Source organism: Aristolochia californica, unplaced genomic scaffold (genome assembly GCF_029961685.1).
Source record: "Aristolochia californica isolate CCGP_79_NKW_82.1479 unplaced genomic scaffold, dmAriCali1.0.hap1 SCAF_5, whole genome shotgun sequence".
Taxonomy (NCBI): domain Eukaryota; kingdom Viridiplantae; phylum Streptophyta; class Magnoliopsida; order Piperales; family Aristolochiaceae; genus Aristolochia; species Aristolochia californica.
In genome coordinates, this window is record NW_027182214.1 from 38,493,212 (window position 1) to 38,565,300 (window position 72,089).

The window sequence follows — 72,089 nt, forward strand, 5'->3', positions numbered from 1 at the left end:
ATGTTAACCATTTTTATGAGAAACGGTTTTCTCATTAATCGTGGTCTCAACTTCTGGCAGTTGCAACTTCCTGCAGTTGCAATTCCCTCGCTAACACGAAGCCATGAACAACCTTGATGGGAGGTTGACTTCAGATTGTAGTTTTGGTCCCCTATCTCATCACTCAAGCCCCTTCAGTTGAGCCATCACTGAGAGTGTTCAGAGATCGGAAGCGCCGAACAGAGAATAGAGAGAAGGAATCTGAAGCGTATGGAAGGAGGTATGATTTTGCTTCCGTTTAAATAATATGATGAATTTCATGTTGTTAGAAATTCATGTTTAAAGCTTACAGTTGGTATCAGAGCAGACCACTGATCCAGCGTTTCCATTCCGAGAGTTTTTGTTTTTGTTTTTGGTCTATGTTTTTTAAAAACAAATTATGCGATCATTGCTTGCAGGAGCCAGGGCTATGGCATCAGTGACAACCAGCGTCGAGCATGACGCCGGCGCCGGCAACCATTCCACACGGTTTGTTGGCGCCGACAACTTACAGAACGCCAACGGAGCCTGTCGCTGTATGCTCTCTGTGAGCTCACCACGACGACAGTTTGCGACGCCTTAGAGCTTCGAAGCTGCATCGCCAACGTCGGCGATCATTCCGACAGGTTTGCTGGCATCGACGACTTGAAAGAACGCCGGCGGAACGCCGACAAACCTTCTTTCTGCGTGCGGCTAGAGGTTGAAGACAACCCCCAGTGCGCAGAAACTGGTTAATTAAAACCATAAGGTATTTTTGTAAATACCGGGCGAGTTGGCTCGGGATGAGTCTTCTGCGACTTGCCGTTCCAACTTGGCAACCGTGTCTCAGGTCAGGTTGACTCGGTGAAAAAAAAAAAGAAGAACTGTCAAGTCGACTCGGATGAGTTGAGTTGGCTCGTCGTTCCTGGACCGAGCCGACTCGGTACTTAAAATTGATTTTGTGCCAGAGGGATTCGAACCCATGCACTGGAAAAATTAATTGCGCTAGTGACCATTAGGCCACTGGCCGTCGGCTGTTATGCATATAAGAATGTTTAGGTTTATTTCCTGTTACAATTTTTATGCATTTTTTTTGCATATATTTAAATGCATGAAATTAAAATTATGCATAATATTATATTTTTTAATTATGCATATCTTATGAGAATATTTTGTGCACAATGATAACATGTTAGTGTAAGTTAAAATTATGCAATTCATGTTATTCTCATACATTTGTGAGATTTAATGTCTAGTGATCCATATCATTTTTATTAATTAGAGAGTAGCCACAACATCTTTGACTTAATAAAAATTATATATTATGATTAGGATCACATAAAGAATATTAGACATTAATTTTAACTAATTTTAATTGATATAATAAATTTTATCCCACAGGAATTTTTATTATATTTGAGTTTATTAGTTAGGATAAAATATCAAGTTATTCATAATTTACCCATAGGGATTATGAATTCATAAATAATTTGATAGTTTTATCATAAATAAAAAGTAGAAATTAATTGCAATTAATTATACTTAATGTAATAAATTTTATCCCACAGGAATTTTTATTATATTTGAGTATATTAATTAGAATAAAATATCAAATTATTCATAGTTTACCCACAGGAATTATGAATTCATAAATAATTTGATAGTTTTGTCATCAAGTTTACTCATAAAGAATATTGAATCTGCTTGAATTAAAAAATATTTAGCCACAAGCAATGTTTTTTATGTCAATTGATTTGATTTTTAAGCATGATTTACATTGGTGGGGCATGATATTTTATTCAGGCCTCAGTTTTAACATCAACATGTAATTTGTAATTTTATGCAGTTGTACAACCTGCACATTTCTCTGATATTCGTTGTGATATCCTTGATCTTAAGGGAGATAACTATAAGGTCTGGAAAGAGAGAATACTTCTTCATTTAGGGTGGATGGACAGATTATGCTATTAGGAAAGACGAACCACCAGTAATTACTGATACCAGCACTGCAGCTGAAATTACACTTTATGAACGATGGGAGCGATCTAATCGCCTCAGTATAATGTTCATTAAGACTAAAATTATTGTTGGTCTTCGTGGTTCTATTGAGTAGTATGAAAATATCAAAGACTTGTGATGCTCAATTTGTCACTTCAGATTTGGCATTAGCAAGCACCCTAATCATGAAGTTCTCATCCCTAAAGCACACCAGTATGAAAGGTGTGCCTGAGCACATAATGCAAATGAGGGATATTGCGGCTCAATTAAAAAATCTCGAGGTTGATATATCAGAATCTTTCGTGATGCATTACATTCTAAATTCCCTTCCGCACCAATATGGACCCTTCAAAATCTCGTACAATACACATAAAGATAAATGGTCAGTTAATGAACTTTTGACCATGTGTGTTCAAGAGAAAGGGAGACTGGTGATGGATCAAGGAGAAAGTGTCATGCTGGCAACAACATGGAAAGGGAAAGTATCAAGCCAAACAAAAAGGGAAGGGTAAAATACCCCCTCAAGTTGGTATTAAGAAAGATTCCAAGTGTTTCTTCTGTAAAAAGAAGGGACATGAAGAAGGAATGCGCCAAGTTTCAGAAATGGCTTGCTGACAAAGGCACACCAACCTCATTTGTTTGTTATGAATCTAATATGGTTAATGTCAATAATTACACTTGGTGGATTGATTCTGGATCAACAATCCACATCTCGAATTCCTTGCAAGGTTTGCAAAACCTAAGGAAACCAATGGGAAGTAAGCATCACAATTTCTCAGGAGACCAGATGAGCTCACATGTGAAAGCTATAGGAACTTGCTATTTAACTTTAAGTAGTGGCTTTGTTTTAAAATTAGTAAAGACCTTTTATGTTCCACGTTTCTCCAGAAACTTGATTTTAGTTTCAAGGCTTGTACCTTATGGATACTCTTTTAACTTTTAAGATTCATCTTTCAGTTTATATTATAAGTCTGATTGTGTTGGGAATGGTACATTGTCTGATGGTCTTTATAACATTAATTTACAAAACAATGCCACTTACGGTTCAATGCATGTTCACACTGGTAATAAAAGAGGTGTTATTAATGAGGATTCCTCTACATTATGACATCGGAGATTAGGTCATATCTCCATAGATAGAATTAAAAGATTAGTGAATGAAGGGGTACTTAATACTCTGGATTTTACTGATTTTGAGACTTGTGTAGACTACATTAAGGGAAAGCAGACTAACAAGTCAAAGAAAGGTGCCAATAGGAGTTCAACCATATTAGAGATCATACATACTAATATATGTAGTCCAGACATGGACTCACATGGTCAGAAATACTTCATCTCTTTTATAGATGATTCCTCACGATACATGTATCTCTACATGCTTTATAAAAAGAATGAAGCATTAGATGCCTTTAAGATCTTTAAGGCAGAAGTAGAGAGACAATGCAGTAACCAAATTAAGATCGTGAGATCAGATAGAGGTGGAGAATACTATAGTAGATACACAGAGAATGGACAAGCACCTGAAGCATTTGTAAAATTTCTTCAAGAACATGGGATTGTTGCCCAATATACCATGCCTGGTTCTTCGGACCAAAATGGTGTAGCAGAAAGAAGAAACCGAACATTATTAGGCATGGTGCTGAGTCTACTTAGCAACTTCAATCTTCCTAGATCCTTGTGGCCTGAAGCACTTAAGATGACAGTGTATATATTAAACCGAGTTCCAACCATGGTTGTTCCAAAAACGCCATTTGAATTATGGAAAGGTTGGAAATCGAGTTTGCGACATATGCGCGTTTGGGGATGCCTGTCTGATGTGAGAATTTATAATCCACAAGAGAAGAAGTTGGACCAAGGACCATTAGTGGGTATTTCATTGGATATGGTGGAAGGTCTAAAGGTTACGGATTTTATTGTCCATCTAACAACACTACGATTGTCGAATCAAGAAAAGCAAAATTTCTTGAAAATGACTTGATAAGTGGGAGGAATCCAACTCGGAACGTAGTTTTTGAGAAGGATCATTCAAAATATCAACCTTCCACCTCAAGTGAAAGATTGGTTATTTTTCACAGCACCCCTCAAGTACAAACTGATGTTGAACAACCAATCATTGAAGTTCCACAAAATGCTGACGACATTCCAGTAGATCAGGTACTTCAAGAGTTTCCAAGCACTTTTGAACAACTAGTTGAACCACATACTTCTCAGGAAAATGATGGTTCAACATTAAAAAGATCTACTAGACTCAGGAGATCAGCAATTCCTAATGATTATATTGTGTATCTGCAAGAATCTGACATTGGAACCACAAATCATCCCATGTATTTTTCAGAAACTATGAGTTGCAAAGAATCAAAATTATGGTACAATGCCATGAAGGAAGAGATGAATTATATGAAGAGTAACAGAGTCTGGGATCTTGTTGAGTTGCCTAGTGAATTTAAAGCCATTGGATGTAAAAGGGTCTTTAAAACAAAGAAAGACTCATTAGGCAACATTGAGCGATACAAGGCAAAACTCATTGCTAAGGGATTCACTCAGAAAGAAGGAATCAATTACAAGGAAACTTTTTCTCCTGTATCTAAGAAAGATTCTTTGCGGATTATTTTGGCATTATTAGCCCATTTTGACTTAGAGTTGCAACAAATGGATGTGAAAATGACATTTCTCAATGGAGATCTAGAGGAGAAGGTTTACATTAAACAACCTGAAGGATTCCCCTCTAGTGATGGTGACCAATTGGTTTACAACCTAAAAATGTCAATATATAGATTAAAACAAGCATCCTGCCAATGGTATTTGAAATTCCATAATGTATTTCTTCATTCGGGTTTGTAGAAAATATTATGGATCAATGCATATACCAGAAGGTCAGTGGGAGTAAAATCTGTTTTCTTGTTTTATATGTGGATGACATTTTGCTAGCAACCAATGATAAGGGTTTTCTACATGAAGTGAAACAATTTCTCTCTAACAATTTCGATATGAAGGATATGGGTGAGGCATCTTATGTCATTGACATTAAGATTCATAGAAACAGATTTTGAGGTATCTTAGGTCTGTCTCAGGAAACCTATATTAATACAGTGTTAGAGAGATTTCAGATGAAGATTTTTCACCAAGTGCAGCTCCCATTGTGAAGGGTGATATGTTCAATTTGAACCAATGCCCGAAGAATGACCTTGAAAGGGAACAAATGAAGGACATTCCATATACTGCTACTGTTGGAAGCCTAATGTATGTTCACGTCTGCATAAGACTTGATATTGCATTTGCTGTTGGAATGTTGGGGCGATATCATAGTAATCCCGGGTTAGACCACTGGAGAGCTGCAAAGAAAGTAATGAGGTACCTTCAAGGAACCAAAGACTACATGCTGATGTATAGACGGATGAACAATCTAGAAGTCATTGGTTACTCAAATTCTGACTTTGCTGGCTGTCTCGATACCCGCAAATCAACATCAAGATACATTTTCTTGTTGGCCAGTGGAGCAATATCATGGAGGAGTGCCAAACAGACTTTGACCGCCACGTCGACTATGGAAGCCGAGTTAGTTTCCTCTTTTGAGGCTACTTCACATGGTGTATGGCTTAAGAGTTTCTTTTTTGGGCTTAGAATTATGGATTCTATCTCTAGGCCATTAAGAATATATTGTGATGATTCAGGTGCTGCTTTTATGGCCATAAACAACAAAAGTGGAAGTTGAAGTAAACACATCGACATAAAGTATTTGGCCATAAGAGAACGTGTTAAAGAAAAGAAAGTGGTCATTGAGCACGTCAGCACTGACTTAATGATCACATATCCTTTGACTAAGGGCATGCAAAGGTTTAAATTTAAGGATCATGTTGTGAATATGGGACTTGGTTCCATTATGTATATTTTTCATTGTATGAACAATGTTATTTCAGTGAAATTCTTAATTAATGTGATGTTTTTTCTCATATTTATGTGCACTTTAATTTTGAGAAAATTCATTTATGTTGGACCAAGAGTAAACATAAGGTTTATTCATAAAGTATAAGTAATACATACATAGTAATACATGGAAGATAATACTCATCGTTAGAGGACCTATCGCCATGATTCATGTATTTATTACTTAAATTCAGATTATCGACGGGTTTAAGATTATATTAGAAGTTTGGACCAAGTGGGAGAATGTTAACCATTTTTATGAGAAACGGTTTTCTCATTAATCGTGGTCTCAACTTCTGGCAGTTGCAACTTCCTGCAGTTATAACTCCCTCGGTAACACGAAGCCATGAACAACCTTGATGGGTGGTTGGCTTCAGATTGTAGTTTTGGTCCCCTGTCTCATCACTAAAGCCCCTTCAGTTGAGCCATCTTCGAGAGTGTTCAGAGATCGGAAGCACCGAACAAAGATCATAGAGAAGGAATCTGAAGCGTATGGAAGGAGGTATGATTTTGCTTCCATTTAAATTATATGATGAATTTCATGTTGTTAGAAATTCATGTTTAAGGCTTACACCAGATACAGGTATAGAAGGGTTAGTAAGTGGGTTCCACCTTCCACTGGCATAATTTTTCAGTTGACGAGATGGTTCCTTAGTTTGTTGTTCCCTTTTATACATTAACTTAGCAGTGGGACCCATCGCTTGGTACTCTGCACAAATCTCCTTTAACATTTTCCACAGCCCATGCATAGCATCATGGTGTTCAGATAGACAATCAGTCTGTAGTAACTGTGACGCTGACACCCATGCTCTCACATAATTTAGGACTGAAAAGTGGGATTCCAAATTCTAGGCTTAATGGGACCCACTCATACTCTTCGTTGTCTGGGAAAAAATAATCAGATTATGTTGCTTTGAATAGCTTCAGTAAGTGAATGTAACCTATCGCCCATAAATCTATCTTGTTTGACAGATCATTTAGTAATGAATTTAGCTTTAAAGCTTCTTCTGGATTTAGCCCGAGCTCCTTCCCCACATTGGGAATTGACCCATCAAAATTCTTCAAGGGCAATGGAATATCCATTGTGATAAATCTTCCAGATTCATCAAGATCATAATCGCTCAAGGGCTGCACAAGCACAGCCGAGTGCTTCAAAAGTGAATTTATACAATGCAACAGAATGCTCCCATTTACCAGGTTTCCTTCAAAATTTCCCCCTAATCCTCCAATAGTAGACAGATCCCAAGACCAAATTAGGGCTTTCTCACAACCTACCGGAGGAGGAGGAAGTAACCGCAAACACTAGCCTTTCCTTAGAACAACAGATAATGGGCCAATACTCACTGTTATGAGACAACGTCCATGGTGGCCTTACTCTAGCTACACTGGCCCGATTTGTCGCTCTAACCAGGTCTGGCTCTAAGTTGCCTCCTCCGGGATTCGAACTTGCAACAACGGTATAGCTCTGATACCAAGTTGTTATGATCCCTTGTCATGGATCTTGTAACATGGCGCTGTGGGAAAAGATCCAGTGTTGAGTCCTACGATTTAGAACAAGAAGAGAAGGAGATAGAGGAGATTCGTTGAAGGGAACCTGGACTTTTGGGTTCATTGAGGAGAACTCCAATCCTTGGGTTCATTGAGGAGAACTCCAATCCTTGGTTTAGTTAAATCAAGACTTGCTTTTTTCCATTCCATTCCTCACCCCCCCCCCCCAAACAGGGTTCATGACACCAAGAGTTAAAGAGAAAGAAATTACAAATATGCCCCTATGGCTACACTACTAGTAAATTGACTTATAAAATAAATTGAAGGCAAATAACTGAATAAATAAATGACTCAGCTACGACGCCTCTGAATGACTCGGCCTACTATTGAGTCCATAACAATAAGATTGTCACCTTGATTTTGTATCTATCCAAACAACTATCCTTGATACAGGTTGAGCAGATAGAAGGTAAGACACCAACAATCTTCTAGAAATAAGATATTTAGAAGTTTGGACCCCATGAGAATGACTCTAGGTTAACGTGGAAGAAGAAGGAGAGAAGAGAGAGAAGAGAGAAGAGGGAGAAAGGAGAAGGACGTTAGAGAGGAGAGTTTGGATTAAGGGACGGAGAGAATGCGTCATGGGAGAAAAGGAGAAGAACGTTAGAGGGGAGAGTTTGGATTAAGGGAAGGAGAGAATGTGTCATGGGAGAAGAGAGGGTGGCTAGACGATTTCTCAAAGAGATGAGAAGGCTTGAATGCCTTACCTCTTAGCTAATGCTCTTATTTATAGTGTTATAAAGCCCATAGGGTTAGAACTTAATAGATTAAAAGACATACTAAGACAATGTATTTACTTCTTCATGTCATCCTTATGGAACATACCATAAATAACCACTTTCCCACTCCTTTGACGTGTGGGCTTCTAGCCTTGAGCTCATCTTCCAACACTCCCCCTCAAGCTGGTGGAGAAATACATCATATATACCCAGCTTGCCACCTATATAAGATAGAATTTTGGATGTAACCGATTTGGTGAGGATAGCAGCTAATTGCTCTTGAGATGAAACATACATAATACTTAAGAAATATTATTCCTGCTTGAAACTTTTCCCGTATACAATGACAATCCACTTCAATATGTTTAGTTTTTTCATGGAAGATTGGATTTGATGTAATGTGAATAGCTTTCTTAATTAACACAATGTAGGCCCATAGAACCTCCTTTATAAAATTCCAATTTAGTAAGAAGAGTCTTTATCCATAAAAGTTCACTTACAGTGACGGCCATAGCTCGGTATTTTGCTTTAGCACTAGATCTTGCAACCACATTTTGATTTTTGCTTTTCCATGTGACCAGTCGTCAGCCCCCCCCCCCCCCCCCCCTTAACAAGGGTACAATACCTAAACATAGATTTTCTATCATCGGGTGATCCAGCCCAATCTACATCTGAGAAACCTTCTATATTGAAGTGACCATTTTTTCTATAAAACAATCCTCTTCCTAGAGCACCTTTTAAGTATTGTAATATTCTCTCCAATGCTTGACAATGAGTAATTTGTGGTTTGTGCATGAATTGACTTACCACACTCAAAACATATGATATATCAGGCCTGGTTACTGTGAGATAAATCAATTTTCCCACAAGTCTTTGATATTTTCCAGTGTTAACATCTTCTCCAGTTGTGGCACACAATTTTTCATTTGCATCCATAGGTATATCAACTGGTCTACAATCCTTCATTCATGTTTCTTCAAGAAGATCCAAGACGTATTTTCTTTGAGACAATACTATTCCATGGTTTGAATGAAGAACTTCTATACTCAGAAAATAATTGAGTTTACCCAAATCTTTAGTTTTGAACTCTTGACATATCATATTGTATACTATGAGTATCATTCCCAGTCAGGATAATATCATCAACATACACGGCCTATAATATCTTCCCTTTGATAGTATCTTTAACATATATTGAATGATCAACGGAGCACCTATGAAAGCCAAATCGTAGAAGCACTTGACTGAATTTATCAAACAAGGCCTAAGGGGATTGTTTAAGCCCACATAAAGATTTATTTAATCGACATACGGACTCCCCCTCAACCACATATCCTGGTGGTTGGACCATATAATTTTCTTTCCATATCACCATTTAAAAATGCATTTTTTACATCGAGCTGATATACTGGCCAGGATGAGTTAGCAGCAATAGAGAGGATGATACGTACAGAGTTCAGTTTTGTAATCGGAGAGAAAGTCTCTTCATAATCTATCCCATAACACTCAGTATAACCTTTTGCAACAAGGCGAGCAACCGACCCATTTTGGTTGTGTTTCACCTGGAGCAATGCCAATGTCCATGTTTGATTTCATATAATGCAATGCATATCTTCATCCATAGCCACCTTCCATCCTGGATGCTTTAGGGCCTTCTAACAGGATTATGGAATGGAAACAGACGAAAGAGAAGCAAGAAGCTGAGCACACTCAGAAGATAAGTGATGAGAAGACATAAAATTGGCTATTAGATGAGATGTCGTACAAGACTAGGTTTCCTTTCGTAACACAATAGGCCGAGTATAAAATTCAGGTCCAAACATAGGAGGAGAAAGACTTACTTCAGGTGGATCGAACAACTCCACAGGTGAGGGGACAGCCGGTGCGTCAGGGGGTTGAGTAATATCTTCATTAAACGACACAAGTGGTCATGGAGTGGTAGGAGGAAATGTAAATCTTGGAGGAGCCTCATGTGAGGAGTAGAAGGAAGTGTCTTCAAAGAAAGTCACATCCCGAGATATCATCAACCTCTGAAATGTAGAATTGTAACAAATATATGATTTTTGAATTCGAGAATACCCCAAAAAAATACACCTCAAGGACTGGGATCAAGTTTACTTTTATGTAGTGAAGTATCATGAAAAAAACATGTGCAACCAAATACTTTAAGAGTAAGAGAAAACAGATCTTTACCATTAAACAAAACAGAATATAGAGTTAGATTTCTAAGTACTGATGAAGGTAACCTATTGATGAGAAAGCATGTTATAAGAATAGCATGAGGCCAATAAAAGTAGGGTACCTTCATGGATTTGAAGAGGCCCCGAGCAACTTCAAGGAGGTGACGATTCTTTCTTTCAGGAACACTATTTTGTTGAGTGGTATAGGTACATGATGTTTGATGAAGAAGCCCATTACCCTCACAAAACAATTTAAACTCATTAGATAAATATTCCTTAGCATTATCGGATCTAAGGATTTGAGTTTTTTTTTTCCAAATTGTGTTAGAACCATTGCATGATTTTTTTTAAAGTATAAATAATTTGTTATCATTCTTTAAACAAAAACAACCAAGTCACTCAGGTAAAATCGTCCTCAAAAGTAACAAAATATTGAACTTGAGAAATGTTAGAGACCTTTAAAGGGCCCCATACATCAGAATGTATTAATGCAAATGGAGCAATACTAGTAGTTGTAAAAAAATAAAAATATGTACTCCAAACATTCTTACTTAAATGACATGCCACACAATTGAAATTAGACAAAGATTTTAGAGATGGAACTAAGGAACGAAGTGACGAGGTAGATGGATGACCAAGCCAGTTGAGCCTCGGATGTAGTGGATGAAATAATAGCTTTTGGTGGAAGAGTAAAATAGTATAAACCCCATTTTTCATTGCCACCATCAATCACCAGTTTCGTAGTTAGATCCTAAAATATACATGAAGATGGTGAGAAGGTTACTAAAAAATTCAATTATTTGGTTAATTGACCAACAAAGAGAAAATTTAACGGAAATTGGGGAACAAATAACACATCTTGGAGTGGAATAGATGCGGTAAGAGAGGAGGAACCTTTGCCAAGCACCTTGGTTTGGGAACCATTAGCAATAGTGACAAATTTATGAGGAAGACATGGAGACAATGAATGAAGCATGTGTTTGTTACCTTACAAGTGTTCGAAAGCCCCAGAGTCAATGATCCAAGAGGAAGGGGTTAAAGAGGAAGAAAGAATACTTGAGGCAATGGTGGTGGCAGCAGTAGAGCATGGTGGAGATGAGGACTGTTCCAATAAGGATTTCAGCTTCTAAATTACAACATAGTCTACTGCAGATATAGTTACATTCCCGGAATGAAAATCAGCCATATCTTCCTTTTTCTCAACATTAACCAAGGCTAGATTGGTTGTCACCCAATCAGGCTTGCCATGGAGTTTCTAGCATGAATCCACAAGGTGGTTCTGACCACCACAGTAAGTGCACAATCTAGGCTCAGTACGGGAATGGGTCAAGCTCATTTGACTTCCTCTATTGCGTCTGCCTCTTGTATTTCTGTAGCATCCTTGAAATAGGGATGATGTACCCCGATTACCAGAGAACATAGTTGATGGAGCATCAATTGGAGAAGAAGGAAATGGATCAGACATCCGTAACAACGTAGCACTGATGTCATAAAAAGAAGGAAGGGCAGAGGAACTAAGAAGTTGAGTTTTAGCCACCTCTTGACACAAATTTATATTGGTAAGATAAATCATCGCTGCTAGGGCCTCACACTATTTTTCTTGAACAACAATGTTGGTAGAGTATGGTTGAGTAATTTTTCATTACTGGAGAAGGCTACGAACTGGGCCAGAAACTCATGAATATTATTTCCTTGTTTGGTAGCCAACATACTTTGGACATCATTATATACACTATGCAAGGAGGCGGTACTGGAATAGAGCTTAGCACATGTGTCCCAAATATTCTTGGAAGTTTCCAAGTGGATCACATTGTTAGTGACATACTCTTCCATACTGTTAATAAGCCAACTGATAACCATGTTATCGTTTTTGACCCATTTACGGTAGACTTCATCTTCTTCATCAATCGGAAGAGGGATTTTGATAACATGACTGAGAAGGTCACGATTAATGAGAACCCTCTGTGCCGATTGTGACCAGTTGAGGTAATTCGAAAGACCACTTAGTGGAATTTTAGTAATTCGTAGTATGTCACTCGTATTACTCATATGTCCACTCTCCATGTTGGCGCAAATCAACTAGTGAGGTCAATTGTTAATGGGGCTCAAATAACAATTACACAACATAATTTGAAGCACCTGTAGACCAAATTATCCACCAAAAATAAGTAGAGAATATTTTCTTGTGAATAAAACACTAAATAATGGAAAAATAAATACTTTTGTCAAGTGATAACAAGAACCAACCACTACTCAACTTCTCTTATTTTTATCAAAAAATAGAGAGAAGAGAATAGATGCAACTCTTATCCTTAATCCAAACTCAACCACAAAATTGAGATCAACTTTAGACAAGCCTTTCTTGGCAAACCAAGAGAAATTTCTTGGCAAAATAAGTTCCAAGTCATGGGAATACTTCAACACAAAAACAGATTCAATTGTTGAAGTTCAAACACAAAAATAATAGGGATAAATGAGTGCTAGAATTTCATCAAACATATAATGGTCATCCAACAACATAACACACTCCCATGAGTAATGTTAGATTATAGAACTGACAACAACATATGTAGGAATCCCATATCAACAATTTTTGATTCCCGTTACATAAAATTAACTGAATCCAAATAACAAAAAAAAAAAAAAAACACAACCTTTGATCAATCATGTAATTTTGCTTCAAGATGGTCAAGAATACAATATCCTTTTAGTCATACAAGATAGATCTTCACAATGTTTATGAAGATTATCTTGCCTTGATGTGAATCAAGAATTCAAGAAGAGGAAAAAAATTGAAACCGTAAAGAGAGAATATGAAAAAAAAACATATTTTACCTATCTCTTCATGGCAAAACTCCTATAAACAACTTCTTGAATGGATGACATAACTACTTGAATAGGGATCCTAACATCCTTGCTCTGATACCATGTAGAAATTTGGACCCCATGAGAATGGCTCTAGGTTAACGTGGAAGAAGGAGAGAAGAGAGAGAAGAGAGAGAAAGGAGAAGGACTTTAAAGAGGAGAGTTTGGATTAAGGGAAGGAGAGAATGCCTCAAGGGAGAAGAGAGGGTGGCTAGACGATTTCTCAAAGAGAGGAGAAGGTTTGAATGCCTTACCTCTTAGGCAATGCTCTTATTTATAGTGTTACAAAAGCCTTAGGGTTACAACTTAATAGATTAAAAGACATACTAAGACAATGTCATCTTTATGGAACATACCATAAATAACCACTTTATCACTCATTTGACGTGTGAGCTTTTAGCCTTGAGCTTGTGGGCTCAAGCCCATCTTTCAACAAGATAGACGCCAATGTGCTATTTCAACAGCAAAAATTCTAGAACACGATTGTTGGCTTGGGAATGACGACGAGCTAGCGAAGGCAATCCTTAGTATAAATAGTTGTAGTAAAAAAAATTCTTCCTGTATAGAATTATTATATTGGAAGATAAGCTTAAGCCCGCACAACCAAGGAAGGCCCACATATCTAAGATTATTATAAGATAGGCCACAAGACCAATGAGGCCCCATAAGATGGGCCCAAACCCATAAGAAGTTGTTGTGGACTCAATAGCACACCGAGTCACACAACGAAGGAGGCAACAACTCACTCAATAGGATTTATTTCTTATATTACTATGAGTAGGATTTATTTCTTATATTGTTTTAAGTAGGAGTTATTTCTAATTACTTTATATGTAAGGGCATTATGGGGAATTATTGTAACCCTAACCCTAAAACCCCATGACATGACCTATTTAAGGGAAAGGAATGAATGAAATAGGTAAGCTTTGAGATTTTAGAATAAACTAGTGTTAACATGTTGAGATCACCTCTTGATCTCGAGTTTAGGGTTTACTCCAAAAATTCAACCTATCCTTCACACTCCATTGCCATCCATCTTCACCCAAATTCATCCACCATCATCCATACTAAGAAAAGGAGCTTCCTGCCCCTTTTCTGAGCCCAAAGAGGAGGTCTGTCCTACTTCTTGGAAGCAGCAACAAGAGAGGTCTCAATTCCTCCCTTACCGAGTAGAAAAGTGAGGATCTTCATCCTCCAATCTTGAGCAATCCTGGTGCAATGTGGGAGCCGATCATAGCAGCAAAGAAGAGGTAATAATCTATCCCAAACTCGTGTTTTAATTTATTTAAGAAAGAAGAATTGCAATCTTAGCTAGAGCAAAAATCAAGAGGGCCAAAGCCTCTTTGCCGTGATCAAGAAAAGAGAGTACCTTGCTCTAGCAAGGTCAGCAGTGTTGTGGGGTCTCCTACCTATCACAACAACTCGGTAGGACCATCAAAAGAGGATCTTTCCTCCTGGTTGAGCACTGGTCAAAGAGAAATACTCATATACTGACCCTTGACGTGAAGGGATTTAAATTTTGAGTGCTGGAGTCTCAAGTTCTACGCCATGTTACTCGATCCATGACCCAGGACCGTAACAGAAGTATGACCCACAATGATTACCATGAGTTGGCATCCTTATCACATCAGTTGGAAGATCAAGAAGGACTCACAAAAGTATTTTTATCTTAGGTTCACGACCAAGAAGATTTTTAATTTGAGTTATAATTGTCTTTTATCTATATTGAGTTACCTAATGATGTTAGGACTTATCTTTAAGTGTTAGAGTTTGGGTGTAATTGGGACAAATGTAGTTTTATTGTAATTGGACGTTACTACCTTCCTCTATTATAAATAGAGGTTCATGTACTTTGATTACAACAAATTATTGATGTCAATGAAGTATTTTACTTTTCCATAAATTCAACATGGTATCAGAGCAAGTTCTATGAGTTGACTTGGTCAACACACGGAATTAATGTGATCCTTTTCTCTAAACACTAAACCCTAAACCCTAGGTCTAGGATCGTAGTTTTTTTTGTCAGTCCCTTCACCTGTAGTTTACTTTTCATTTTTTCCCTCTATACTCTGTTTTTCATATTGCAAATTATATATTAACGAAAATATATTTGAGTCTAATTTTCAAAGAAGAACAATTTTTTCCAATCGGAGTTATCTACAAAGAGATATCAATATTTGAATGAGCGAAGGTCAGATTGAAAAAAGGTTTGAGAGCAACAACAACAATTTTTAGATTCCGAGAGAAATCGATATTTGAAGCAGCAAAGGTCAGATAAAAAAAGAGGTTCGAGCGGCAGCAGAAAGCCTCAACTTCCGAGGTATTTTATGCTATCAAGAAAGACACTTTATATGGATAATTATATATTAAAAGAAAGATACGTAAGTCTATTTTCTTACCTATTCAACTAATTCTTGGTATAATTTTTTATAAGGAGATATTGATCTTGGAAGAGTCAATGGTCGTTCTGGAAAAATAGGAGAAATAGAACTTAGTTTGGCCAAATGATAGTGACCGAAATATATCAGATTATCTTCTGATAGTTATATTTTGTGAAGTTAAGTTATACTTGGATGAAAGGTATTTAAGTCTAATTTCATAAGGAAAAAATTTCATGTCAATCTGATCTATATTGAAAGATATATTCTAATTGGAAGAATCAAAGGTCATGTTGGTATTCTGTTGTATTAAAAATCTGATTTTATGCCAATTGTTTGAGTCACTTTTTGAGTTGATATATCAGGAAAATATCTCACTTCTCCATGGTTTGAGGGCTTATTTATACATCTCTGTTACTTGGGCCTATTGCTACATCTATGATATTTGGTTAAAGCTGGGATCACTGCCATTACCTCCCAGCTCGAGGGGGAGAAGTACAAGAAGTACAAGGAAAATGTATTTTATTCCTTATGTTGTGGATAAGTTTATGTGACCAAAATATTCAAGAAAAGGGAAGCACAAAAGATGAAGTTTGTGCATTTAAGAAGAAATTTTTATATCGGATTATTTCATGGGTTCTTTTACAAAGTTTATTATTTGGTTCGTGTTATATGTGTTGGAAGATGGTCATGTTATATACAACTGCTGCTGTTATGTCTCTTTGGGGACATTATTATTGAAGAAGAGGTAGCCTCATACCATTATTTATTGTCAACCCCGTAAAAAAAAGAATCAATTTTGTTTTGGTTGGGAGTCCATGCTGGAGGAACTTTATCCCCAAAAAAAAAGAATCAAATTTTGTTTTTGGTTATGACAGAGGAACTTCATCCCCATCAAAAAAAGAATCAAATTTATTTGTGGTTGGAAGTCCATGACGGAGGAATTTATTATTATATTTATTTTATCCCCCCCATGTAATGGCTTTTATGTCTCCTACCACTTGAGAGTTGTTGTCATGTGGAGGGACACAGTGGTGGACACTTTAGAGCAATGCCGATAGACACACTACCGATAGAAGACGGAGTGTGCCCTACATCCACCATTAGGACTGGAGTATGAAGCAATGGCTTACCAGCTTGGAGTGATTTTTACTCTCACTTATATAATGTTGCAGGGCCTCATGGAAGGATGCAACGGCGTGAGGGGGAATGTTGGAAGACGAAGGCATATTGGAAGATGTGACATTTTATACAAAAATAATTTATATATCATTTACAGCAAGCTAGGAATTCATGTTGTTCTCTAACTCAATGTAACTAGAATTCTAACATAACTCGAACTCTATCTCTTTAAGATAAGCATATCTTGAAAAGATAACTTAATCTACAAGAGATCTAATATAACTAAAAGTCTAACTCATGAGGACTCTTCTCTTCATCCCACGTTCTCATGGATGGTCCCACCAACTTGTGTGACCATGGTCGATCCCACATTGTAGAAGATTAAATCCAGCCCACATCCTCGTGATGGTCCCACCAGCTTGTGCCACCATGGTGGGTCCCACAAAATAACAAAGTAAACCCAGCGTTTGTTCACATCATGTTAATAAGCATTTATTGGCCTATCCACTACATTCAATACTCAATCTTGAAATTCCGTGAAATTCCTTTCCTATATTTTTGAGAAATAAAAGGCCTTTCTTGCAAATCCATTCATCCTTTTATCAATCCTACTCCTTGCATTCAATTAGTCAAGCTCCAAATTCATTCACATTGTGCATCAAAGCTGGAGGCTTGGTCAAATTCAAAGAAGAAGGTTGTCTCTCTAAAGATCAAGGGAGTAAGTTTTTTTATTTTCTTGGAATTTTTTTTATTTTAAATGTTCATCTAGAACCTTGAATCTATATTGAAGAGCTTGCTAGAGGTAGAATCTAGCTTAATCCCAAGGAAAATTGCTTGTAATCATGTGTTTGAGTATACTGTTGGCTTAAAATAGAGCCAAAATCTCTTTTGTGTAATTCCAAGCTAATAGAGGCCATATTAGTGAAATTTATCAAGCTTAAGTTCTTGGGCAATGAATACAAATAGGGAAACATCAATAACAAAAAAATCTGATATTTATTATATACTATGTGAATTTATCTTGCTTTATTTGATTATATATATTTTATTATTTCACACAAGTTTTTTAATTTTAAAAAAAAACTCAATTCACCTCCCTCTTGAGAAGCCGCCTAGGCCAACACCATGTACGAAATATATAGTATTGTGTGACACAACCAATAGATCTATTCCTCTTCAGCAGGTAATTGAACCTCACCTTCTTGTTTAGCTCTCCTTGATATTAAAAGTTGCCTGAACTATTTCCACAAGTGTCTGATTCGTCTGGTGTAGTCATGTTTAACTATTTTCCACATGTAATTGGACCTCATGTTCTTGTTTAACTATTTTATACGTTTAACTATTAGTTAATAACTTTTGTACATTTAACTATTTTAAGGTAGTCATGTTTTTTGCATATCAATTTGGGAAGTTAATTTTAAAATAGAATTCAATAAAGTCAAGAAGCTATATATTGGACTAAAAACAATGGATGTTTCAATCTAAATTATATAGGAATTAGGCTGGTGGATTATATATTTTGGATCAAACTTGGTATGATGAGAAGCACCCCATTTATCTAAAATTTGAATTTAGGTGAGGATCCTTGGAGAAAAAACCCTGCAATACTAGCATTAAAGAGAAAGAAACAAAAAGGGTGGAAAAGGAGGTGTTTAAACTTTAAGAACAGTTATAAGATTTTTTGTTCAAATATCAATATTTTGATATACTTATTTTGTATAATCATGAAAGTGAAATTAATATTTAAACTTAGTATCACTCTTGAGATATCGAAATTAAACCCTAACATGTGTATGTAAAGAAATAGCTATACCATAGTAAAAGGATACAAATATGATCAAGGTTGTGTTTGGAACAAAGAAAATGGAGACAAAAAGAAAGGAAAAAGGAAGAGAAAGTGAAACTAAAAGAAAAGAAAAGAAGTTTCTTTTCTCTTATTTGAATGCTCATGGACAATGAGAGAGAAAACAAAAGAGAAACATGGTTTCTTTTGTTTGGATGCACGAGAAAATTTAAAACTATTTTTAAAATTTTAATAATTAAAATTATACAAGCCTAAAGAATGAAAATATGTATGTATTAAAATATTCTTGATATACTCTTATCTATCAATTAAATTCAATATTATCAAAAAAAATTTATTTATAACTTTATCGTAAATAAATATACTATGTTTTAATATTTCTATGAATTTGAATTTAGGACACTAATATTTTTATTATAATAATCAAAATATTTAAAAAATAATAGTAGTAAGTATTATTATTTTAAAATAACTTTCCTAACAATCTTTAGAAGATCTCATAATAAAAATGACTCAATCTGACCTAAAAAAAAAATTAACTAGTGAACATGAAAAAAATTGGTAAGTCCCAAACACATTACCCATTTTAACCTTCTTTTCTATGAAACAAGCTCAATGCCATCCCTAATTATCTTTAGGAATTCAAGAGAATTCCAAGAAAGAGCTATTCATTACAAGCCAATGCCTCGTTCGCTCTTACACTACAAGTTGAAAGGTCGGGTCTATTCCTAAGCTGCATAGTGGCTTTTGCTCTACCCATCACAATTTTATCAAGTAGGATAAAATTTAAAATATTCTAACTCTTCTCCTTCCATCTAAAACCATCAAATAAGTATACTAAAATTACACAACATAGATTTTTTTCCATCTATAACAAAGTGATAAGAAATAAGGGTGGATTCCCTCTTCCAAACAGTTCCATGTATGGATAACCATATTTTTCATTTATAACAAAATGATAAAAAAACACAAGGTTATAATTTATTTTCCAAGAAATTATCCTAATTGATTCTCAAAGTACATAAGGAGAATGAGACATCCATCACTACAAAAAAATCCCCTTTTAGCATCCAACATCTCTCAATTAATCATTTATAATATTCATAAATTCACATCTAACATGTCCATAGATATGCATTCATAGTTCAATACATTCACAAGTATAGCACCCGTAATCAAAAGAGATATGTTCAATAAAATCCATCTAAAACATCAATTATTTAGTTAAAACTATTTTATCATAACGTAATTCAATTTCTAAAGTATCTAAAATTGTCTAAAGTTAATCAGTTATCCAATTTTCATTATCAACCACATTACTCAATCTTCAGGAGGACACCCATAAAAGAAACTGCTCTAGTAGATCACTCAACAAGAAAATCATATGATTTCATCTTGGCATGTTTGTCAAGTCTAAAATTTTCATTATTTAATAATACAACTCATGTGCTTGAAAGGTTTGAATGCTACCTAATGAAACAACAACTTCTAGTCCATCAAGACTTTCCTTGATTGGTTTCATATCTTCATCTAAAACATAAAAAAGCTCGTTGTATTTAACGCTTCACCACACTAGTTCTAGAGGAAGTAGAGGTTCTAGGAATTATTCCATCCTGGGTAGGAGAGTATGTAGTGTCTTCCACTTCATTAGTACCATCTTGAAGGAAAGTAAAACTACGTTCGAAGTAGATATGTTACGCTCCTTATCCCAATTCATTTGCCTATCTATAGCAATAATACCACTAGATCTGGTTGAATGATCTTTTCCAAACAAAAGTATTTAAGTCATTAGAGTTTCAAACATACTTATATTAATATAGTTTTGCATCTATATGGGCCCACACATTTAACAAATTATTACACAAAAATAATATATAAAATTTAGTTAAAAATTAAAAAAAATAAATTTGTATGAGCATACCTTTATGTAATTATCCCACACTTGATAAGTTACTCCAAACATCATTGTTGATTAATTAAAAGTGAACCCATTACCACTATTATGATAGAGTTCCTTGAGTATACCAAAGTTTTTCTTCAATGTCTTCAGTCGGTTTTTAACATGTTGGACAAAAATATGTTGCAAGCCATAAAAAGATTCAAAGTTCTTTGACATAACTTTATAAGCAATTGGATAGACAACTCCTATAAACATCCTTTTAATTTTTTGGCCCTTATTCATTTGATCTATTAAAGTTTGTATAAGACAATTGTCCATATCTTGACTCCACATATGATTTTTAATTCTCCTCGACTACTACCCATTTTTATTGTAAATTGTCAATATCAATTTTTCAAATGAGTAGACACCACAAGTCAAACACTAACTAACAAAAATCACAATGAGTAACACTAATAATATCACAATTCTATACAAATCATAAAAATATCTAAAACTCCAATTCAATTAAAACTAAAAATTACAAATCTTACTTAATACATACATACTTCAAACATAACTAATTCTCAATAAGATAACTCATGTTTATACAATGGCATTGTGTTATGGTCCCTAGCCATGGATCTAGTAACTCGGCGAGGTATAGAAGAATCCAACACGTTAAGAGGGTTTGACTCACTGTAATGATCCAAGAACAACCTATTCTCTTTGTTGAATTCATTTCCCTTGAAAAGGAGTTTCATTTTCTTAATTATGGATCAAACTAGAGAATCAATGGAGCTCCTTGATGCCCCAACGTGGAACCCCCTTTCTTATGACTCACGTCAAGGTAGGGTTTCCTCTACCATGCAATACTGGTACCTTACATAAAAAGAAATAGAATTCTAATCTTCAATACTTGGAACAAGATTAAGAATTACCTCTTGACGTCAACACCAATCTAGCAACCAGAATTCGTTCACCTTCCTGGATAGCTCACGCCAACCCTTCTTCCTTTCTGGAATTTTCGTGAAAGAGAAGGTCATCTCTTGTAGCTTGGAAGAGAAAGGTAATTCCTCTTCCTTTTCCTTCCAAGATCTCCTCAAAGACTCCCCAATGGATGCAGCAAACCACCAAGAGAGTTCACACCAAAAACCCTAGAATAGGAAGCCTAGCAAAAACCTAAATTACCCTAGTTTATGCTAATTCCGAACTTGCTTTAATTCTCCATCCTTACCCCTTAAATAGGGTAATTAACATCAACATAGGTTAGGGTTATAAAACCCAATTCTATCCCTATCTTTAAGTCTTATTACAAATCAATAAAATTCGAAATTAAAAGCAACATAATAATAAAAGTAAAGTAGATGACTCAGTGTTATTGAGTCCATAACATCTGCCCCGCCTTGGAGAACGAGCTTGTCCTTAAGCTTGGAAGCTGGGTAGACCTGGTGGAAGTTGTCGAGCTGCTCCCATGCTACATAGTTGTGGCCGATTGCTGCCCAGTAATGGCATGCAGGAGATGTCCGGTAGTTCTTCCTCTATCATATCCTTTGTCACCTTGATATCCTCATCTTCAACCTTGTCGATCAAAAACAATCTTTTGCACTGATGCCCAGCCCGATATGGTTCATCACAATTGTAACACAGATTCTTAGCCCGCCATTCCGCCATCTCAGCACTTGTCAATTTTTTTATAGAAGGAGGTGTAGGATGACTAGATCTTGGATCCCTTGTCATAGTAATACCCGGGTTGTTTCTCGGAGGAATACGCTCCCCTTGCCCCGTGGATGGATCGCTCCGCTACCTTGACCATGGAGGTAGTCTGTGCTGTGCCTTCATTTGTAGTTCTAAAGCACGAGCTATATTCATAGCGCTGGATAAGTGAACAGGTGCATAGAGCTCCACCTCAAGCTTTAACGCCTCAGTCAGTCCTGTTATAAATAGCGCAACTTGCTGATCCACTTGTACCATACTGCTGGCTCGTGCTAATTTTTCCTAGAACAAGTTTTTATATTGCTCCACGGCCCTAGTTTGGCGTAACAAAACCAAATCTCCCAAAGGGTTACTGTAAGCAGAGGACCAAAATGGAGAGAGCACAGTAGCCTAAATTCATCCCAATCTACCACGTCTCTATCAACCTCAACTAGCTGGTACCGAAGTTGTGCTTCCCCTAGTAAGTGGAAAATAGCCACATTGACTTAGTCATAGGTTGAGACTTGCTGATGGCTAAATTTTTTTTCACATCGATACAGCCATATCAAAGGGTCTTCTGACCCATTATAAGTAGGGAATTCCATTTTAGTATACCTTGGAACAGTGCCTCCCCCTGGTAGAAGTGTCCCCCTGGAATGAGGGGTCCTTGCTGTCCCGAGAAACTCGTGCGCCTAGGAAATTTATCTCCCCCTCTGTTATACAAATGATCCCCTCCTCTCTGATCTGGAATGAGAGGTACAGTGCCTCCCCCCTGGTTGAGGTGCCCCCCCAGAAATAAAGGGTCCTTGCTGACCTGAGAAACTCGTGTGTCTCGTAAACTCATCTCCCCCTCTGATCTGCGAATGGTCCCCTAGAATTGGGTTCTTGCCAGTGCTCAGACCAGTCTCCATGCTATCCATCCTTCCTTTCAAGCTTTCTAAACTAAGAGTGAATTTCTCCTCCAATGCAGAAAATTTCTTGCCAGTAGTCAGACCAGTCTCCATGTTATCCATTCTTCCCTTCAAGGTCTCCATATCGATATCAATTTTGGAGAACCTCTCTAGGACTGTATCAAATTTTCTTTCAAGCAATTCAAAGTATTCATTGGTGCTTCTCCCTGCCGGGTTACCCTACTCTGATACCAAGTTTTTATAGTCCCTAGCCGTGGATCTAGTAACTCGGCAAGGTATAGATGAATCCAGCACGTTAAGAGGGTTTGACTCACTGTAATGATCCAAGAATAACCTATTCTCTTTGTTGAATTCGTTTCCCTTGAAAAGGATTTTCCTTTTCTTAATTATGGATGAAACCAGAGAATCAATGGAGCTCCTTGATGCCCCAACGTGGAACCCCCTTTCTTATGACTCACGTCAAGGTAGGGTTTCCTCTACCATGCAATACTGGTACCTTACGTAAAAAGAAATAGAATTCTAATCTTCAATACTTGGAACAAGATTAAGAATTACCTCTTGACGTCAACACCAATCCAGCAACCAGAATTTGTCCTCCTTCTTGGTTAGCTCACGCCAACCCTTCTCCCTTTCTGGAATTTCCTTGAAATAGAAGGTCTTCTCTTGCAGCTCGGAAGAGAAAGGTAATTCCTCTTCCTTTTCCTTCCAAGATCTCCTCAAAGACTCCCCAATGGATGCAACAAACCACCAAGAGAGTTCACGCCAAGAACCCTAGAATAGGGAGCCTAGCAAGAACCTAAATTACCCTAGTTTATGCTAATTCCGAACTTGCTTTATTTCTCCATCCTTACCCCTTGAATAGGGTAATTAACATCAACATAGGTTAGGGTTATAAAACCCAATTCTACCCCTACCTTTAAGTCTTATTAAAAATCAATAAAATTAGAAATTAAAAGCAACATAATAATAAAAGTAAAGTAGATGACTCAGTGTTATTGAGTCCATAACACATTGCATTCAAATAAGGTTTTTCATTGCATCTCATCAAGCCACATTTCTTTAGCTATTTTTTCCTTAATCTTTCTACTTTTTGACACTCTTCAAATTTTTTTTTAGTTGAACACACTTCCTCATCAATCTCTTGTTTCATAAGCTCTTAATCAACCTCCTTAATAAGTTCTAGGTTTGGGTCGACCCCATAAGATAGTTGTGAATAATACACATTACTAACATAATATCCGTTGGAGTTTTAATTGAATAATTGAGCTCTTCAAAATGAGAAATATTTTCATTAATACACCAAATATCTTTTCTGTTATGGTCCTGGGTGAAGTACCTATGTCTTTCGCTCATGACAGGCCGGTCCTTTGGGTAATATTGGCTAGGTGCTTAACATTTGGTATCAGAGCTATTGCTACGTCGTGGGTTCGATTCCCGTGTGCTGCAAGCAGCGTGTGGAGGTGTGTAGCCCTGGGCCGAGGGGGCGACCTAGTGGAAGGGGCTACCAGAGTGTGTTCCCGCACCATGGGCCATCGCTATAAGCGGAAGGGGCGACCTGAGTGAGTTCCCGCACCTTAGTGTCGTCGCTAGAGTGGGCCGTCGTCAGAAGTGGGCCGTCTCTAGTGTAGGCCGCTGTGGGCATCGGCCTCGCGATGGTGGGTGTGATGTTATGGTCCTGGGTTAAGTACCTATGTCTTCCACTCCTGACAGGCTGATCTTTTGGGTAGTATTGGCTAGGTGCTTAACACTTCCAGTATTCCTCAATTGGGTATGTCTATGATTAAACATCTCTTCAAAATTCTTACCACCATAAAATAAATACTCGTTGTTGTGATAGTGTTTACCTTGATATGGTGCAAGAAAGACAACTCACTACATAATATTTAACGGAGAGAAAAAATAATTAAGTTATTACAATTAAATAACTAATACCAATTATTGATATTGCTTAGATGTTACCTTTAAGTACAATCAACTTTTCAACTTCTCTTGTCAATGTATTACTCAAAATCCATGAATCAAATTCAGACCTTTCCCAACCACCCAAAATATATGTGGATATGAAGTCAAATGTGCATGCAGCCAACACATTTTGTGTTGGATGTTCCATTTATCCTCAATACCTTTGTCAAATTTAGGATCCCATGAATAATACCTCGAGCAAGGGGAGAGAGAAAAAAAGGAAAAAGAGAAGAGATCTCAAGTAGAGAGAGAAGAGAAGGAAAATAAAAGAGAGTAAAGAGAGAACACTTCACACAAGAGAGAAGAAAGAAAATAAGAAACTTGCTTGATGAATTCTGAGTTACAATCACCTCAATTTATAGTTGAGGAGGTGATAGAGTCCATATATAGTAATTTTAGGACTCCTAATTACATTCCAACTAGAATTCTCCAAGATAAACCTATCATGATAAGATTATATTATCTATTTAAAAGACTAATTTAACTCAACTACAACACCTTCTTTAAGGACGTAAATCAAGGTAGAGAGCCAGCTCTTGGTCGTATCTTGTGGGTCTCTCATGATCTTCCAACTCATGTAGATAGAGACACCAGCTTATGGTATCTTTATGGGCCCCACTGGATATTCAAATCCTCTATTTAATCCCAAGACATGTTCCTTATCTCTTAGCTAGAGCCACTTTGTATGACGACTCATGTTGACCCCTCTTGAACTCATGGTGGGTCCCACATTATATCACTCCCCCTCAAGCTGGGGGTGAAAAAACATCATAGATGTCCAACTTGCTGCAAATGTTGGACAAAATTTTGTTAGTGACTAGTTTGGTGAGAATGTCTACAATCTGGTTCTGTGAAGATACATGCTGGAGAGATAAGATGCCGACAGTAAATTTTTCTCGTATAAAGTGGCAATCTATTTCTATATGTTTTCTTCTCTCATGGAAGACTGGATTTGTGGTGATGTGAATTGCAGCCTGATTATTGCAATATAGATTCATGGGAGCTTCTTTGTAAAAATCCAGTTCAATTAGGAGAGATCTAATCCATAGGAGTTCACTGACTGTGTGTCATGGCTCTGTACTCTGCTTTTGCACTAGACCTTGCAACTACATTTTGTTTCTTGCACCTCCATGTAACTAAGTTTCATCCAACCATTGTACAATATTCTGAAGTAAATTTTCTGTCGTCCGGGGATCCGGCCAAGCCTGCATCTGAGAATCTTTCGATGTTGAAGTGTCCATGACTTTTATAGAGGAGCCCACTTCCTGGTGCTCCTTTCAGATATCGTAATATCCATTCTAGTGCTTGCCAATGACTGAGTTGTGGTTTGTGGACACTAGTTGCATATGAAATATCTGGCCTCGTTATGCAAAGATAAATAAGTGTTCCTACCAATCTTTGATATTTTACGACATCTACTTCTCCAGTACCTGCACATAATATTGTATTCGAGTCCATAGGAGTTTCTACCAGTCTACATCCCAACATTCTAGTCTCCTCCAGTAGGTTAAAGACATACTTCCTTTAAGATAATATAATTCTATGTCTGGATTGTAGTACTTCAATACCCAAAAATATTTTAGCAATCCGAGATCATTTGTCTTGAATTCAGTACATATCCTTTCTTTTGTCTTTTGGAAGCCCTCAGGATCACTACCAGTTATAATAATGTCATAAACATATACAACTAGAATTACCTTGCCCTTCAATGTGTCTTTAATAAAGACAAAGTGATCTCCAAAGCATCTGTGAAATCCGGCCTGTATGAGTGCTTGACTAAAATTTTCAAACCATGCACAAGGCGATTGTTTGAGACCATAAATAGATTTTTGTAGGTGACATACAGACTCCCCCTCAACCACATATCCAGGTGGTTTCCGCATATAAATGTCCTCATTTATATCTCCCTTCAGAAAAGCATTTTTACATCAAGTTGATAGACTTGCCAGGAAGAGTTAGCTGCCAGAGATAATAACAAACGTACCAAGTTTAATTTAACCACTGGGGAGAAGTTTTCTTCATAATCAATGCCATAGCATTGTGTATAGCCTTTAGAAACAAGGCGAGCTTTCAACCGAGCCACGGAGCCATCCGGATTGTGTTTCATTGTAAATACCCATTTGCAATAGATGGGTTTCTTATATGAAGGAAGGGGGACTAGAGCCCATGTTTGATTTTCGTAAAGAGCCTGCATTTCTTCATAGCCTCCTTCCACCTTGGATGTTTGAGAGCCTCCTAATAGGATTGAGGTACATATACAGAGGAAATAGCTGATAGAAATTGACAACAAACAGGGGATAGGCGATGATGAGACACAAAGTTTGTTATGGGGTGAGAAGTAGAAGGCATGATGTATGATCTGGGCTCTTTCCTAACAACAATAGGACGAGTATCATATTCTGGGCAAAAAATAATTAGAGAAGATGGACTTACCTCAATAGGATCTGATAACTCAGCAGGTGTGGAGTAAGCCAGTGTTTCTGGGGGCTTAGTAGTTTCTGCAACATGGGGGACAACCGGTCAAGGAGAACCTCGAATAAAAGATAAACTTGAGGAGCGTTTTTAGAATAATATGGAGAAACTTCAAAAAATATGACATCCTGAGACACAAGTAAATGTTGAAGAGAGGTATTATAACAAACATAACCCTTTTGTGTGCGAGAGTATCCTAAGAAGATACACCTCACATATTTGGGATCAAGTTTACTATGTTTTATGGAGGAAATATGGACAAAACATTGACAGTTGAAGACTCTCAAAGGTAATGAAATAGGGTCACCATCAGGTAATAATAGAGAGTACGAAGATTTTTTACCAAGAACGGAAGAGTGTAACCGGTTTATAAGAAAACATGCGGTAAGAACTACATGCGACCAATAATAATATGGAAATTTCATGGCATATAGTAAGCCGCAAGTTACCTCAAGAATATGATGGTTCTTCCATTCGTCTACACCATTTTCTTGAGGGGTTTAGGCACATGATGTTTGATGAATAATACCATTTTCTTGACAAATCGAGTCAAGATCTTTGAATGTGTATTCTTTGGCATTATCCGACTGAAGGACTTTAATTTTCTGCCCAAACTGAGTGAGTACCATTGCATGAAAAGATTTAAATATCAATGGTATTTCAAAACGCTCCTTAAATAAAAATAACCAAGTGGTACGAGTGAAGTCATCAATGAATGTAATAAAGTATTTCACGTGAGAAATGTTGGAGACACTCAAGGGTCCCCATACATCAGTATGAATTAACAAAAAAGGAGAGACACTTTTAACTTCTAGATGAGGTGAGTATGTAGACCTTTGATTTTTACTCATTTTACATGCTTCACAATAAAGGTCTGATCGCACTTTAAGAAAAAAATGATGAAGAGATTGGGTGAACGGATGTCCCAACTGGTTGTGCCATAACCTGGTCTCAGGTGTCACAAATGGATGTAGTATTTATTTGTGGCCCATCCAGGTAGTAGAATCCCCCTTGTTCACGGCCTCCACCAATCACCCACTTCATTGTAAGATCCTGAAACACATATGAAGTGGGTGAGAAAGTGATAGAGCAATTAAAATGTTTGATGAGCTGACTAATCGATAAAAGATTCAAAGGGAAAGTAGGAACAAAAAGGATATCAGTGAGCGGAAGTGATTGTGTAATAGAAGTGGATCATTTTCCTTGAACTTTAGTTTGTGAACCATCAGCAATGGTAACAAATTTATGTGAAAGACATGGAGAAACTGAGTATAGAAGATATTTGTTACCTGTAAGATGCTTGGAGGCTTTTGAGTCAATTATCTAGGATGAAGAGGAGGAAAAAACATACCTGAAGCGGTGGTGGCAGTGGTTGGTGAAGAAGTACTTGGGGATGATCTTCATTTTGTGGAATAGTTCATAGTCTTCATCAATAAAAGTATGCTTTGGAGTTGTTGTGGTAGACTGCTCTACCTTTGTATCACTCCCTAAGGCTTGGTTAGCCCTATTCTCATTAGCTTTATAACATCTTTCTTGAGAATGGCCCAATCTACCACATATAGAGCATTCTTTCAGGTGAAAACATGTGTCTCTAGTGTGGCCATATCCCTTGCAATGGGTGCATTCCTTCCCATATGTTCGGTCAAAACCAATCCTTCCACCTCTTCCTCTTCCTCTATAAAATCTACCTCGACATCGGTCTTGGTAAGATGGTGTTCCCCTAAGTCCAGAGTATATAGCGGTTGTCATTTCAGTAGTAGAGGGAGAAGCGTTTGGAATACAGAGAAGCATAACACATACATCATCAAAAGTGGGAACCGTAGAAGAGGTTAGAAGGTGAGTCTTAGCAACCTCAAGATGCGATTTAATGTTAGCAAGGCATATGGCAGTTATCAAGGCCTCTTTCTGTTTATCTTGGTTAGAGATATCTATAGAGGTTGGTTGGGCAAATTTCCATTCTTGAAGAAAGCCTCGAAAGTGGGCCAAATATTCATTTATATTGTCTCCTTGTTTGGTGGTAAGTATCCATTGTTAAATACCATATGGCCTTTGTAAGTTATCAGAGCTTGAATACAACTTGGCGCATGTCTCCCAAATTTGTTTAGCCGTCTCTAAATGAATGACATTATTGGAGACAAGTTCTCCCATATTGTTGATAAGCCAACTAATAACCAATGTATCCTCCTTTAACCATTTGGTATAGAATATATCATCTTCATCAATATGTGGTCCACGGTTGGTGAGATGACCAACTAGGTCCTTTGTGAAAGAAACCGACGAATCAATGTGGACCAGTTCATAAAATTTGATACCCCCCATAAGGGTACATTGGTGATTTTGATTATGTCACTCTTGTGACTCATATTATCTTCAGCCATAGTAGACAAATCAAGTAAAATAGTGCTCCAATCAAGTAATCAAAATATGACCAAGCGGAAGACTTTAACCAACTCAGTTAATGGAGATGCTTAGCATAAATTATAAGTAATTAATTTTAATGGATAATGACTCATAAAAGGCTCAACATCATCCTTCTTTATCCGGTAATCTTTATCCCATAGATTTATAAAAAATTCCAATATGCATTGGTCTCGGTCATAGTATTGTGCAAACCGACAAAAATTGTCTTGATAATCTCTTCTAATCAAAGATAATCAAAGATGCATATATTATAATAATCTCATAAGAAGAAAACATGCATAAGTACATCTCTAAACCACCTCTTAATACCAAAAACCAGTAGCATAAAATTAATAATATCAGAAATAAATACTTATCTCTTGAGCTTCAATTTTGCTTCATAGGGAGCCTTCTATGAGTAGCTTTTAATCATATCTTCATAGAGCATAATGGGGATCCTAAATTGGTAGCTCTGATACCATGTTGAATTTAGGATCCCATGAATAATACCTCGAGCAAGGGGAGAGAGAAAGAAAAAAAGGAAAAAGAGAAGAGATCTAGAGTAGAGAGAGAAGAGAAGGAAAATAAAAGAGAGTAGAGAGAGAACAGTTCACACAAGAGAGAAGAAAGAAAATAAGAAACTTTCTTGATGAATTCCGAGTTACAATCACCTCTATTTATAGTTTAGGAGGTGATAGAGTTCATGTACAAGTAATTTTAGGACTCCTAATTACATTCGAACTAGAACTCTTTAAGATAAGCCTATTATGATAAGATTACATTCTCTATTTAAGAAACTAATTTAACTCAACTACAAACACCTTCTTTAAGGACGTGAATCAAGCTAGAGAGCCAGCTCTTGGTCTTATCTTGTGGGTCCCACATGATCTTCTAGCTCATGTACATAGAGATACCAGCTCATGGTATCTTTGTGGGTCCCACATGATTTTCAAATCTTCTATTTAATTCCAGCACATGTTCCTTATCTCTTAGCTAGAGCCACTTTGTATGAAGACTCTTGTTGACACCTCTCGAGTTCATGGTGGGTCCCACATTATAACCACCTTGATACATATTCTATTGGCATTTTTAGACGAATATTAGTTCCATCAGTAGCTCCTACATAATGCATAAAGTACGGCCAAAATGTATTTTTGTTTTTTTATTTATGGGGGAACTTGTAATCCATCAGGTTCTTTGAAAAAAATTATCTTCCAAGGATGCTTGGATGACTTAATGGAAGTGACTGCTAATAGAATATGGAATTTCATTGGACAATTATTCCAATTATGGGTGACTATATAAAGGAACTTTGCCACTTACTCCTCTATGGCACTATATACAATATCCTTAAGATGATATGTTTCCTTAAGATGTTGTTATGGTCCCTAGTCATGGATCTTATAACACAGGGTTGTGGGAAAGTCCTATGAATTAGAACAAGAAGAGTAGGAGATAGAGCAGTTTCGTTGAAGGGAACCTGAACCTGTGGGTTTGTTGAGGAGAACTCCAACCCTAGAGCTCGTTGAGGAGAACTCCAAAATGGTTTAGGTAGAATCAACACTTGTCTCTTCCCATTCCATTTTCCCTCCAAATAGTACTCACGCCACCTAGAGTTCAAGAGGAGAAATTACAAATATGCCCCTACAGCTATACTACTACTAAACCGAATTATAAAATAAATTAAAATCAAATAACCCAATGAGTCCATGACTCAGCCCTGACGTCTCTACATGACTCAATCTACTATTGAGTCTACAACATTACTCCCACATTGCTAAAGAGCTTGTCTTCAAGCTCGAATTCGGGGTAGACCCGCCGAAAGTTATCTAAGTGTTCCCAAGTAGCTCTTGCTGGTTCAGTGTCGGTTTACTAGAATAGAATCTCCCACTAATGATTAAGAAGTTGGGCATGCAACACAAAGGCTGGAGAAAGGATAACTCGTCCGTCATCCACAGGAGGGAGGAAAGGAGTTGGAGGAGGGTATGCGCCTTTAAAGGGTTTAAGAAGGGAGACATGTAAGACATCATGAAGCTTTGTGGTGGCTGGAAGTTGTATCTGATAGGCAACCTGTCCAATTCACTTGAGGGTAGAGAATGACCCAAAGTACTTGGGGGAGAGTTTATGGTGCTGCTGGCCAGCAAGGGAGTGCTGTCGGTGAGGTTGCAGCTCGAGCCAGACGTAGTCCTCTGCATTGTATGTGATGTCCCTTTGACCTTTGTCATAGACCTCCTCCATACAAACTTGGGCCTTCTTCAGATGAGCAGTAATATCCTGTAACATCAGGTCACAGTCAAGGAGGGCTTGATCAAGTGCTTCAACCCTGGTGGAGCCCAGAACATAAGAGAGGAGGAGGGGTGGATCTCTGCCATAAAGAACTGTGAATGGCATGGCCCGTAAGGCTGTGTGGAATGATGTGTTATAGCAATACTCGGCCCATGTTAGACATTCCACCCATCGTTTAGGTCGGTCACCCACAAGACACCGTAAGTACATCTCCACTGTGCGGTTAACCACCTCGGTTTGGCCATCAGTTTGAGGATGATAGGAGGAGAAGTTCAGCTCGGTGCCACACAGTCAAAAAGTTCCCTCTAGAAATGGCTGGTAAAGACCTCATCCCGTTCACTGACAATGGATTCCAGAATCCCGTGTAAACGTATAATATTCTTGAGGAAGACAAGCACCTCTTTGGAGGCCGTATACGGGTGTGCCATTAGAATAAAGTGAGCATACTTGGAGAACCGATCAACTACCACAAATAACATTGATTTTTCGAGCATACTTGGAGAACCGATCAACTACCATAAATAAGACTGATTTTTCGGAAGTCTTGGGAAGACCATCAACAAAATCCATAGATATATCAACCTAGACTTGTGTGGAGAGGGTGAGAGTTTGGAGGACGCCTGCTAGACTCAAGTTTTCCGCCTTGTGGCACTGACGTACCTGACAAGCTGTTAGGTATTCAGCAATGGTTGCTTTCATGGCCTGCCAATAAAAATCATCCCAAATGCGATGCAATGTTTTATGGACACCTCCGTGGGCGCTGCCATGATATGCAGGTATAATGGCTGCAATCAACGAGGAAGTGTGAGGTAAATTGATCCGATTTTTTTAAAAGATGAGATTGTCCTGGATGGACCACTTAGAGTCCATGTTGCCTTCATTAATTTGTTGTTGCAGCTCTTAGAGGGCGGGAATATTTTGAATTTCCTCTTTAACCAAATCTAACAAAAGAAAATGAAGTTGGCTCACTGCATAGATGAGTTGTTGATCCTCGAATTGCCTTGATACTGTGTTTAACTTACTAGATCGATACTCCATAGAAAAGTCAAATCCTATCAACTTACTGATCCAATGTTGTTGAGGAGAAGTAGTGAGGCGTTATTCTAGCATAAATTTGAGGCTATAATGGTATGTGAATGTGAGAAATGCACATCCCCACAAGTAAGGTGGCCAGTATTGAACCACCTTGGCCAACCCGATCAGTTCCCTTTGATAGGTTGCCAATTTATGATGTCGTACTGCCAACTGTTTGCTGAAAAATGCAATGGGGTGGTTGTCTTACTAAAGGATAGCCCCGATGCCCCTACATGACACATCACACTCTACTATGACCTCAATAGTAGGCCGAGTCATGCAGAGGCACAGTGGTTGAGTCATTTAGTATTATATTAATTTCTTTTCTTTCAATTTACTTTTACTTTATTTTTATTTCAGTTGAAGAGTTAATATGCCACAAGGCCATTATTATAATATTTTATCATGAACCTTGTTAGCGTGAACCCTACTTAAGGGGTGAAAAAAATGAGAAAGGGTAAGTCTTGATTTAGAGTAAACAAGGGTTTTGAGTTCTCCTAAACGAGCTTAGGGGTGTGCGTTCTCCTTAACGAACCTAGGGTTTTTAAGCTTCCCTTCGTCTTGATTCTTCTTTTCTCTGCTTCTTCTATATGAATCACGGTGTGAGATCCGGGACTGTAACAACTGGTTTCAAAGCATGGTAACATGAGGGATTGCAACAATGGTGAGTTAAGAGAAATGGTGATGAGAGGGCAGAATGTGCACGACAAAGGCATAGGCAGAAAACGAAAGAAGGTTTGCTCAAATCATGCAGTAGTTGGAACAAATCCCAATTCTTAACCAGCAACTCGACAAACTTGAAAGGGAAATACAAATGACAACAATGCGTATGATATTCGTCCATCTTTCATTAAAATTTCTGAGGAAGGGGCCACAATCGAAATATATTTTTCCAAGGTCATAGAGAAAGGTTGTTCGACCTCAAATCTCCGAGCAGGGAAATCCAAAGCAAAATTCCCGAGCATGGAAATCCGAAATCGTGGACCTTGGAAATCTAAATTATCGGAACTGGCTGATTTGGGTTCGACATAAAAAAAAAAACCTTTCTCATGCAAGCAAAATGACTTCCCGAACATGTGACGGAAAAAATTTGAGCTACCTCTGTCTCAGAAAAATTTCAACCTAACTTCTCCAAGCTTCTCCAAGTGGAGAAGCACCATGTGGCTGATGTTCGCCATTGGCAAAGAGTCAGGCTCCACTTTGTCAGCAGCTTCATTTTTTTTTTTGCCATTGACGGGTTATGCAAACTGAAAGGCAAAGAAATATAGAGACTTCGATTTTGAAGTAGAAATTGTTGCCCTGGCGGAAGATGAGAGGTCGGGTCCAGAGGGTTTCGATCTAAAACTGCTTCAATAAGATGAGGCCCCTAATAGTGGTGTTGTAGACGTAATTCCCTTCGTGGTTGCTGGGAACATAATCAGGTATGAAATTGTCATTCCAAACTTTATTCCAGTGGAACGAGCAATACTTTCTGTCTATGAACCTAATGCTCCATGCTCCAATGTAGCTCTTAATGCTTGGGAGTTGTTCGAATTAAAGCCTACACGATTTGTTGTTGCTTAGTCGGCAATACCAAATAGAAATAATTCTTCTTTTTGGAATCGTGGCCATATTAAATTTCAAGTTGCAGAGGGCCTTCGCATTGGCTACAGTCAAAAAAGTTTTTAGCATTGCACACTGTTCCAGCAGTATTGAAGGTCAATCTGCCCAAAGTTGAGATAACCAATCTCTTGCAGTGGACTAATCTTATACTATATGAAATGCCTACAAAAGCGATGGAGTACTGAATTTCTATGCTAAGAGGTTTTGTTGAATAGGGGAATGTGGTGAATTATATTGTTGTTGATGAGAACATAACCAATGCGATTTGTTCATTGTCATATATCCAACAGTAGCATTCAATCTAAAAAGTTTGTGATGAAGTTTTTTGGGTTACATGTATTTTGCTCGGACACGGTTCGTTGAAATGGGTGGTGATGTTGTTGTGGGCAAGGAATACAGTCCTATACAAGATGTTGCTGATTCTTTCTGCACAGAGATAGCAACATATGCCATCTGTGTTCTTGCTGCATGTGCCATTCTTGGAGCTCTTGACACTAAGGTGATGACGAATTTTAAATTTGAAAATGTTGCTGCAGTGAAGAAAGGTGCACAATAGCAGAAGATGAAAACTGATAGTAAGGATTTTGATGCAATTGAGCAAAACATGGAATATGTAGAGAATAAAGTGGAATTGCAGGGTGCATCTATAGATCATGAGAATCCTCTAAATGCCAAAGTGAAGACTATTGTTAAGATCTGTGAGCATAATTTGGAAAAAAGAAAGTTGATAGGTCAATATTTAGGATAGCTCAACGGACTACCTCATTTCTTTGGTCACAAAGGAAGATGTGGGTTGCCTACAAATTTTAATTCCACCTATTGCTATGAATTAGGTTCTGTAGCAGGTGCCCTTCTTCATTTTGGAAAGACTGACTTAATTTCATCGGTGGCAAACTTGGGTCCTAAAGTTGAACAAGGGACTGTTGGTGGCACTGCATTGACTTCACCTATGGATGTGGAGAGGAGACAGGGTAAGTTCAAGGCTGTCCACAATGTCTTGGAGTTGTGTTTGGCCTTGAGAAACTCCATGATTGACATGTATCCTATGTGTGGATCCATAGAGGAAGCTATTGGTTTTGCAACACATGGGTTCTGCAGCGATTCACTCCAATTGTTTGGTAAAATACAAACTCATGATGTTGGACTACATGAAGTAACTTACCTAGGTCTGTTCAGTGCTTACGCTAAGGGTATTTTAGTAAAGAATGTTGGGCAATTTGCTGAACATAGACTTGTTCCAAAAATGAAAACTATGCCTGCAGGGTAGTTGTTCTCAGTCGAGCAAGTCAGTTCGATGAGGCGCTTGAGCTTAGTGACCAGTTCACTCCAAACTCTACCAACAAACAGAAGATGTGGACTAGTATGATTGCTGGATATTTACAGGACAGACACCCAAGCCATGGGCTGAAGCTGTTTAGGGAGACAGAGAAGTTAGGTTGGCCTCTCCTGCCCAACCAAGTAATTGTTGGCATGACATGCAGAGATCGGGTAACATGGAACTCTATGCACACTGCATATGAACAGCATGCTGATCCAATAGCTGCACAAATTTCTTATGGTGTTGCTGTCATAGAGAGAATGGTTGGGTTGAGTGCTAGATTTACTTTTGTGTTTCATAGTGATGAAATTTCTGAATTTGAGGAACACTTGAAAATTTTTAAGTTGTGGGATATTGTCCTTTTGACTGCTGTCTACAAACCAGTGCTGCCCATACATTCAATTCTGGCAGAGTATGAAATTGTGAACTTGTGTGGTGCACATATTTCTCTAAGTACCTTGACAGCATGGGGGCGCAACAACCAACACTGTTTTCCCACCCAACAAATTTATACTGATCCATGCACTCCAAATACTCAGCACCAAGATTCTCTATTTATGTTTGAAGGACAATTAACAGTTGAAACAGAGCCAAAGAATTTTGGTCCTGATGCTGCTTCTGCAATGCTGGCAGAATTGGTAAATACTATGCAAGAAATCAATGGTTTGTAGGACCTTGCTTCTGTCATTGAAACTTCACTACAGGACATTGGTGCTGGCCTAAAGAAGCCACCTCCAGCCTCAAAAGAGGTGGGTGCAAGGCTTCTAGTCATCACAGTCACACATGAAATCTTAGTGAAGCTAGGGATGGAGACAGAATGTGCAGTTTGTAGGGAGAACTTGGTTATAGATGACAAGATGCAGGAATTGCCTTGCAAGTATTTATTTCACCCAAATTGCCTCAAGTCATGGCTGGATGAGCATACTTCGTGCCTTATCTACAGGCATGAGCTACAAACAGATGACCATGCATATGAGAGCTTGAAATCGTGTGAAAAGGAGGCCGAAGACAAAAGGACAGGAGCAGCACATAGACTCCGAGGTAGAGTAGAATAAAAAAAAAATATTTTTCAGAGGAAACTTTCTACCAATAAGGGGAACAAGTGAAGGGTTTTGGGTTCTCCTTAACAAACCTAGGGTTTTCAAGCTTCCCTTAAGGCTTGATTCTTCTCTTCTCTTCTTCTTATCTATGAATCACCATGTGAGATCTGGGACCATAACACACTCCACTACAAATACTTCATTGAAATTAGGGAGTTGCAGAATTGGGGAGGTCGCAAGTCCTTTTTTAAGAACATGAAAGGAATGTGATGCTGTGTCACTCCAAGTGAAGGAATTTTTCTTGAGGAGATTGGTCAATGGTGTTGCCAATTGCCCGTAAGTCTTGATGAATTTTCTATAGTATCCTGCAAACCCCAAAAACCCTCTCAAAGTTGAAATAGTGTGAGGTTGTGGCCATTCGGAGATGGCTTGAATCTTTTCGGAATCCATGGTCATTCCTACCTCAAAAATAACATGGCCGAGATAGGCCACTTGGGGCTTGGCAAAGGAGCATTTAATTGTTTTAAATAAAGCTGATGTGTCCAGAGTAATTGAAATATAATCCGTAAATCCTCTAAATGTTAGTTCCATGACTTGTTGTAGATCAATATATCATCAAAGAATACTAGCACAAATTTGCAGAGAGAGTCTCAGAATACCTCGTTCATTAAGGCCTGTAAGGTGGATGGGGCATTGGACAACCCAAATGGCATTACCACAAACTCAAAATGCATGTGATGAGTGTGGAAGGTTGTTTTCTTGATATCTGGAGGATGCATTCTACTTTGATGGTACCCCTATCGCAAGTCTAATTTTTTTAAAACCCGTGAGCCATGCAATTCATTCAGGAGCTCATCCACCACTGGTATATGGAACTTATCCTTGACAGTTTTTTCATTCAATTCTCTATAGTCCAAACAAAATCTCCATGTGCCATCATGTTTCTTAAATAGAAGGACTGGTGAAGAGAATGGGGAATGGCTGCTCCGGATAAGGCCTTGTTTTCAACATTACTCGACACTATCACTCGATTTCATCTTTCTGGAGGTGTGGATACTGGTAAGGTCTAACAACCACCACATGTGAACCTGGTGTCACAACTCCTCAACGGTGGCAGCCCTGAAGGCTCCTAAAATAATTCTATAAACTCGTCCAATAACTTCTCTAAAATGCTACTCGGTGGGTCTTGTTTGTGGCATAGGTTTATTTGATGGCCCATGTCAGCTTGTTTGTCCAGTAACAACACTTGGCATCCTCCAGACACAATACTCATAGTTAAGGCAGAAAAATCCCACAAAATTGGGCCCAAGGTTTGCAACTATTTGATTCCTAGTACCATATCAAAACCAGCTAATGGTATGACAAAAACTTGAGTAGTAAATTGAGTGGTACCAATCAAAAATTTTACCGCCTTGTTGACCCCATAGCTAGGGACTTTGTCTCCATTGTCAACTAAAACCTAGATGATTGGGTGAGGTTGGATCTCAAGTTGGAGATGTTTAGTAATCTTCATGCTTAAGAAGTTGTGTGTACTTCTCGATTCCACTAACCCCACTAGAGGTTGTTCTTGCACCATTGCCTGCACTTGAATTTTTTTGGCTGATTTATGTCCAGTAATGGCATTCAAAGAAATTGTGGGTTCGTCCTCCTCTTGTGGTCCTTCACTCGTGTCCTCTTCTTCCAATGTACCTAACTCCAACCAGAATTTTTTTTACATTGGTGATCTGCCGTGTAAGGTTCATCGCAATTATAACATAAGTTCCTTGCCCTTCGCTTAGCCATTTCAAATTTGTTTAATTTTCGGATATATGGGGATGTTGGGTTGTTGTTCTTTGTATATGTTGTCAAACCATTAATCAGAGTATTTTTGTGGCGGCACTATTGGGAATGATAGCGGAGGCGAAATGTTTCTCCCCTTCCTGCCAACTAGGCGAATTGGTCCTCCCCCCTTACCAACCAGTCCTATGATGTTGAATTTTCGGTTTTGCTTCCGTCGCTCGTGCTAAATTCATTGCTAGGCCCAAATCAGCAGGTGCGTGGAGCTCTACCTCCAATTTCAAAGATTCATTAAGGCCGGTTGTGAACAAACTTACATGTTGGTCCACTCTATCCATCCTACTTGCTTGAGCTAATTTTTCTTGAAACTGTTTTTGATAACTTTCCATGGACCCGGTCTGTCTTAGCAAAACCAAATCCCCTAATGGGTTGTTGTATGCATGCGGCCCAAATCGTATAGTGGATAGCTCCTTAAATTCTTCCCAATCTACTACCAGTCTCTCCAATTCGACTTGATGTACCCATAGATGCGCTTTATCGAGCATGTGGAAGGCAGTCAAGCCCACCTTATCTAATTCTAATGTTCCTTGATTGGAAAAAAAAATTCACATCTATGTGACCAAATTAAGGGCTCGTCAGACCCAGTGAAGATGGGAAAATCTAATTTTGTGTACATGAGCACTGAACCTCCTCCCTAACTGAAACTTCCACCCTGTGTCGGTAAACCAGTGTGCCCAACGGACTGCTGCCCCAGCCTACTGTGCGAGTTGTCCCCCCCCCCCCCCTCCTTTGGTCTGGGGTGGATTTCTTTCATAAAAAATCACTGAAACTATATTGGTTAGTCTTTCCAACTATTGGCTGATATTTGCAAACTTCACCTCATTTTCGGCCTGTGCGTCCTGCACCCATACAACCATTTATCTCAGCTCGTCATTGCTATATGAATCCCCCATGTTACCCTGCTCTGATACCAAGTTGTTATGGTCCCTGGTCATAGAACTTGTAACACAACATTGTGGGAAAGAATCCAGTGCTAAGTCCTACGAATTAGAACAAGAAGAGAAGGAGATAGAGCAGGTTCATTGAAGGGAACCTGGACCCGTGGATTCGTTGAGGAGAACTCCAACCCTAGAGCTCGTTGGGGAGAACTCCAAATCCATGGTTTAGGCAGAATCAAGACTTGTCTCTTTCCATTCCATTTTCCCTCCAAATAGTGTTCACGCCACCAAGAGTTCAAGAGGAAAAATTACAAATATGCCCCTATAGATATACTACTACTAAACTGAATTATAAAATAAATAAAAATCAAATAACTCAATGAGTCCATGACTCAGCCACGACGCCTCTGCATGACTCAGTCTAGTATTGAGTCCACAACAGATGTTAACAAAAATTTCAAATGCATTAACCCCCATGCATAGTTGCTGTTAACAAATTATGACATTTGAATAGGTAAGTCATTCCATTAGCACTCTTCTACCACTATTACTTCCCTCCATGATCATTTTGTCAAATTTTATAATACAATATTATTACATGATATTCAGCATATGCCACACCCATGGCTCCATAAACTACAACAACCCTTCTATTTATATACCCGTTATAGTTACTATTCATCTTTTAGGAAACCATAATTAGCAAATGAAAGAAAAAAAATACAACCATGGATTAGAAGAAGGTATCTAGGAAGTTGTAATTGAAAATAAAACATCTAAATATACATAACTAAGCTTGCAAAAACTCAACACTAAGTCCACCCTAACATTTATTCTAGGCAAGTGAAAATAAAAAAATCTTATTTGTGCAAGTACAAGCATATTTGCATTTTCATATAGTTCATCCCAACATTTATTTTATGTAATAGAACTTAATCAAATTTAGAATGATCAGTAACATTAACTAGCTCACGAGATATGATAGAAATGTGATAAATTGTGTAGAGTATACAAACAAGATGACAAAATAAGCTAGTCGGATGAATAACAAATGCACTACTCAATTAAAATTGATTTCATTGAGTTGCTTGACTACCCAACCAATTCATACAAGCTACCAGAGGTTCAGTCTATTATAACACAACATCAGTTGACCGAGTGTTGACTCCCTTCTTGATTTTGATGGTAATAAAACTTAATTGAGCCGACAATTACAAATCTAGTATTTCAGATACTCTTCCTTCAAGAGACATCAATTTCAAAGTCTAAAGCATTGAATCAAGACAAGCTTCTCAAAAACCTCAAGCCTCGTGAGATGTCAAAAACTCTTGAAAAAACACCTTTAGAAGATGAAGAAAAATTGAAGACAAGAGTTTTAGAAATCACTGAAAATTTTCAAAAAATGAGTCTATGTAAGAGGGCAGTCCACTCCATCCAAAACTTGAGATACAATGCAAACTTGGAGCTTTAGGACATATTTTGCATTTAAACATGTTTCACAAATACATACATTTCATATTAGAATCACTTAGAATCATTAATTCTCATGGTTTAAAAGTCAATAAGATGAACTGACACTGGAATGATTGATCAACATCTATTAATAGTCGATCAGTCAGAAGTGCACACGCCAAAAAAATAAAGCATGACCAATCAACCAAAGTCGATTGATCGATCATCCAGAACATGGATAATCCGTGCTATAAGCCATGATCGATCAATATTATCCACTCAAAGAAAATTCTTGTTAATTGATCCATCAATCTATGAGACTGATCGATCATACAAAACTTTGTTAGTCAAGGACATAAAGTACGATTGATCATAGCAAAGTCATTGATTGATCATACTTGCAATGCATTGCTAGAGGGAGTTTCAATTGATCGATCAACTTAAAATGCCAGACCCAATGGGAAGATATTCATCAACCATACCATCGATCAATCAATCATATTCTGAAGAAAAAAAATTTGTTACAGACGATTGATAGATCATCCATTTTATACTGATCAATCAATGTAAACTCAACTTTTTGAAAACGGGCAAAAAAATGGCTAGTTTGGGAAAATTATAAATACCCCACCAAACCTCTCATTGAGAAGTTAATGAGCCTTTATTGGTATATCTATAAGCATTTACTCTTAGTTCCTTGAAATTTTTTCTAAAGTGCATTTTTGAAATAGAGTGAGCCAAACCTCTAGAAAAATCCTCTTTTTTCATATCACCATTGCACACATCTTAGACAAGCTCCAACATCTTTGATTGTGCTACAAAGGCTGGAGGCTTGGATCTCTTGAAGGAGAAGGTTTCTCTCCAATTGATAAAGGTGTAAGTTTTACCTTTCTTTTGTATTTATTTTTTGAGATAGGTTTATCCAAAACCAGATTAAATCTGGATAGAGAGGGATTTATTAGACCTAGAATCTAGCTAATCTCTTGGGGAGATTGATTTTTAAATCATGTACTTGACCATACAAGTGGTATAAAGATAGCCAAAATATCTTTTATGAAAATTCCAACAAATAGAGTTTGATTAGTGGAATTTCCCAAGCACGGATTTTTGGGCGGTGAATACCAATAGGGGAACATCGATAACTAATATTTGGTGTCAAATCTTGTGTTATGTGAATTTTCTACGCTTTAATCTGAATATTTTCATGATTTATTATTCCAAGGCCTAAATCTTTTAAACTTGTTCTCAATTTAGCCCCCTCTTGAGAAGCTACCTAGGCCAACAACATCTAGGTAATTGGAGGGTCTAAAAGAGTAGCACTAGTTAAAAAGAGTAGCAAAGTTGGGATATACCACTTAGTAGGGGTAAAAAAGTGATCATAAATTCATTTAGAATAGCTTTGGGTTGGGCATGTGTAATGCATAAAAGTAAAAAAGTAAATGCCATTTAAAATCATTTTAATAAGAATGAAGTAATTTTTTTTGGTTCATCATCTAGTTTAAACTTATCCTAGAAAGACAGGAACATTTGTCTCTTGGTTCATTTGGTCTGTCTTCTAACACATTATGAATTCACTAGCTTTCTAGTGGCTATAGGTTTCCCACCTTCACAACAAAACTGAAGAGTAAACACCTCACCTGAATAAGTTATTTTGACCTATCTTACAAGTTCCTTGGCTCCTCATATTATACATAACTTATTTACCAAGAGGACACTTTGTTACCGGTTAAGTCATTATTTAGTCACTAGCTTTCGATTTAGCAACAATTGCTATTTTGATTTATGTACAAAGCATTTCTTGTTGGGCTCCTAGTTGCATCGGCCCATATAGCCAGGGATACTCATGCATAACTCAATCTCTTTAAGTAAGAGATCATTTATCAAGTGTTATATGTGTGTGAGCTCATTTATTTTCATTGTTTTCTAGGCAACTTTACATAAAGGAGAAGTCATATGGCTGGGCAGCTTGGACTAGATCCACCTACAATAGTGCTTTGCTTTGGTGGTCCTACTTAAAAAGATGGAGCAAGTGCTAGAAAATTTTCAAGTAGTGTCCAATTGCTTCAACTACTCTCTAGATACCTCAAATATTGTGTTTGGAACACTATTTTGTTATTATAAACCAAAATTAGATTTATTTTAAAAAATAAAATAAATAAAATAAATAATAATAATAATAATAATAATAATAATAATAAAAGAATCATAAATATCGAGCGCTTGAACACGCCCAGGGAGATGTGTTGATAAGGAAAAAATGACTTTAATGAATTGGTGCTTAGAATGTGAATAGACCCAATCACAACCAATCCAAGTTTTCCTACGGCTCATCCATCATCCAATCACACCAATAGGTGTCAGGTTTGGATGCATTGCAAGCACCAACATATTCAAAGGCACCAACATATAAGAAGGCAATCTCCATTATAAAAAAAGGCACTTGGATAGCAAATATTTTTTTTGTTTTGAATAGAAAATGTGGATTGCTTACTTTATTTTCGAGGACAGGTTTTGGATTAGAACAAACAAAGTTATTTATTAATGATTTGTTATTTCTATGTTATATTATTTTTTCGTAGAAGAATATGACAACAATAGTAATTGGACAATAAGCATGATGTAGAGGCAGAAGTATGGCTATTTGACAGAGAAGAGGTGACAAACAAGATCATCGAAGAGGAAATTAGACAAAACAGAAATTTTAAGGTAAAACTTATTTATTAATGAGGATGGACTAAGGATTTTATCAATAGAAGAAAGATATAGAAAAGAGATTTTTTTAGTGGTGCCTATTGTGACTAAAGGATGTTTCATTTTAGGATGCCATATCACAGATAAATCAGTTTACCCACTCAAATATGTTCGTTTAAGTTGTTATCAAATAGCAAATTTCATAAATCACTTATGACAACCAAAAGAATCATTTGACATTTGATAAGTTGATGAGTTAGATGAACTATAAGTTGGCATCACATATCTGCACAATGTATGCTATACACAAGTTCAAACAAAATGCAATATGATGGTGAGTTACTTTTCTAAAGTTGACATAAATCTTCGTAAATATGGAAGTTATGGAAATATTTTCCACCGGGAGTAGCAATGCAATGCTTTTAGGCTACAATTAGCAACTGCACCTTTAGAAATAAAATATTGACCGTTCACAAGTTGAATACTTTTGGCACCAAAACTACAATACTCTATGATGGTCCTGGGTTACGTACCTATGCCTTCCGCTCCTAGCAGGCCGGTCATTTGGGTAGTATTCGCTAGGTGTTTATCATTTGGTATTAGAACGGGCTCCCACGTCGCGAGTTCGAATCCCGGAGGGGGCGTCCTAGAGGCCAGATTAAAATTACTGGTAGGTTGTGTGTGTTAATCCTGGTCTGGCCAGTGTCGCTAGAGTGGGCCTTCGCTAGAGTGGGCCACCGTGGACGTCGGCTCGTGAAGGTGGGGTGTGATATTATGGTCCTGGGTTAAGTACCTATGCTTTCCGCTCTTAACAGGCCGATCTTTTAGGTAGTATTGGCTAGGTGTTTATCATACTCCAACCAATCTTATGGAATTTTGTGATACATTATAACACTTAACCGCCTCTTATGGAATTTTCTTTTCCATTATAACAACTACCTATTCCTCCAAAATTTCACGTGTTGACTAACCTATGCAAAAGGTGTAACATATGATCATCAAAGTAATGGAAGAGCCACCTTAGATTGCAATAGAGTAAAAATATCTAGTGATTATATTCCACAAGAAAAAATTAATGGCCCCTTTGTATCTTGACAACTAAAAAGAGATTGACTTGACTAAAACATTGCTTCTACTTTTACTCATCACAACATATAAACAACAAAACAAAGGCATAAAGTCCCAAGTCCTCTTTTGTCAAGGAATTACAATTTGAATTTGAGTATGAAGAGAAAATGATAAGAACAAAATAAATGATACTTTCAAAAACCACAATGCTAGACATCCTCAAGCATCCACCACTTTGACTTAATTGCTTTGGTTAAATGAATTGAAAAGGAATCCATACTTCTCTTGTTAAATACATGAATTATAGTTGGTAAGAAGCTACATACTACTTTAAAGCAAGGACTTCAATAATATAATTCACCAAGAGCAACTGTGGTTAAATGAATCGATTGGCTTTTAGAAGATTTTCAATTGCTAGTGAACGTTAGAAAAAACTAGTATTGAGTCAATGAACATCACCGAAATAAAAATGCAAGTGGAAGGAAGACGCACACATAAGCAATTAGAACTGGGGTGATTTGGTTTGTGGATTGGGCGACTTGGTTGTCAATTAGGAAGTTAGGTTTTGCAATCATGAAAGGTTCCATCAATCTAATGGACAGGTTTGGGGAATTTTGGGGATCATTTTTTCTTTATTTGAAACTTAAATTGAAATGGATTTGCCAAGAAAATGATATGTTTATCTACAAAATATGTCCAAAGAGTGGTGATTCTAGGGAGGTATGTTTAATTATTTTGTTTGCTGACTATTGAGCTTTTAATAAAACTGGGTTGGTCCACTGCAAGTCTTGTCTTTGCAACTTGCACGAGTTGCATTGTGTTATCTTTGTGTTGAAGACAAGGCTGAGGGGAGGCTAAATACAAGGATTGAGCACTGGTTTTGCTCCTAACCAAGCCTAGACCAAGGGAGAGAATCAATACTCAAAACAATGATGGTATTTTGCATATGAGAGAAAGAGAAGAGAGGGAAAGAGGGGGGAGGGAGAAGAGAGGGAGAGAAGGAGAGGGAGGTACCTATAGATCGACGAGTGTATTGGCACAACTAATGGAGGGAACGGAGCTTTCTCTGGCTTGTCGATTGAGGAGGTTGTAGGACAATGTCTGACATCTCAAATCACTCTTGATAAAATTCTCTTTAATTTCTCTTTCTTTTATTTTTCTCTACAAATTTCATTCTTTTTTAGATAAAATGCCTTAACTAAGAAAGAAAGTAAGTTTCTCGTTCATTTTCTTTTCTCTTTGAAATTCTTCATTGCCAAACACTAGAAAATGACCTTTTCTCCCCTGTTTTTTTATTTTCTTTTCTTTTTTTTTCTCTGTGGTTTTCGAACATTCTCTAAGATTGGGGTGAAATTATCATCTCTAACGCATTCTAGAGGTTTAAAGAGAATTATACAATAACTACACCTAATGTTTTCGTTGTGAAAGAATAATATAGGTAAACATAGTCAAAATAAAATTTGAAAACTTACCCTTAATTATCACAACACAAAAATTATAGTTGAACTTAGTTAAATATGTTTATTACTATATCAGAGAGAGAAAGATAAGCAGGAAGTGCCCATTTACTACTTAAATCTATGTAAGTGTGAGAGAGAAAGAGAGATGAAGGGTCCTTCTCCTTCCCCTGTTTGGAAGGCCTCACTTCTTGCTTTTGCTTTTGCTTTTGCTTTTGCCTTGTACTTCACTGATAACCGTCATATTTCTCCTTAACTGGGATATCTTTAAGTGTGAGAGAGAAAGAGAGATGAAGGGTCCTTCTCTTTTCCCATCTCCTCTCTTCCCCCTGTTTTTTTTTTTTTTTTATCTAAAACAAACACAAACAGAGGAAAGTAGCGCACAACTAGAGAAGCACAATAAAAAGAAAGAGAAAGAGACTAACTTGTGAGAGGACGTGGACAAAAGAGAACAGAGAACAGAGAACAGACAGAAATCGACCAACACCTTAAATCCCATGTTTGTTTATCTATCCTCTCCCCACTTTTTGGTTTGCAATGGCGATTTTGATTTATCACTCATGCCGAATTTTTTTCTCGACGAAGAAGGACACGCTTAAAGAGGCTGAAAGAAAAGGTGGTGCTAAGATAGGTTACACATATTTCACACCAAATAGTTTTCCGTATTGGATCAGCCCTCTGTTCTGTTATCGTATCTTTATTTGTGATTTGTTAGCAAATGATTCTCGCAGATATCTTTGATCTGTTCTACTTTTTTCTCAAAGTGTCAGATATTAGATGCCCGTGAGAAGGAGGTGAGAGAACCAAAGATATCATCCACCTCGATCCATTCATCAATCAACAACAGCGGTTTCATTATAATACAGTACATAGATTTCTGATCTGACATTTCAAAGCCATCTAGATTAGATTATCACCGATGTCGTACTAGGGAGTTCATAGCTCGGGCACCTGTATCAATTCTCTTGTATAATATTGAACCAGAAAGCATAATTGTTGAATTTCTGTGATAATAAACTCAAACAACCGATTCCAATGGGAAAAATATTCTGTCAAAGGAAAAAAGAAAATGAAAAAGCACTTCATCTGTGGGAAAATTAATTTCTCTCTTAAATCCGGGATTTAATCTCTCTGTGCAAGGGATGAACTTCCAGTTCAACTTAAATCTATTAGATTAAACTTCCCTTTTAAGTACACAGGTAACTGCTACCTTGTTCAAGCTCCAAAACACTTTACATCACGAATGGTCAACTCTTGGAAGGATGATGACGACCAGATTCCAACTTGCTATCAACCCTAGCCCGATTTACTTTTCTGTTTACATCTGCCAAACTATAGTATTTTGTTTTTTTAAACATAAACTACAATATTAAATCAGAAGAGAAGAAACTAGAGCATTCCACGGCTATGGTGGATGTTATCGATATGCTTCAAGCTACAATCAAGCTAAAATTCTTGTCATGAACCTCTCAAATAATTCCTTTGACTTGCTGGAAAAATGAGACTAAGGAGAAAAGAGCAAAATTAAAAATTGAAGATTAAGATGAATATAAACCATACTTTTCTTACTCATATAGAGTATTAGACTTACCGTTTGGCATTGCCACTGTCAAGGAGTCCAGGGGCAGGAAAGCCCCTCAAGTGTGAAGATAGTTAGCTGCCATCAGCAATTCCAACGTCAACTCAGGTTCAATATGGAACTCAGTCTCTTTTCCACTGCAATAAGCGGCATCATATGAGAAGAAAATTATAAAACTTCTCTCTTCTGAATACAATTAATAACTCTTTAAGGAAAAAAGATTCAGAATAGCATTTGACGTTTCAATAAACCCCTACCTTTGGTTCATAATGTATCAGAAAACGAAATTGCCCAAAAAGCCATGAACCCCACAGGACTATTAAAACTATTCAGAAATAACTTCACTGAAGGCACATCAGTGAGATCATCAGACAACACCTACAGTTCAATGCTCTCGCTTGTTAATTTTTTTTTCTAAACTAGTGCCCAGATTAACTAAAATGACCACTAAAACATAGAGATAAATAACAAGTCCTCCAGCTCACATGTAACTGGTAAAAACTATATTAGGACAGACAGAAGGGCAGGTCCAAAAGGGTACTGGTGGGTGTCTTCATCAGGTTGAGAAGGAGAGACCACACCACTCTTTCCATTACAGGCAAATATGAGAAGAAAGTAGAGTGAAGCCCTGCATTGGTGTAAAAGAAGAGAGAGCAAAGAGAAGAGACCATCTCTGCCCGTCTTACATCTCCTTGTCATCCTCTTTTCAGCAAGGAGACCAGTAGGGCATCTGCCGATTCCCACCTCTCTCTTATCTACATCAAGGATCGCCTATGAGTTTGCTGAGTTCAATACCCTAGTTTTAGACCTTTATCTCATCTTAATTACGAATTTTAAAAGAAAAATTGCTATTCTTCCTCTCTAATCCCTAGTTCTTCAAGCTTGGTTTAGATTACCTAATCTTATGATTACAGCTAAAATGCAGAGATACTAGTTTTCTATTCTCTTAAAGGCAAGAAGGTAGCAAACTTGGTCTTTAAGATTTTTATGTACCATCTACGTCAAGGACCCCTCACACACCAGTTTCAGAGACTTCCTCTCATCATATATTTAGCTCTGCTATGATTTGATAAGAGTGCAGTTGGTCTTCACCTCTTTCACACTAAGGAAAAGATTTCCACTTTCAGAAGTAAAGCCCATTCAGAAATCTAAAATGATCACTTAATCTGTTTCTTAGTAGAGCACAACAATATCTTCACCAGTGTTAACAGATCATCAACCTAGAAAGGTTGTTGGTTCCGGTTTAACCGGTTCAACCACCACAAGGGAGGGGGTCCCTTGATCTCTGTCCCTTCTTCCTTCTGTCTACAGGGGAGAGCTCCTGCTGTATGCAGAGTGTCCGCACGGCGGTGAGCCACCAACATCCTCCCCTCCCACTTCTTTCTTTTCTTCTGAAAATACCCTCACCCATGCATAGACAAAAAGAAGAAGGGAGGGCTCCAATTCCCTCCATTGGCAGGGAAAAAAAAAGGCTCAAAAAGGATAAATTAGAGGGAAGACTAACATCAGAGATGAACATGTAGCACAAAAGAAATTTCTCCTTTTCTAGTGATTTTAGAAACATTGCTTAGTCTGCCTAACTACACATTATGTCCTCCTTTATCATTTTGTCAAAACTAATCCCTTAAGATGCATACAAACGTCAGCTCAAGATTTCTTATATATTATTCAACCAAGATTAGAACAAGAAGAGGAATACGTTTATGGCCTACAATGTAGTACATTTTCTAAGTTCAATAACTAGCACAATTCTCAACCAGGAGAACACTTGATAGGAAATAAGGGGATAGCTCACCCTACATTTTGAGCGATGAAAAGTCAGCTGCCTCACGCAGTGCACAGTGGTAAGTGTAACTGAATAAATTCCCTCGTACTTGCTAGGTGATATATTAGCATCTACAAGCTAAGACACATTTTAAAATTGTTTAAACGCAAATACTGACAAACATAAGTCATAAACGGACAGTAATCACTTAATCTGTTTCTTTCTCACTATGGTGTGATTGTTTTCTATGAGATTCTAGTTATACTTTCCGCGGTCACAATTAGATATTATGTAAATACCATCTAATACGAAGGTTGTCTGAAGGGTTTTTCTTGCCTAGTAAAAGCCTGCCATTCATTTCAAGAAATGAATTCGGTACGTCTGGATAAAAGCAGGAAAAAGACGAGATCATATCACAACTGAAGACAGAAAAAAAAATAATAATCATTCATTGAATTCGCCAACCTTGCAAATTGAAGAGACCAGTAGAAATACTGGCAGATCTTCTCAAGAATCGTCGTGCTTATCTCCGGAAATCTCACCTCTCGGTGCTGCGTTTCCGCAAAACTTCCTGATCGACCAAAAACGGATCTCGTCATCAAGAAAAGGTTTAACCCTAAATCTATTTCCCCCTAAGCACTAAACAAAAACATCTTTTTTGAGCAAAAAATCGAAAAATTTGACAGGCGGAAAGAGGATACCAGGAGAAGTTAACATGTTTCGAATTGTCTGCGAAACCATTGCAGCTTTCTTATCAATAATAAATTCAAACCCCTCCGCACTAATCAGCTTCACAGTTTCTTCTCTCTTCATGATTCGTAATCTTTTACAGGTCCTGAGAGACAACCTTCAGAAACTTTTCAAGAAATGGATGCTTATGATTGCGCTTGCCTTTCGATGAATCAATCCTCATTAATGCTATGGACTCGCATGACAGGGTCGTTAAAACTTGATCAAAAGTCAAACTGGTCCTGCACAGTTAAACACAAATCGGATAGGATATTAATTTTTTTATTTCTAAAACTTATAAAATAAATTATGAATAAATATGGATTATATGCAACGGTATTGTTTCAATATTTATCTTAAATATATATCTTATGACAAATAAGAATATGTTAAAATTTAATATATATAATAGAAATTTTAATTTTAAGTATTTATTCTATGATTAAGTCAACATGTTTTATGAATAAGTTTAGAATTTATTAACTTCTGTTAATCTAGGCAATTTAAATCAAATAAAATGAAAATAAGTTATTATTTTATATATAATAGATGTAGAGATGGACTTACTTCATATAAGGAGCATTTCACATTTTTGAATTCTATTTTGTACTCAATTGTAACTATCCTGGGGCATCTATAAAGTGGATAGACAAGTATGTTTTGATCCTATGGGTTTTGATTATGAGGGAGAGGAGGCTAGAGTTAGAGTGTCGTTTTATCTATTACCCGATATTCCATTTACCATTTTATCATAAGGATGAAAAAAAATGTTAAATTTCTGGAGAAAAATAATTTTTTGATTGTAAGTAAATTGATTACTTTGATCTTTTGTTTGTACAATAGGCAACCGTTAGACCAATGGTACAATCATGTTGATCTCCATTATTTCGTTGTAATAAAATGAGTAACTTGAAAATGTACTACTAGTGGTGTTATATTAGTATGTTTTAAACACTCTAAAATGACCAAATATTACGAAGTCAATGGTAAGCTTAATACAAAAGCATGATCAAACAAGTTGCCAAGTTAATACTTGAAGCAAAAAACACATTGAAGATTGTTTCTATGAAAAACTTACAAAAAGAAGAAAGATTGAAGACTTGAAAGCTAGAGTAAAATCAAATAAAAAATCTCAAGAAGTCTAGCTATGTAAGTAGATAGTCAACCAAACTTTGATTCTTACGAACATTTATGTTATGGAGATTTTGAGCATGAAATATATTGGAAGATGGGCCTAAGCCCACATGACCAAGGAATGTCCACATATCCAAGTGTATTAGAAGATGGGTCTAAGCCCATAAGACCAAGGAAGGTCCACATATCCAAGTGTGTTAGAAGATGGACCCAAGCCCATAAGATATGGACCCACCATGATCACACAAGCTGGTGGGACCTATCATGATCACGTGAGGTGGCATTATGAGTCTTACACAAGAAGATGTCTTACGGAGCCACCATTATTATGGGAAAAAGGTCTCACGGAAGAGTTTAAGTTTAAAAGTGTTTTAATCATGTTAGTCTTCTATTTATATTGGGTTATTTAATTATGTTATGACTTATCTTTAAGTGTTAGAGTTTGAGTGTAATTGGGACAAACGTAGTTTAATTGTAGTTGGACTATACTACTTTCCTCTATTATAGATAGAGGTTTATATACTCTAATTATATAAGTCAATAAAATATTTCTTTTTTCTATAAATTCAACATGGTATCAGAGTACATTCTGTGAGTTGACTTGGTCAACCCACAGAGGTAATATGATATTTTATGATTTATTATCTCTAGCAGTTTAGGTTCGTATTTATCTTTTTTTAGTCCCTGTAATCATTATTTTCTTTATATTTTTACCTCTATAACGAGATTTTCATATTACAAATTATATATTGAAGGAAAAATATCCGAGTCTACTTTCCAAGGAAAAATATTTTTTTCCAATCGGAGTTAACTACAAAGAGAAATCGATATTTGAAGCAACAAATATCAAACTACAAAATAGGTTTGAGCGGCAGCAGAAAGCTTCAACTTTCAAACTATTTTATGCTATCAAGAACGAGGCTTTATATGGAGAATTATATATATATAAAATATCTATAAGTCTATTATCTTACCTATTCAACCAATTCATGACCAAAGTTTTTTATATGGAGATATTGATCTTGGAAGAGTCAATGGTCATGCTAGAAAAAGGGGAAAGAGTACTTAGTTCGGAAGAAACCAAAATCTATCAGGTTATATATCTCAATAGAAGTATATTTTATAATAGAATTTATACTTGGATTAAAGCTATTTAAGTCTAGTTTCATAAGAAGAAAATTTTATGTCAATATGATCTACATTTAAGGATATATTCACATTTGAATAATCACAGGTCATACTGGTATCCTGTTGCATTGAAAAATCAGAATTTAAGCCGATTATTTCGTGTCACTTTTTGAGTTGTTGTTATTGATCAACTATATTAGGAAAATATCTCACTTACCCCCTTTTTGGATATTATATCTATGTTATTTGATTCAAGCTGGAAACATTGCCATTACCTCCTAGTTTGAGGGAGAGAAGTAGAAGTACAAGAAAGAGGTATTTTATTCCATATATTGTGGTAAGTTTTATGTGACCAAAATATTCAAGAGAGGGGGAGCACAAAAGATGAAACTTTTGCATTTAAGAAGAATTATTTTGCATCAAATAAAATTGAAGATCAAGAATCTTGACTTGTAGTAATAACTATGGTCATTATTGGTGATACCTGACTCAACTTGACTTGGTTCTATTTCTCCGGTTGGATTATTATTTTGAGGTATTCAAAATATATTCCTTGGTCAACATATAATTTTGGTGCAGATACTCGCATCGGATTATTTCATGGGTCCTTTTACAAGGATTTTATTATTTTGGTCTGTGTTATATGGGACCAGACCCTTTTTAGCTGTAGCTATTATGTCTCTTTGGATGAGACATTATTATTGAAGAAGTGGTGGCCTCAACATCCTATCTTCCTCTTACCCATTACCTATTGGTTATTTGACAACCTTACTCCTACCATCCTTTATTTGACTCTCACATACATCTTTGGGTCAACCTTTTGCGTGTTGCTTCTGTTAGGAATTTATGTTGGAAGACAGGGCCCAAATCCACATGACCAAGGAAGGCTCACATATCAAAGTGTATAAAAAGATGGGACCAAACCCATAAGACCAAGGAAGACCCATGGATCTAAGAGACATAGAAGAAGGGCTCAAGATCCATAGATCAAGGATAAAGCCCAAAGGCCCACATATGCTGATGGCAAGATGGTAAATAAAGGGTAATCTCATAGAGATGGCATTGATGTAATTATGTTAAAGTTCTAGGGTAAAGATCTTAAACCGTAAACCCTAAGTTCAAAGGTATTATTGTAATATTATAGTTTCATAAATTTATAAATAGAGCTTCAAGGGGAGGGTTAGAAAAAAATCAATTCCATAACCCTTCTTCCTCCGGTTTTCTTCCAATGAGTTTCTTTCCCTTTTTCTCAATGAGCTAAATTCATGGAGTCCTAAAAATCAACACAGTATAAGAGCTTTGATTTTCAAGACTCTGACTATGATTTTTTTGTTTTCAGTTTCATTCTCCTTAGTTTTCTTTTCATAGTTGCTGAATATTAGTTTTTTTGTTTTGTTGATTATTTTCTCTTATTCCTCGTTATATCTGTTATATTTGAGCCTCTGCTAATTGATGTTAATGCTTTAACGGGAAGCTTGAGCATCACTACATTGGAGTGTTGGGCATTGACAAAGACCGATATGCTCTATTTTTTTTGTGTTTCCAGTGGTTTTAGATATTTTCTTTATAATCTTTGTGAAGGGGAAGCAGAACTTTTTTAGCAATCTGGTGTGCAGTGGTCTTGGCACCACTTTGAATTATGATCGTCGTCTCATACTGGAGGTTGGCTCATCTCTGCAGCATTATCATCACACATTGCAAAGTGAGGCTTACCGTTCCCGCGACATCTCGACGTCCGCAAGAGCGGTTCTAAGTCCGGACCTTCCATCACCATGGTCGGGGTGACTGGCGCCATTGGTCGCCATCTCAGAGACAAGTGAAGAGATATATACACACACAGGCGGAGAGGAATATTTCTTGCCGATGCTTGAAATCCGAAGTTTCCGCTCTATTCTGTTGAGACCCGGACTCGCCCGAGTCCAACCAGAAAACGTTGCCATTTTTAGAAGATCTCTTTCCATTGCTGGTATCTCTATTTTTCGGAAAGTCTCATCTATATCCCATCGTGTTGCCGTTTCAGAAGAAGAGATATTGTTGTCGTTTCAAAAGAAGATATATTGTTGCCGTTTCTGGAAAGGAGCTCTTTGGTTTTCGAAAAGCTTCTCGTTGTTGTTCCGCTCTGTTCGGAAGTTGGGATTGTCGTCGTGGGGAAGAAGGAGAGTTACCTTTTCTCAACGATGATTCCGTTTCGGTTTAATGAATCTCTGTCTGGAAAGTTGCCATTGTCGAAGAAGCCGATTGCCGAAGAAGTTGGCAAGAAGACTGTTCAAATATTTCATGTTTCCACTTAGGAAACATGAAATAATCAGCTGGGTTCAGCGACCCGGACTCGCCCGAGTCAACTCGGACCAACGAGCCAATGAACCAGCAACTCGATGGTACAATTCCTGCACCAGCTAGACCGAGTCAACTCGGAACAACTTGGTCCAGGTCAACTCGTATCTAGGTCAACTGACCCGGGCCACTTAATTTCTGCCTCGGGATGCATGCCCAAGATTTCGGCTCGACTCGGTAAATTTTTTTTCTCTGACTGGATTACTATTTTTGAAGAATTGATAGATTATTCCTTGGTTAGCATATTATTTTGTCTGGATATGTGCATTGGACTATTTCGTGGGTTATTTTACAAGAATTATTTTGGGTCATTTTAAGTGGGCCCAAGCCAAGCCCATTTAAGCTGTTGCTATTGTGTCTCTTTTGATGAGACAATATTATTGAAGAAGAGGTAACCTTATACCATTAGTTATTGTCAACCATGTCAAAAATATCAACTTTTTTTTGGTTGGAAGTCCTTGACGGAGGAACTTATTATTATATTTATTGTCAACCCCGTCAAAAATATTAAATTTATTTGTGGTTGAGAGTCCATGACGGTGAAACTTCATCCCCATAAAAAAATATCAAATTTATTTGTGGTTGGGAGTCTATGACGGCGAAACTTCATCCCCATAAAAAATATCAAATTTATTTGTGGTTGGGAGTCCATGACGGAGGAACTTATTTTTATATTTATTGTCAACCCTGTCAAAAATATCAAATTTATTTGTGGTTGAGAGTCTATGATGGAGGAACTTCATCCAAAAAATATCAAATTTATTTGTGGTTGGGAGTCCATGACTGAGGAACTTCATCCCTGTAAAAAAAAGATTCAAATTTATTTTTGGTTGGGAGTTCATGACGCAAGAACTTCATCCCCATAAAAAATATCAAATTTTTGTGGTTGGGAGTCCATGACGGAGGAACTTCATCCCCGTAAAAAATATCAAATTTTTTATGGTTGGAAGTCCATGAAGGAGGAACTTATTGTTATATTTATGTTACTACCCCCATTATTATCATATATTACTCTACCACTTGAGGGTCATTGTCTTGTGGAGGGACACAGTGGTGGAAGTAGACACTTCAGAGCAATGTCTTAGCGGCTAGATGTGATTTACTCTCATTGATATTATACCAGCTTGGTCCCATTAATGAGAGCACCACCGTGAGGGGGAGTGTTGGAAGATGAAGGCATATTATACAAGAACGATTTTATACATCATTTGCAGCAACCTAGGAGTTCATGCTATTCTCTCACCCCCAGTTTGAGGGGGAGTGTTGGAAGACAGGGCCCAAGCCCATACGACCAAGGAAGACTCATATATCAAAGTGTATAAGAAGATGGGCCGAAGCCCATAAGACCAAGGAAGACCCATGGATCCAAGAGATATAGAAGAAGGGCTCAAGACCCATAGATCAAGGATAAGGCCCATAGGCCCACATACATTGATGGCAGGATGGTAAATAAAGGGTCATCTCATAGAGATGGCATTGATGTAATTATGTTAAAGTTTCAGGGTTAAAACCCTAAACCGTAAACCCTAAGTCTAGGGGTATTATTATAATATTATAGTTTCATAAATCTATAAATAGAGCTTCAGGGGGAGGGTTAGAAAAAAATCAATTCCATAACCCTTCTTCCTCCAGTTTTCTTCCAATGAGTTTCTTTCCCTTTTTCTCCATGCGCTAAATTCATGGAATCCTGAAAATCAACAAAGTCTATCATGGTTGGGTGTTTTTAACTCCATTGAGACTTATATATAGACCCGTGGATTTTTTTATCGTCGTCTTGTGAATGATAGGCATTACCCACTTATCTCATCTTTTATTGCCGTCTTGTGAATGATAGACATTTATCACATATCACGTCGTCGTCTTGTGATTAACAGGCATTTATCACCCATTTCTACCTATGAGAGTCGATGCCCGAGTTGGGACATCGTGATAGAAGAGCTTATTACTACATATATGTTACCCTCCTTAATTGGCATTTATTACTCCTACCACTTGAGATTTGTTGTCCTGTGGAGGGACACAGTGATGGAGAAGTTTTACTACACTTTTGAGCACTGCGTATAGACCCACTACCTGCGAAAGATAGGAGTGCGACTACTTGCGTATGATAGGAGTGTGCCCTACATCCAACATGGGTTATGACTGGAGTATGGAGCGAAGTCATACGGCTTAGAGTGATTTTACGTTTACTTATCTTATGCCAGCTAGGCCTCATGGAAGAGAGCACTAGTGTGAGGGGGAGTGTTGGAAGATATGGAAGACTGCCATTTTATACGAGAAGATCCTATACATCATTTACAACAAGCTAGAAGTTCATGATGTTCTCTCACCCCCAACTTGAGGGGGAGTGTTGGAAGATGGGCCCAAGCCCACACGACCAAGGAAGACCCACATATCCAAGTGTGTTGGAAGATGGGCCCAAACCCATAAGACCAAGGAAAGTCCACATGTCCAAGTGTGTTGGAAGATGAGCTCAAGCCCATAAGATATGGACCCACCATAATCATATAAGCTAGTGGGACTCACCATGATCACGTGAGGTGGCATTATGAGTCTTACACAAGAATAAGTCTTATAGAGCTACAATTATTATGAAAGGAGGCATCACTGAAGAGTTTCAGTTTAAAGGTATTTTAGTCATGTTAGTCTTATATTTATATTGGGTTATTTAATTATGTTAGGACTTATCTTTTAGTGTTAGAGTTTGGGTGTAATTGGGACAAAGGGAGTTTAATTGTAGTTTGACTCTACTACTTTCCTCTATTATAAATAGAGGTTTATGTACTTTGATTGTATAAGTCAATGAAGTATTTCTCTTGTCCATAAATTCAACAAAATATTTCAAAAATAGGTTTTAACTAAATGCATATAAATGTTTTACAATGGTAAATCTCATGCTGAAATGTCAAAATAGTACATTGGCTTATGACATGATTGATCAACCTAGATGATCTTGATCATTCATCTAGAATGTAGCTTGGTATAACTCACAAAACATGATCTTCAAATAGCTCAAGCATGACTAATCATACAAAACATTGCCCAAAAATATGCTATAAAGCATGATCGAACATCCCTTGTTGCATGTTTAAACCTACAGAATTATGCGTAGCCAATTCTATAAAGCATGATCAATCAATCAATGAGTTTTTAGAAATTCATCGATTGATTCTCTAATCGATCAATAGGCCTAGGGAACAAAAAAATACAGTCCTTACACATAGTTGATCACTCATTCATTTTTGTTAATTAATCAACACTTTTGTAACTTTTTGAAAACAGTAAAAAATGACTAGTTTGGTTGGGAAACTTATAAATTGGGCCCCAAACTTGTAGAGGACAAAGAGTTGAGGTAACATTGGCATACCAAACCTCTAGAAATTATCTTTGGGATTAAAATTTTGATTTTACCTTTTTAAAGAGAAAAAACTCCAAAATTGTGTGAAATGATCATGCTTTCTCTTCACATTCTTTGCATTCAAAATTCCATCAAGCTCTACTACAGTTTCTCTCATGCTTGAAGATTTGTAAGCTTAGAACTCACTTGAAGAAAAGTTACCTCTCCTAAACAAGTATATGATTGGGATGACTTCTGCAAAAGTTGATGGCTATGCAAAGACTATGAAACTTATTCTTAGTTCCTTAATTAATGAATGTGTAAATTCTTTTTCATCTTGTAAATTAATTAAGGATTTATGAGAGAAACTAGAATCTAATTTTTCTAGGAATATTAAATGTAGCTCTTTACACTTTGAGTGAACTAAACATAGTGAGATTATATGTACTCATGCTTAGTTGGAAACATCATCTTAGATAGAGATGAGACTTCAAAGAGTGATAATTATGAGAAATCAAGCATGGAAGAAGTTATGAGACAACTTGATGAATCTATGTCCTCACTTAGAAGAACAGAAAAGGAAAACAAGAAATTATAAATGAAGCATTTAAAATTAGAAAAGGAGATTGATTCCTCCAAGCTAGCAGAGCTTAAAGAAGAAAACAATAAGATCATCTCCGAATGTGAAAGACTTGAACTCCATTCTTTAGACATTCATGAGTTGAGAAATGAAAGTACCCTTTGCTCTAGAATTTTATTGTTGACTAAGAGTTGATTCCCATCCATATTTAATGATAACAAAACTTAATTGATCTAAAAATTGCAAATTTAGCATTTCAGAGGCTTTTGTCTATGTAAAAGAACTGATAAATTGTTATGCACGCGATAACAATATTACTTTAGTTGTTTTCTTTAATTTACTTTATTTTATTTTAGTTTTAGGTCACATGGGTATTTTTGGAATTATTTATCAATAGGGATATTTTTGGAATTATTTATTCATAGGGATATTTTTTGTAATATTTTATTAAACCCTAATAGGGTGAACCCTATTTAAGGGGTAAGAGTAATGAGAAAAGGAAACATTGACCTATTAAGAATTAGGTTAAATCTAGCATAAAGAGGCTTAAAGTTCTCCTCAACGAGCTCTAGGGTGTTCAAGTTTTCCCTTGGCTTGATCTTTCGTTTTCATTCTCCATGTCTTCCTACAATCTCTACTATCTGTACGGTAATCCGTGGCAGATTGCAGATCCTTCCAAAGAATCCACGTGTCTGATCCGGGACCGTAACAACTGGTATCAGAGCTGGAACACAATGAACCAAGAAGATGAAATAGTGGCGATGCACAGACATATCAGAGAAATGGCTGCAGCAGGCATTGGAGCGGAACAAATATTGAAATGGCGTGCAACTTGGGTGAAGTATTTTTTAACAATGGAGTATCGAGAGGCATTCGCTGGAGAAGCTGTCTCCGACAGGAAAACGGGTGACCAAGTAACCACTTCGTCCCATCTACCAGCCGAAGCCTTTGCGGAGGATTTAGGGTCAATCTCAGATTCGGAGGGGCAGAGAGGCTATGCGTCACCACAAATTAAGATTTCCGCGCATGAAATTTCAAAGCCGAACAACGACGAGTGGCTTCCACATTTTTGGCGTTGATCAGATGGGGGGAGACCTCAAATTCGGAAGCACACCAACATGATTCAAGGCGAGCTGAAACCCATCCAGATCTGCAAAAAGAAAATCTTCCAGCAACTATTTAGATCGGGACATCAGACGACGGCGACCCAAAATTGTGCACATCGGAGGGGTTTTTCCCCACCCCAGTCTCCCACAAAGCCATACATCTTCCACCGGCGATGCAAACCACGACACTGGCTGAACTGGTAGTTTCTGGGGCACAAATTCCGTCGGAACGGGCCGACGAGTGCCAGCCATATTTGCCACATCACCGCATGTTTGCCTTTTGCCACCGGACACGGAGGAGGCTCCGTCGGCGCCATCGGAAACAAACCACAAAGCCATACATCTTCCACCGGCGAAGCAAACCACGACATTGGCTGAACTGGCAGTTTCTGGGGCACAAATTCCATTGGAACAGGCCGACGAGTGCCAGCCATATTCGCCACATCACCGCAGGTTTGCCTTTCGCCACCAGACACGGAGGAGGCTCTGTCGGCGGCATCGGAAACAAATCCGGTAGGATCTGGCTTCCAGATTCTCTTTTTCAGCCTCAGCCTTGCTCTCGGAAGCCCAGTGGGAAACCATATCCAACGAAATTTGGGGTAAGATTTTGAAACGCCATCTATTTTTAGTTCAAATCAGTGGTTCCATGCGGTTGAAGGGCCTCCAAGGTGCTGAGCAGCAGCAACGCTGCTTGGAAATTGGAACGCAAGCTCTCTGTTTCGGGAAGCCACGAACTAGAGCCCAAATGCGAAAATTTCGGCTTGGGTTTATGCAAGTCGAGATCAAATTTTTGGGAGGATGCTGGAAGTCAAAATAATTTTTTGGGGACATCGGGAAATTTTTTTTTGGTGGGTTTGTTTTTCTATGGATGCATGTAGTACCTGTGCGGAGCTGAATTGTCAAATTGCTGAGGGAGGGTTTCCCTTTTTGGATCCCAGGGAGATAGAATTCTTTTGGGTAGCATACGGGGTTCTAACTACTTCATGTGTTCAGCATGGCAATAATGCCGCCATGATGTTAAGTGCTGGTTTCAGGCCTTAAACTGAGCCTTATCTCAGAGATGGTCTCACTTGCGTGGCAGAAATGGGGGGACAAGGTTCCAGCACCAAACCGGGTGCAAGACAACAACACAATATAAATTGTTGACTGCTGAAACTACTGATGGGCGTGCTGTCTATGCTGATGGGTTCGGTTCAACGACCAAATTTAAAAAATTCAGTGTGGACAGCAGTGCGTATAAGCCTCTTGCTCTTGTTGCCGATGTGAAGGTGGAATCTGACAGTACTGCTGCCAGTGTGTTTGCAAATGTTGATAGCTTGACCAACCAAAATGGCGATGAAAAACTTATTTCTGAAGTTGTTGGAGCTAGGTCAAAGGTGATACGAACATTGAAGGGACGGTTTGAGCAGATTTATAAGGTGACTAGAGACAAGTACCAAGGGCTGCACCTGTACTTGACGAACCTGGTTAATAGCATAGATGATGAGAAGCTGAACCAATTGTTTTCTGAGTTTAGTCTACTTACTTCATGCAAGTTTTTTTTAGTGACCTTGTTAAATGTGTTGCGTGGTACATATGCTATTATAACAGGTAGTTCGCGGGGCCCTATTGTGAGAGGAGATTCATAGGGTAGTGAGTTCAATTTGCCATTTCTTGGTTCTGCAATGTATGGAGATAGATTTCTTGGTTCTGCACAGAAGGCTATTGCCAGTGGGGAAATGGTTAATGTGCACCTTGCCTGGATAGAAGCAGTGGCCCACCCAGACGACCGGGTGGAGTATGCGTTGTGGACCAATAACAATGTTGAGCAAGGGCCTACGTGTGACATGCTGATACAATTTGTGATGGCTTTCAAGGGTGCAACACAGTTACTTGAACAAGGCGGATACAACCAGTTCACTCCTCACTACATAACGTGGTACTGTCCTCAGGCATTCACATCTCTGAATGGCACTGCTGCTGAGATGTTTTGGGTGCGTCACTATGGAGCTCAAGCAGTGGTTGAAGGGGTTGGTGATCATGGGTATGAGTACCTGTCGGGTGGTACTGTAGTAGTAGTTGGGAAACCTGGTAGCAACTGTGCTCCAGATGGTCCACTTCTCCTTTATGTTTCTCAGATGATTCCTGCCTCTGCAAAAGGTCGATTTATTGCCCTTAGGCATCCCTTTGCTGGTAAGGTCTACACTGGTATGATGGTTAGCATTATGGGCCCAACTTTTGCACTGGGCCAGCAAAATGATTTATATATACCCATCGTCTAGAGAACTATCATTTGTATGGGGACAACGCTGGAGTCTGATGCCGTTGTTCCTTATGGCCATACAAAGTCTTTGGTTGGATTGGATCAGTTCCTTAATTCTACTTTGACATGTACGAAAGAAGTAGTTGCTCACCCAATTCGAGCTAGGAAGTTCTCTGTGTCCTCTATTGTGCGTGTTGCTGTCCAATGCAGCGTTGCTTCAAATCTTTCCAAGCTTGTTGACGGTTTGAAATTGTCGAAGGTGGGGTGTACTGTTATGGTCTTGGGGTTAAGTACCTATGTCTTCCGCTCCTAACAGGCCAGTCTTTTGGGTAGTATTGGCTAGGTGCTTAACATTTGGTATCAGAGCGGGCACCCATGTCGCGAGCCCCAGATGTGGTCGCCGTAAGGGATTACGGGATCTTGACCCGGCACCCATCATTGAGTGTTAAGCTGCCGTGGACGTCGGCTCGTGAAGGTGGGGTATACTGTTATGGTCCTGGGATTAAGTACCTATACCTTCCGCTCCTAACAGGCCGGTCTTTTGGGTAGTATTGGCTAGGTGTTTAACATATATGCATTTCAAGACAGCTCTATTAGTATATCAATTCATCTTGAAGAAGCACCCACAAGTGAAGAAATGAAGAATAAAATATTAGTTTAAGCTGTCTAGAAAATCTCATAATTGAGGTACAAATAAATTTTTTGGAGCTGTATGAAATTTTGCATTAATAACATGTTTTAAAGATGCCTACCCAACTTTTAAACATGTTAGAATCAATTTTATCATGCTTAGAAGTTTAGATTAGAAACTTGACTTTGGCATGATCCATCATTGTCAGCCAATGATCGATCATCCAAAATGTGCACTGTCTATAAATATAAAGCATGACTAATCAACTAGGGTGATTGATTGATCAGACAAACTTAGCTAGAATGTGCTATAAAGCATAATTGATCATATTAAGCTTGCTTAATTTGTATTGGGGCACATAATTTGACTTTCTCTTCTCCAACAAAATAATATTTTCCTTAATTTGTAAATAATTTTATTTTTAGAGAGATACCTAATGCAACCTTATAGTTTACCCAAGTATGTTAGATATCATGACTTGCACAAGTAGAAAATCAATGATTGTCAATGTAGCTCATATCGACAAAGTGGTCAAAATGTCATATTTTAATATAATCATTGAAGTTCACTTTTGTTGAGGGTATAACTATACACCTATAGCACTAAGATTACTAGATTCACCAATCTAAGCTTAAGGTTTCAGATTTTTCTAATATCTCTATCCTTAACTAGGCTGAAATCAAATGCTAGTCAAAGTTTTGTTAATGTGGAAAACTTAATTTTCTAGGATAGCTTAATTCCACTAGTACAAATTTCAAGATTGGTTAAATGAGGTAATGTTGATTTAACTTTTTAATTATCATAACCAACTTGGATTGGCTTTTCTCCAAAAATCTATTGAATCTTCAATTTAGCTCAAGTTTCTCAAACTACAAGGCGTTGAATTTTCAACTCTTAGTTTGAGGTTGGAGACACCTAACTTCCAAGGTCTTAATTGTTTAACTCTTGATCTGTCCTTGGTGAGTAGGCCTTATCTTTTTAAGGCTAGTTGTTCTAGTTAGGCATAGGTGGGGATTCATGTGAATCCTTGTAGTGATTGAGATGGACATGGCTTTCAAAGTATGGGTTTAAAATGTCCAAGTTGACATGAGTCAAGCCTAATCTCATTTACAATTACTATGCATAACCATACTTATGAACAACTAATGTTATTTCCAACATATGTCAACTAAATTCCAATTGGGTTGGAACCTAACATGATCTTACCTTAATGTGTCATTGGTTAATGATAATCTAATTCTTCTAAAGCCAATGGATTCAAGAGTGCTACTTTATATAGGAATTTGATTTTCATAGAAATTCCAAGACTATATAGACAAGGATTTGTGTTTGAGGTTAAAGAATAGAACTATCATTGAGTCGATATTCAAATCCAAATCCCATAAGATGATATCTCCAAATTGACATGATCATCAAATTATGAAGTCTTAATTACATATTTCATGTCCACAAGCTATTTAGGTAATTTTCATGTAGTATGTAGTTTGGCTCAGAGAGTTCACTCCTTGCTATGAAGATCAAGTGACCTTGGGTACCAAATATTTGTTTGGGTCCCACCGTGTCAACATTGGATAACAAATATAGACTTCCCTTGGGAATCCAAATTTTTTCACTACATTCATCTTTGATCTTCTAGCTGAACATTCAACCGCATAATGTCCAACGATTCCAAAAGTGTAACATCAATCATTATACATTTGTGAGGCTGTGACCTTTGTCACATTTGTCATATGGGAACTCTTATATTTTCTTTCTATTCTAGTATCATGGACCTTAACTCCAAATTCTAGCTTTCTCACTTGATTTTCTGATCTAATCATAGGAGTAGCTTTTCCCAAGGTTAGAATATTTAAAGCATAAGATAAGTTGTGGGTTCTTCTTTAAGTAATAAAGTTGTTGGAGTTTAGCAATTTGTTTTCTTCTTGTAATTCTAAAACCCTAGAGCAATAACTATCATTTTCTCTTCTTAATTCAAGAATGTTTGGAGAATAGTCATCTAGTTTCTTACATTCTGAAATGAGCTTTATGTGTTTTTTTTTTCTAATATCTTCTAGCTTTGAGGAAAAGTTAGCTTTCATTGAATTGATTTGCTTTTCTAGTTTGGAAAGTTGCCTCTCTAGCTTCTTGTTTTCTTTATCTCTTCTTCTAAGGGAGGATATGGAGTCATTTATTTTTCTCATCAATTCTTCTTTGTCCAATTCTTCACAACTAACACTCTTTGATGATACATCTTGATTTGATATGGTGTTCCCATATAAACATAAGTGCATATAATCAATAACTTCAGTGTTATCACTAGATGTATTGCACTGAGAGTTTGAAGAGCAACATTCTTTCTTCCTAGAAAAGTCAGATTCTAATTTATCCAATAAATCCTTGGTTGATTTACAGATGAATAGTAATCAACCATTTCATCACTCAAGGAACTATGAATGAGTTCCATAGCCTTAGCATTTCCATTTACTCTTGCGATGCCAATGTCATCCCAATCACAAGAAGGTTTTGGAATCAATCTTCCCTTTAAATTTTGGGAAGGGATGAAGGGTCCACTCATGATAGCTTCCCATAATTCAAATCCAATGGATTGTAAGAAAAATTTCATTCGTAATCTCCACCATTGGTTGTTAGGAATTAGACACCCTAATTCCAAACTAGTGAGAACAATAATAATATACGCGGAAGAAAGGAAAAACAAGCACGAGAACAAACAAGATTTATGCAGGTTTGCCTCAAGGTGAGACTATATTTTGTCTTCCACCGCAGTAGTAATCCACTGTAAAGATGAAATAGTTTACAAAAGAAATCACATACACTTTCAGGTGTTTTTCTCTAACCACTTATAGGGGCCGCAACTTAAGATGCTCCTTCGAATAATGATAAAACCCTAATAGCTACCCCCCTTCCAAATTATAAAGAGAAAATTAGGACAACCGAATTAAAAGTGTGAAAAAAGTGTGAAATATCCAAATTACGCACGTACCAACTCAGTGTAAGGCGTTAATTAGGCACCACAACTTAACAATCTCCCATTTGGAGACTAATCCATCATCAATATCTCCTCTGCAACGACAACACCTTCTCAATCCTTAGAGAGAACTCCAATTGAAGTTGCACACAACTTCAGTTTCTCAATCGTAACTGTTTTTACATATGAGTCGGATTCTGACTCCCTTGAATCTTTTCAAGTGCTAATACTCCATCCTCAAGAGACGATCTACTAAAGTGATAATGTACTTTTATGTGCTTTGTTCTAGCAAGATAAATAGGGTTCTTTGATAAATGAATAACACTCTAACTGTCACAATACAACATATTATTTCCATGCTTGAAACCTAATTCTTCCCAGAAAGACTACAACCATACCATGTCTTTGCTGGCTTCGATCATGACTAAATATTCTTCTTTAGTAGTGGAAAGAGCAACTATCTTCTGGAACTTAGACACCCAACTAACTATTGTACCACCCTATGTGTATACATATCTAGTGGTACTCTTCCGGCCATCAATGTCTCCTACCATGTCAACATCTACATAACCTAGTAATCCCAAGTCTAACTTTTTGAAACATAAGGTTGAGTTTACAGTGCCTCTCAAATGCCCGAGAATCCACTTCACTGCTTCCCAATGTTGTTTACCCGAATTACTCATATATCTGCTCACAACTTCCACTACATGAGATATGTTTGGCCTAGTGCACAGCATAGCATACGTGAGATTGCCAATAGCAGAAGCATATGGCACATTGGCCATGTGGGCTCGCTCCTCTCTGTAGAAGGTGACTAGTCGTTAGATAGCCTAAAGTCACTAGCTAAAGGAGTACTCACTAGTTTTGCATCATTCATATTGAATCTGTTCAACACCTTCTTCACATATTCTTCTTGTGATAGTTTCAAGACATCAATGTCCCTAGTACTCCTCATCTCAAGGATTTATTTTGCATCACATAAATCCTTCATTGCAAACTTCTTGGACAACTCCCTTTTCAATTTATCTATTTCCTATTTGCAAGCACCTTCTATCAACATGTCATCAACCTTTTCAATTTATCTATTTCCTATTTGCAAGCACCTTCTATCAACATGTCATCAACATATAGTAGTAGTATGATGTAGGAGTCATCAAAGTTCTTCACATAACAACAATGATTCACCTGACACCTGAAGAAACCATTACTACTCATAAAGGTGTCAAATTTTATATACCATTGTCTCAGAGCATGTTTAAGATCATAAAAGCTCTTTTGAAGTTTGCACACCATTTTTTCATTGTCATGTGCTTTCAAACCCTGAGGCTGCATCATGTAAATTTTTTCCTCTAAATGGCCATGAACAAAGGTTGTCTTTACATCTAACCGCTCTAAGTGCAAGTCTTCATTTGCCATATTTTTTTTAGTTTTTTTCCCGTCATATTATGGTTTTTCTCATATTGATTCTTTTTCCCATAGTTGCTCGTGATATTAGTATCCGAAAACCATCTTCTGCCAGTTTATTTCATTTTGAGGCTCTGGCCAGAGGACAGAGCCTGACTATTTTTTATTCTCGCTGGTTCATCGCCAGCACAACTCTCTTGTTGTTGCTCCATTGCAAAAATTGGAGCTCCATTGCCATCTTATAGAGAGCTGTTTTTCTGGAACCTCTTTGCTCTCATTGTTGTCCCGTTCTCAGATTCTGACAGCGCCAGAGATGATGACTTCTTATGGTGAGGAAGTCGCACTGGCAACCAGATTGTGTTCCCACCAAACTATCATCAAGTTCCCTTCCACTGAGTTATTTCTCTCAGCAAATTATCAATGTTCTTCGCCGGCCTTCACTCTGCTCTGCCTGTTGCCTCTGCTGCAACTAGAAGTATTTTTTTGCTGTACTGGAGAAGACAACTTCTCACGGTGAGGAAGTCATTGAGCATTGCTCTGTTGATGTTTACAATCTGAGATGTCTTACCGTAGTTTCCGTTTTGGAGGTGGAAGATCTTTTCTCTACTGTGCTTCCATATTTCTCTACTATTGTCGATTAAACTGCTGGATTGATTTTTATTCGAAAAGTTTCCGTTGGCTTGATCGCTGGACTATTTTGCTCTCCCATTTCAGAAACTCACTATCTGGAAAGTTGCCACTTTGTTCGGCCACGGGGGAAGACGACCCACCGTTGCCAAAGAAGAAGATGATTACAATCTGGAGCTATTTCTTATTTCTCATTCCAGAAATCCGGACAAAAAATTATTTGTGAAAGAAGATTACAATCCGGAGCTGTTTCTTATTTCAAAAAATCTCTCTGTCAGTATGTTACCATTTTTGGAGGCTGAAGATGATGACATCTTGCCAAGACGATGGCTGATTGTTCACGCCAGCTTTGTTGTGGTTTCTGGACTATAAATCAGGGAAACCAGCACTCCAGAAAATCTCTGCTTTCCCGCGTTGTTTGGGAGCCAGCACCAAGGGGAAGAAGACGACACTATTAAAATATTTCATGTTTCCTAATTTAGGAAACTGATTAAATCTGGGTCAGGTTGTGTTGCCGCAACCTGGATCGAGTGAGTTCACCCAACGAACTCGCCAAGAATTTAATCTGCTGCCCGAGCCCCACCAACTAGTATTCTGAGTTAGCTCGGACCAACTTGAATTGAGTCAACTCAATAAGGGTTAACCTGACTTAGGCCACTTATTTTTTTGCCTCGGTATACATGTCTGGACCAAAGCTTTTACATATTTCTGTTGTGACTCAGATATATTGACCCAGTGTGACTCAGTAAATTTTTCTCTCGCTGGATTATTATTTTGAAGAATTGACAGATTATTCCTTGGTCAACATATTATTTGGTACAAATATTTGTTACAATATGGGACCCACCATGGCGCACAAGCTTGTAGGACCCACCATGGCGCACAAGCTTGTGGGACCCACCATGAGGATGTGGGACACCAAGAAGAGTCCTCACCCAAGCTAGCATGAGTTAAGGAGTTAAGAAGCACATGCTGAAATGAGTTAGAAGACTTGAAAATCAAGTGGGACCCACAAAGATACCACGAGCTGGCAACCTTATCAATATGAGCTGGAAGATCATGTAGGATGCACAAGGATAAGGCCATGAGCTAGCCTCCTTCTTTATATTCACGTGATTGAAGAAAGAGTTCTATTTCAACTCATATTAGTCTTTTAGTAGATTGTGTTGATAGACTTATCTTAGAGAGTTAGAGTTGGAATGTAATTAGGAGATTGAAAGGTTAATTGTATAAGGACTCTACCTCTTCCTCTACTATAAATAGAGGTGTTTTAATTTAGAATTAATCAAGTTACACATCTCCTTCTTGAGTTAATCTCTCTCTCTCTCTCTCTCTCTCACTCTCTCTCTCTCTCTCTCTCTCTCTCTCTCTCTCTTTGCTTGGCACACACCTCATTTTTCTCTTTTCTTTTTCTTCTCTTTACCCGAGCTTCCCTTTTTTATTTTTCTTTCTTCTTTATCTTGCTCAGAATATTTTAAAAGGGATCCTAAATTCAACATGGTATCAAAGCATTAAATTTAGGTTCCCTCGTCAAAAGGAATGCTCTAAAGAAGGCTCCTTTGTGAAGAAAGATCACAAACAATGAGATAAGTACTTAAATTTTTTTTCTTCATGTTACTGGTTTCTATATTTAGAAGATGATTTAAAGATGAGTAAGTGAATGCTTTCATCTTTTTATATTATGGATATGCATGTCTCTCCATCTAGAAGAAGCTATTAAAACAGTTTTGTCGGTTTGGAAATTTTGTTAATCGAGACCAGTCTATGATCACATTGTTGGAATTTTTTTTTGTGGGAACAAGAGTCTCCTGATATAGAAGATTTTTATTGCATCTCTCATGAGTGGTATTAGAGAAAAAAATCAGAATAATATTTTAGCGTCAATGCTAAAGTTTCCCATACATCAAGTTGTTTGAAGAATACTACTTGGTGTTATTGTTAGAATTTTTTTGAAGGGCCTATCATGGCTGAAGAGAATATGAATATCAAAAGTGATATACTAAGAATTACCATGATGCCCTTATGTAGGGTATCAAATTTTAGGAGTTGGTCCACATTGGTTCAGAGGTTCCTTATAACAAAAGACCTACTTGGTCACCTCTCCACTTGAGGACCACCTATTGATGAAGATTATATTTTTTATAACAAATAGTTAAAAAATGATACCTTGGTGATTAGTTGGCTAATCAAAAACATGGAAGAGCATGTCTCCAACAATGTTAGTCATCTTGACACTGCTAAACAAATTTGGGAGACATGTGCTAAACTATAGTCTTACCCTGATACTCTAGATAGACCATATGACATTCTCCAGAGTATGTTGAATACTAAACAAGGAGAAAATATCCATGAGTACTTGGCCCGCTTTAGAGGCTTTCTTCAAGAGTGGAGGTTAGTTCAGCCTTCAACCACATATATTTCTATCCAAGACAAGCAAAAGGAAGCCTTAGTTACTGCAATTTTCCTTGCAAATATTAAACCCCATCTTGAGATTGCCAAGAGTCAACTTCTGAGTGCTTCTGTTGTCCCCAAGTTTGATGATGTATGTGCAACATTACTTCGTATTCCAGACACTTCTTCCTCCACTACTGAAGTATCAACTGCTATGTATTCCGATCATAGAGGATCATCATTTGACCTCGGCCGAGGTTGAGGCATAGGAAGAGGTGGAAGGACTGGTGCTGGCAGAGCATATGGAAAAGAATGTACTCATTGTAAGAAATTTGGCCACACAATAGATCAATGCTATTACAAGGATTACAAGGCATGCAGTTACTGTGGATAATATGGTCATTATAAAGAAATATGCTATAAAATGGACACTTAGAATTGAAAAATGCTAATCAAGCCTTTGTAAGTGATACAAAAGAAGAACAACCCACAAAATTAGCAACACATAAACTTTTTACTAATAAAGAGTATGGGCTATTTTGGAAAATGAAGACGATGTTGGGTTCTTCTCCTAGTTCCTCTGCAACTATTGCTACAACTACTGCTTCAGGTGTGCTATCTGCCTCATTTTCATCCAGGATAATTGACTCAAGAGCCTCTAACAACTTACAGGTAACAAAAATTTATTACATTCTCTATCTCTGAGTCTTTCACACAAGTTTGTTACCATAATTGACGGTTCTCAAACCAAAGTCCAAGGGAAAGGATCCACTTCTGTCACACCATCACTTCCGCTCACTGATATTCTTTTCGTTCTTACTTTCCATTTGAATCTATTATCTATTAGTCTGTTGAAAAAAATATTTTAATTGCTCTGTTACCTTCTCACCCACTTCATGTGTATTTCAGGATCTTATAATGAAGCATGTGATTGGTGGAGGCCATGAACAAGGGGGGGACTTTACTACTTGGACGTGCCAAAAATTAATATGGTTTCCACTACTGAAAATTGAGATACGGTTATGGCACAATCAGCTAGGACATCCATCTGCACAGTCTCTTCATTATATGTTTCTTTCTCTTAAAGTAAGGTCAGAATTTCATTATGAGGTTTGTCAATTGAGTAAACATCAAACGAGTACATACTCTCCTCGTCCAAAAGTCAAAAGTGTTACTCCATTTTCTTTAATTCATATTAATGTTTGGAGGCCCTTGAGTATCTCCAACATTTCTCAAGCAAATTTTTTTATTACATTTATTGATGGTTTCACTCGCACAACTCAGTTGTTCATATTTAAGGAGCGTTCCAAGATACCATTTAATTTTAAGTCATTTTATTTTTATTGGCCTCATGCAGTCCTTACGGGTTGCTTTCTTATAAATCATCTACCATGTTCCGTTCTTGGTAATAAATCTCCTTACTCTAGATTATTACCAAATGCAGTCCGTTTTCACTACCTTCGAAGGATGTCAATGTTTTGTTCATAATTCATTTCCTAGACACATCAAACTTGATCCTAAATCTATCAAGTGAATCTTCTTGGGATACCCTCACACACAAAAGGGCTATGTTTGTTATAC

The 72,089-nt window shown here is 37.5% G+C and overlaps 1 protein-coding gene and 1 pseudogene across 1 annotated transcript; both read right to left on the reverse strand.

The window, feature by feature from the left end:
- The window catches only part of LOC137965310 (uncharacterized), a 13,175-nt pseudogene extending 745 nt beyond the window's left edge, over positions 1-12,430 (reverse strand).
- A 35,223-nt stretch (positions 12,431-47,653) lies between these two features.
- LOC137966664 (uncharacterized) lies at positions 47,654-50,779 on the reverse strand. Its single transcript, XM_068813351.1, has 4 exons — positions 50,602-50,779; positions 50,366-50,471; positions 48,148-48,272; positions 47,654-48,060 (listed from the first exon to the last, which is right to left on the reverse strand). The coding sequence occupies exons 1-3, from the start codon at positions 50,711-50,713 to the stop codon at positions 48,194-48,196; spliced, it is 297 nt and encodes a 98-aa protein (XP_068669452.1). The 5' UTR covers positions 50,714-50,779; the 3' UTR covers positions 47,654-48,060; positions 48,148-48,193.
- Positions 50,780-72,089: the final 21,310 nt, after the last annotated feature.

Coding starts and splice junctions, on each gene's coding strand:
- LOC137966664 (XM_068813351.1), bottom strand. CDS start 50,713: ATGAAGAGAGAAGAAACTGTGAAGCTGATTAGTGCGGAGGGGTTTGAA. Junction 50,472..50,601: donor AAACATGTTAACTTCTCCTG/GTATCCTCTTTC, acceptor TTGGTCGATCAG/GAAGTTTTGCGGAAACGCAG. Junction 48,273..50,365: donor TGGTCTCTTCAATTTGCAAG/GTTGGCGAATTC, acceptor CGCTTATTGCAG/TGGAAAAGAGACTGAGTTCC.